At 35.0% G+C, this 72089-nt stretch overlaps 3 protein-coding genes across 3 annotated transcripts; 2 read left to right on the top strand and 1 right to left on the bottom strand.

The window, feature by feature from the left end:
• Positions 1 to 13666: 13666 nt before the first annotated feature.
• Positions 13667 to 14371, top strand: LOC131145013 (VQ motif-containing protein 1-like). The gene has a single exon (XM_058094040.1). The coding sequence runs from the start codon at positions 13788 to 13790 to the stop codon at positions 14127 to 14129; it is 342 nt and encodes a 113-aa protein (XP_057950023.1). The 5' UTR covers positions 13667 to 13787; the 3' UTR covers positions 14130 to 14371.
• Positions 14372 to 17081: 2710 nt separating this feature from the next.
• LOC131144525 (anaphase-promoting complex subunit 10) lies at positions 17082 to 34618 on the bottom strand. Its single transcript, XM_058093224.1, has 7 exons — positions 34387 to 34618; positions 28571 to 28755; positions 28416 to 28476; positions 28235 to 28327; positions 27974 to 28044; positions 17619 to 17723; positions 17082 to 17527 (listed from the first exon to the last, which is right to left on the bottom strand). Exons 2-7 carry the CDS (start codon positions 28747 to 28749, stop codon positions 17458 to 17460), a joined length of 579 nt encoding a protein of 192 aa, XP_057949207.1. The 5' UTR covers positions 28750 to 28755; positions 34387 to 34618; the 3' UTR covers positions 17082 to 17457.
• Positions 34619 to 60261: 25643 nt separating this feature from the next.
• Positions 60262 to 65487, top strand: LOC131143830 (uncharacterized). Its single transcript, XM_058092199.1, has 2 exons — positions 60262 to 61234; positions 65333 to 65487. The coding sequence occupies exons 1-2, from the start codon at positions 60262 to 60264 to the stop codon at positions 65485 to 65487; spliced, it is 1128 nt and encodes a 375-aa protein (XP_057948182.1).
• The last annotated feature ends 6602 nt before the right edge of the window (positions 65488 to 72089 follow it).

Genomic DNA, 72089 nt, shown 5'->3' on the forward strand with positions numbered 1-72089 from the left:
AATTTCGTTGATGAAGGGGAGAGTTCGTCGACGAATTGCTTCTTAGCCTCATCGACGAGATGACGTGGCTTGTCGATGAAGCCCGCAGTATAAATAGTATTAAACTCGGATTTTTACGCAGAAAAATTCACAAAAACTCTCTCTCCCCTTGCTTTACGGTCTTTCCCTCCTCTCTCTTTGATTTCGGCCCCGTTAGTCACCGGATCGACAATCTGAGGCCACCATGATGCTCCTGGGAATGTTCGCTCCAAGTCTGCTGGAGCGGATCATCGGTGGGACAAAGTTGGATTTCATCCCAAATTCAGGGTAAGGTCTTTTATTGAAATTTGGCTTTCCAGCAGTTGTAAGAAATGTGGTAGGCGAAGAAATAGTATATTTTGTTCTAGAAAATATTATTTTCGGGTATTGAGTGGGGAGCCATGCGGGTATAAGGCCCATACAGTAGGGAATTTTAACAGAAAATCAAGTAAGAGAAATATATTATGCTAGGCAATACTAGTATGATTTCAGTATAAATTATATGTTTTTATCAGGTTATTATTTCACAACAGGAATTTATACAGTTTATCAAATACGTTTAAAATGTTTTAAATTACTGTATGGCATGAGAATATGGATATAGTATAGAAACATGTTTTACAGTATTTTTAGGATTATGTTTTACATAATATACAGACAGGGAATATGTTTTATAGTATTTTTAGAATACCATGATTATACAGTTTTCAGTACCATGACATACAGTTTTACAGTTCATTTTAGAAATACAGTTGATATAGATACAATTTATTACAGCGTCATGGTTAATACAGATATTACAGAATCATGGTAAAACAGATAGATTGTATATAGTAATGTATTATACAGTATCAGACCCTAATGGACCATTACAGATTACAGAGCACAGTATCGTAGCTATATACAGTATAGAGTGCAACCACGTATTCAAATAATACGTGGTAGATAAGTTGATCGTGCCTATGTTGTGGATAGGCTCCCCATCAGATATGGGTTGAGGAGGGCCGATCTGACTGACGGAGTATATTGGTTTATACTGGTAGGCCAACCAGTGGTAAATCCCGCCTACGGGTCACACAACCCTGTCATAAGGGGTTAAATCATGACATACAGTTATCCACGGGGAAATTTTTCAGTATTTATATGTAGATACAGTTTACAGAAACAAAGGATGTACTTATGTATATTAGAAGTATTATGAATAGGAAACTTATAAAGGTAGTTATGTTAAGCAACGTGAACCAGGTAGTATTGTATTATTTGTAACTGTATTCCTAGATTCAGTTATTCATGATTATACAGAATCGGAATTTTATAGAATTGTAACTCATTTTCCACACACTAGCAATAGCATATTTCGTCTTACTGAGCGTTGTCTCATCCCATTACTTTAACATTTTTCAGGTGATTCAGGTAGGCGAGTAGATTAGGCTCGCAGGTAGAAGGGCTTTAGTGCTTCCCCGTCAGTGGAGTGAGTATTTTTGGGAGATTAATTTTTGTATAGCTCTAGCACAGATGAGGGTTTCTTTTTTAGGAATAATTGTATATGCATATTTTGGGAACATCTTAGCACTCTAGTATTGTGTATATATGTGTGTATGGTTATATGGATACAACTTCCTGCTGCATAGGTTGATAGTTAAATTCATATATATATGAGAAGGTATCAGAGATATAGAATTTCATGGTATTTATTATTGAAAAATTTTAAAATATTTATATAGTATAGCAGGACGTTACACCCTGTGTCTAGTTCAAATTTTTCAGTGTGTTATGGAACATCAGAAGACTAAACCCGATACTTCAGTCGTCTGAACACTATTAATGGTTTGAAATTTTAAATGTTTTAAATTTCAAATAAAGGTTTCTTATGCCCCAAATTTTCTAAAAACTTGGAAGAAACTCCAAGTAATCTTGGGTAACACGAAATTACTTTCTAAGCCTATAATACATGGTTTTGCGAATCAAATCACACCAAGAATTGAAAAATCTGTTTCAAGGCTGAAAGCACACTTGCTCTTTCAAAACTATCTCTTACTCACTCATTGCTAAATTTGTTTTGCTGAGAATACTAAAGTGCTGATTCATGCTACTCTGATTTCTATTGCTAATCCTCATCTAGAGAATGATATTAACGAAATATTACTAAAGCTTCAATCTTATTTCTATTTGATATTTAAATATTAAAGTATCTAGTGTTTGAAATTGTACTAATCTGCTAAATGTGAAAGTATTATTGTACATAGAGTTTATCTATTGCTTTCTTGTAGTTCTTGGACGATTCTAGGTTGTTGGATCGTTGATTGAGTGTGGGGTATCACTTGAAGAGGCGTTGCTCTAACCTATTGAAGGAGTGACTGAGCGTGGGGTATCGCTTGGAGAGGCATTGCTCTAGCCTATTGAAGGAGTGTCTAAGTGTGGGGTATCGCTTGTAAACTGTTTGTTTCGCCCAGAAAGGAACGGTATAGTGGAATCCTTTGGTGGTATTGGCCAAAAGTGAGAACGTAGGCTAGGGATAAGTCAAACCTCATAAAAATCTTGGTATCTCTCTTTCCTTACTCTTTATTTTCAGCATCTATATACTTTGTTGTGTGTGAATGCACAGTGCAGGTAGCTGAAGTTAAAAATTGAGATTAAAAAGAAGACTCTTAATAAAAGAAAGTATGTTTTGATTAAACGTTTGCGGAAAGCTAAAAAGAGAGTACGTTGTTTAATCGTTTGTGGAAATCTTTGTTAAGAGAGTGTAACGACCCGAAGAGTAACGGTATTTAAATAATAAAAGAAAGGGGAATGGAAACTGGAAACAGAAGGAGGAAGTCGACTTCGTCGACGAATACAGGGGACTCGTCGACGAAGGTATAAGAGAATTCGTCGACAAATACAGGGGACTCGTCAACGAAGAAATACTAAGAGAGGTTTGAGCCAACTGAATTTCGTCGATGAAGAACTGAATTTCGTCGACGAAATTATTGAAGGATTCGTCGACGAATGAAGTGGCTCATCGAAAAAATCCCCTGTCTATAAATATCAAAATCTGGATTTTAAACTTCCCTAAGAAGCTAACTCTCTTCTCTCTCCCCCCCCCCCTTCGGTTTTCTCTCTTTCTCTCTTCGATTTCGGGCTAAATTTACTCCAGATCAACAGTTTGAAGCCACCACGACGCTCCTAGGGAAGTTTTCTCCAAATTTGCCGAAACGGGTGGTTGGTGAAAGCAAGTAGGAAATCATCCCTAAGTTGAGGTAAGGCTTTTTAAGTCAAATTTGGCCTTGCAATAGTTATAGGAAATGATGTATGCATGAAAATACTGAAATTTAATACTAGAAATTTTCAGTTTCAGGGTATTGGTCAGGAAACCCTGTAGGTGTTAGACTAGAATATTTTGGGGGCTTTCTCAGTAGCCAGGTAAGGGGATAAATTAAGCTAATTCTTTTTGATAAAATGTATGTATATATGTATAACATACATTTGGGAAAAATACTGTGAAAATGATCATATGTTGAATATGCGGAAAATATGTTAGTGTGGCATGTGTATTAAATGTATAAGATACTATTTTCTAGAAATGTGATTATGATACGGATTTTATGATGGAAAACCAACATATGGGCCGAGATTATATATATATATATATATATATATATTTTGCTGGCGTACGGGTCGTGCTATGTGTATGATTTGCCAACGTACGGGCTGGGCTATGATATGATTTTTCAACGTACGGGCCGTGCTATGGATGTGATTTGCCAGCTTACAGGCTGGGCTATGATATGATTTTTCGGTATACGAGTTGTGCTATGGATGAGATTTGCCAACGTACAGGTTGTGTTATGATTTGCCGGCGAGCCGAGCTATGATAAAATGTGTAATACCGGCATACAGGCCGATGATTTTCATGATACATGTATATATGCAAAATGATATGATTGATGTGAAAATAAATTATATGAGATATCTATGTATCACAGTTTTAGTATATGTTATATGATATCATAACCTGGTTGGCTTGGTCTAGGCTAGCACTTGCACGGTATCGTTGCTATGTGTCCATGGTCCGCGTGATCATTATATTTGTGTTAACGCTGCTGCACGGAGTGGTGAGAGATTGGATGGTCAATGTGGTTATTAAGAAGTGTGTGTGATCTCCCCTGTTGTGCGGACCAGGTCAGACATACCCATCGGACTTACAGACTGTATGTTTGACTTGGCAGTGGTTGGCCAACCATTGTCAGGTCCCGCCTTCGGGCCACACAACCCAATCATGTGGGGGTAATACATGACAACAACCAGCTAATCTACCAGGAATGTGTTTATGTTATTATTATTATATGAGATGAAATATGCTTATGAAAATGATATATGTTCTGCCATGATTTGATATGTATATGTTTTTCCAGATTTGACAAAGCAGTTACTGGATATGTTCTGTATGGTATTTGTATAACACGGAATACTCATGTTGCCACATACTAGTATTAGTTTATTTCCCTTACTGGGAGGTGTCTCACCCCTAAATTTTATAAACTTTTCAGGAGCTCCAGATAGAAGAGCAGGAAAAGCCCCGCTGTCTAGAGCAGTTACCCGCCCTTTTTGAAGGGTAAGTTTTGTAGGGAAAGTTAGATTTTTGTGGGAAATGTCCCCAGATTTTATTTTTGGGATGTTTATACTGGATTACAGTGAAAGTAGTGACTCTGGTATTTGTGTAATGAGATGGATGTTTTGTGTTTATAATACTATGATTATATGTTTCCTGCTGTTTAGGCTTCCGTGTTGTGTTCTGATTTATCCCTGGTACCCACGGGTCCAAGTGTATTATGATCTGTTGAACTGGGAATTATGATATTGATTATATATAAAAAAAATGTGGTAATTAAGCAGGTCGGCACAGAGAGTGCAAACAATTTCATTCAATACAGGGTTACAATCAAAAGCTAAAATTGTCAAAAGGCTGCATATTTTATCTTAGTTTGGTATGTTTGATTGTTTACTTTAAGTTATTGATTGGTTGAGTTTTTGTTTACTTGAGTATTGGTTTGTGGATTGATTAAGTGATTAAAAATCTTTGTTGTGTGTTTGATAAATCAACAAGTGATTAAGAATTTATAAAAAGAATTAAAAAATTTTTAATAACCCAATTCACTCCCTCTCTTGTGACTACACCTCAACTTTCATCTTGTGGTTGGCTGAGAGATCTAGGCATGCCACGTGTCCTATACTTGCCACATGTCAAGCAATAACATTGCTAGTTGGTGGTTGGTAATTGGTGGCAAAAAACTTGAATTTTAATTTTCAAAATTAAAATTCAACAAGACATTTCCCTCCATCCCATTAGAGCTCTACAAATAAACCTCTTGAGAGAGAGAGAGAGAGAGAGAGAGAGAGAGAGAGAGAGAGAGAGAGAGAGAGAGAGAGAGAGAGAGAGATGAGGGTACATCTAGATGGGGATAAGGAGAGGAAAATAAGTTGTTTCTTGCACTCATTAGGGATAAAATTAAGGGGTTTTATTGAAAGTTTGAATGGGAAACCTGTCTCTCTCATTATTCATTGTTTGAGAATTTGAGGAGTGTGTCAAAGTGAGAGTGTCCTCAACTTGATCTATAGAAATGTATTTTTCAATAATGTCAGTGTCTGACCCTCTATTCCATTCATTTTCACATGTAAATACAAGTTTCACATGTAAAATCATGTCGGTATGCTTTGAAATGTACAAGTTTGATTCACCATGATTTCTCCATTTACTTATGTCAAACATGTTTTTACTTTGGTCATATGGAAAAAGCATGATATAAAGTCTACAAATGGTCAACCACTAAATCTCGTGAGTGCATATTTTTATACTTTTTCATGGTTTTATCCCGAATTTCAAGTAGTTTTGAATCTATACACTCATTAGAGTGTATTTGGTCAAGTTTGGATGTTGTTTACTTATAAGTTTTCATGGTTTTTCGATAAAAAATCAAATTTACAATTCATAAATGAATTCATATGATTTATCAAAAAGTTTTCAGGTTATGCAAAGTTTTAAACAAATTTTGGAGTCGTACATCCTTGATGTGGCTTTTGGATGTTCTCCAAACTTGTCAACTCTAATTTGAAGGTGGGTTTGCGGTTCTTCTACCAAAAATCCATACCTTTTCAAGCTTAAACAAGAAACAATTTTTCAAAGCAATCGCCCATGAAGTGACTTGAAGCCGGAAAAATGAGTTTTGCTTAAAGTTTAACTTGATTTAATCTCTATTTAGAATTTTCATTAGAAAATCAATTTTCTAATAAAAAACAAATGATTTTTTAACAAAGACTTCAATTGATTTCCAAAGTATTCAAATGTTTTTCTAAAATCATAAAAATGTTTTCTAAAAAACTCTTTTTGAAAATACTTTGGTGAACTAGAAATGGCTTGATTCCTCTTATGGAGGATATGGAGGCAATCTACTTTGATAGATTCAGCCACAACTTTAAAAACCAAGTTTTCCTCTCTTCATCTTCTTTCCCTTCTTTGTTTTTGTGTGCTTTTTTTTAGGATTTTGAAAAGGTACCCAAAATTGTAGAGTTTTCATGGGGGCAAATTCCTCTACATGAACTCTATGAAAAACTTTTCAAAAGGGGTTGAGGATCATAAATTTTATTTTAGAAATTAAATAAAAAAGGAAATTTGTACGAAGCAGTCAACTGCCCTCTATAGGCAATTGACTGGCAAATCCTACAAGAGTGTTTTTTTTTTAAACCTATTTTCAACCTATTTTCTCAAAATTTGAACTTCAAAACAAGACACACACACACACACACACATAGGGTAAGTGCAGTAACCATTCTCATATGGCTGCTTTAGTGTACTAGATCTTTTAAACCTCATTTTAAGAAGATTTAAAATCCTACCTTTCCTATTCACAATGATACTCCCAAACAAAATCTCTTTTAAAAAAAGGTTTTACTTTATTCTACCTTTTCAAGAATTAAAATAAAGTGGTGACTCCGCTTATAAACAAAAATAGTAAGTAATGGAACCAATGGTTTGGTTTATTTTACCTATTTTGGTTTTCTTAGGTCGCCAAAATATTGGCAACCTAGACGGGCCATCTAAACCCGGTGTTGATAGGAAGGAGATGCAGTCTATTGGGGAAGGATAAAGAGAGATATGTTTCATTGGGAGGCATAGGTTCAATTGGAGAGAGCTCCACATATTCAACATAAATAGAGGAAGGAAGGAGTCATGCACATTCAAGGTAGAAAAAGAAGAGCTTATTGGATTTCTTTGGTATATTTGATTTTTTTTTTTGGATTTATCTTAGTATTCAAGATTCTTGATGTTTTTAGATGTTCTTATATAGTACAATGAATTAGGTAATATGCACTTTGATCTTTATTACATATTGAGTATAAAGGGTTTTGTGTTTCTTCTGAAGATTATGTATGCATGATTAATATGTGTATGCACATATTAGCCTTGTTCTTTTTTTTCTTTTTTCTTTTTTTTCCTTTTCTCTATTTTTCAAAGTATGATGTTGTGATTACCATTTTAAGTGAGTTAATTTGGAGAGAATAGAGAGTGAGAGAGTTGTGAGCTAGTCATGGGGTATTGAAGTCTTTGAGGTGGTTGGGTCACAGTTATCAAAAAAGGTTCCTTAGTTGGTAAGGCAGCCATGTGGCCTCAAGTGCTGCTTAATATAGAAGGAGCTTAAAAACTACTAGCAAAGGGATTTGGTGATTGAATTTGGCAACGTTAGTAGTGGTCGTGGCAAGAGACAATAGTAGTGGCTAAAGAGTGCTATAAAAAGAAGAAGAAGAAGCTATACAATAGTTTCCTATAGATTCTAGCTAATAGAACTGTTGACAGCGAGTGTCGGCCAACAGATAAGTGGTGCATAGACTAGGGCAGATTGGGCTAGGCAGTTAGTTGTAGAAAGTCACACACAGAAACCTAGGGTTTATATATGTAGGAGATAATGAATAATGATTTTCCCCTAGCATGTGTGCATGCTTGTGTTTGAGAAATTGAATCGGTTAACCGATTTTACTCCTTATTTTTGTTTTATTTGATTTTTAAAAATGGATTTAATTCATAAAGACTAGGAAAATCCCAATCTTATTTTGTACATTTACTTGGTCATTTTATCTTATATTCTTATGTTTTCTTGATCACATAACTCAAATTCAAAGAAATATAAGGCATACGATCCAAGTAGTGGAAAAGTGATCATAAATTGAGATGTTGAGTTTGATGAGGCAAGCAAATAGGATTGGAATACTCAAGCGGAGAAGTATAACATCTTTCCTTCCTTGAAAAAAAAAATGAGGAATAAGAAGATAACTCCATTGAAGTACCTACTATGCCACTACCATCGCCAATGTGACTTCTTAGCAAACATTTATCATCACCATTGTCAGAAAGAAGACCACTTCAGATGTGAAGCCTTCAAGAAATCTATGAGGTAACTGAAAATATCAATGATCTAACCCTTTCCTATCTATTTGTTGATTGTGAACAACTAGATTTTGATGAGATGGTGCAAAACAAGAAGTGGAGAATTGCAATGGATGAAGAAATTGTCGGAATTGAGAAGAATGCTACATAGAAGTTAACCACCTTGCCAAAGGGACATAAAGCAATCAGAGTCAAATGGGTCTACAAAGTGAAGAAAATTTCTAAGGGATAAGTTGAGTACAAGGCGAGACTTTAGGCAAAATGATGCAATTAAAAAATGAGAATTGATTACGATGAGGTTTTCACACCAATTGCTCGATTAGAAACAATTCAATTCCTTACCTCATTCATATATAAAATAATGGAAGATTCATCAAATAGATGTCAATCATCATTTATGAATGGATTACTTGAAGAGGAAGTGTATGTGGAACAACCATTGGGTTATCAAGTGAGAGGGCATGAATAGAAGGTGTTAATGCTCAACAAAGCACTTGGGATAAAAATAATGCAAAAAAAAAGGGGGGGGGGGGGGAGAGAGGAATCTTCATCTTTTAAGAAAGGTATGCAAAGGAAGTTCTCAAAAAATTCCAAATCAATAAATGCAAGTCGATCAACACCCTCGTGGACTATGGAGTCAAGATATCAAGAAATGGTCAAAGCAAGATTGATCCTACCTATTTTCGAAGTCTTGTTGGAAGTCTTTGGTGTTTGATATGCACAAGACTAGATATTCTTTTTGGAGTAGGGTTGGTGTGTAGTTATATGGAAGCACCAACTATAACCAACTTGAAGGCAATTAGAATATTCTTTGATATATCAAAGGTACGCTTGATTTAATGTTTTCAAACTTGTGGGAAAACAATGTTGTGATTGGGTTGGAGATTTGAATGATTGGAAGAGTACAACTAGATTTATATTTTTCATGGTATAAGCAATATTCACATGGATACTAAAAAAATAATTTATAGTTACTCTTTCAACTTGTAAAGTAGAGTAATGTTGTAGTTATTGTTGACCTAGTTGGTTGTATCTCGGTTTTGATAATGACAAATGCATTTGGTACTAATGTTTGTACTAAAACTTGCATGCAGGTTCACCTTACGCGTGTATTCAAACAAAAAGCTACATCATGATGACGTATGGTGATCACACAGAAGAAAGAAGAAAATTGTGTTGTATTTGTGATTATTTTTATATATTCTTCATTTTGGGTTGTAACTTAATTATAGACTATACCTCAATATGACTTATAATAAGTTGCATCATACATGATAGGTAAGTATGCTTAAATGACCTTAGTTGGACTTTAGGTTCCTACACATAGTACACTAAGTCCCCAATATCACATTATTTATCAGGGGAATTAACAGGAGTATAATTGGACTAAAAGGGCCAAATTTTGTGAGTGGTCGGGTGACTGAACCTGACAGTTCAAATTGCTCCAGTCGATCGAACTGTGGACGGGTCAAACGTTGACTTGAGTTCGACAAACCGAACCAAAATGAATGTATCTTCCATGGGCGACCGAACCTATGTCTGGACCTTTCCCACCAACTTGGGCGCCCAAACATTATGTTCATTTTACCCTCGGGCAACCGAACTTATGAGTTCAACATATCGAACTTCAGATCGAGCACCTGAAAAGCGATCTTTTTGAGGAATCACCTCATTCAGCAAATCGAACATTTTTTCAAGCACCCAAACCATGAAAATGTCTTTTATTGCTGTGCCTATTCGGTCGGCTGAACTTAGGCTCGAGCACCTGAAACTCTCGAGTTGGTTTTATTTTTAACCAAAATAAAAGGGGTTAAACTGGGTTAAAATATTAAACATGTTTAAAATATTTTTTTAATAATACCCATAGAGTCCCCAACGGTCATAATTTGCCCATTGCCTATATATACAAGTTCATTTGCAAAAATTAGCAAGGATTAGCAAAATCATTAAGCCCAGATTCTTTCAAATTTCCAAAATCCTATTTTTGCCTATACTACTCCCATACACTCCAAAGTTCCATTTTCTTTTATTGTCCCAGTGTTGTGAGCGTGCTTAGAGTATTTGTGCTCCATTTCATTTGCTTAATACTCTCATTTGTTGTGTTTATTGATTAATTTTTGAGAGTTAAGCTTAAGTTCTCCCACTGATTTTATCTAATAAATCTTGTGTGGGAAAACTTAGAGACTTGTGGGTGCTTGCATTGATATTGCAAGATACCTTAGCCCTTATTTTTGTGTGCAAAATATTTTCTTAAGCTTGCATTCAAACATCTCTTGTGCTTAGTATATTGAGAACATATTGTTGAGATTGTTTGAATCATCTTACTAGCATCTTTTGAAATCCTAAACTGATATTATGATATTCCATACTGTGGTTCAAAGTTTGCTTAGAAATACACTCTAGATCTTGATTTCTTATCTATACTAGGTTGAGTGTTTAGCACACATTATTAAGCACTGAGCATATTTACTATCATTCGTGTTTGCGTTATTATTTGAACTATACTGTGGTACATATCTGCTTGTTTGAGAAGCATATTTCCATGTACGCAAATCTATATACATTTGTTGTATTCCAGGCGTGGGCTTGAAGAGGGAGACTAACTATGTGGAATAGTCCCAGATTGACTTAGACCCGATTAGGAAAGTTAAGTGCACCATCCTGGTAAGGTACGATTATAGGTCGAGCTCAGCCCCGCTAATTGACTTGTTTGTAAACGATATCGCTCCACCCATTAAGTGAGCCGTAGTGGAATCCTTGTACTAGTGAGCCAAGGCGGGAACGTAGGCACTTTGGCCGAACCCTAATAATATATCTAGTGTGAGTTTATTTTTCGCACTTTATTTTCTACACCTGTATGTTTATTAGTTAAATATCTGCTTGGGTTTGAAACTGCTTAGACTGCCTCTTAGGTTGCGTAATACTGATTGTTGGATTAGATAAACTTAAGCATAATTTTTAAATCTCCAATTCACCCCCTCTTCTTAGGATTACGCCAAAGCTAGCAGTTATATCATGCGTATATCATGCAATTTGACTCAGATTTTTATTGAAGGAGCCAAAGAAGGTGCAAAAAGAACCAATAGCGATATATATGCATGACAAGTTTGTGATAGAACTGGTAAAGAATACTGTGTTTTATAATCAAAATAAACATGCGTGCGCGCGCACACACACAAGATTTCACTTTATCAAAGAAAGCATTGGAAACAAGGAATCACAACTCAAATTTGTGAAGTCTTAAAGACCAGGTTGTAGATATATTCAACAAACTTTTGAAGTTAGATTACTTCAAAAAATGAAGAAGTCTTCTTAGGATGGAGCCACAAAGAAGTCTGATCAAGACCAGGTCATAGATACATGTATTAGGCTCCATATAAAGCCTACAAATATTCATGTATTCAAATCAATTCCATCGGAGTATAATGAAAATTTTCAAAGTATTCTATCCATTATCTACTTCTTTCCATCTATTCTGTATCCTTTATTTCCAACATTTTTCTTATTCTTTTTTTTTTTTTTTAGTCAATAAAATTTTAAAACTTTTTGTTCAACTCCCTCACCATCTCCATGCTTATCCACACCTTTATGCATTTGTATCTGAAAAACGTCATTTTATCTTTCCAATGGGTAAGATTTGTTCCATCAAATCTAACCAATTTGACAAAGTCCTGGTTCAAAACTTTGAATGTAGGTTCTCGAATTTGACTCCATTTAATATCACCCTTAAATTGTTATGTTAGTAGGATATTAATTAGGACAACAAATTCAGAAATAAGTTGGGTGGTTTTAAGTTAGGAAAGATCATCATCCTTAAAGTTGATATTTGTTCCTACTTGAATGAGTTTGTTGTTAGAAGAATAGTGCAATTCATCTCCAGGATATAATAAAATCACTAGAAATCTGCAGAAAACACTCTGGAAGATTTCTTGAAGAACTTCTCTTGCAAACAAAGCACTTGACTATGGAAAATTTCAAGAGAGATGAATTTGGAATGAATAAATCTGCTGTCAAGAGCCCTCATTTATAAACATGAAAGGACACAGTTAATACGTTTTCCAATAAAAATCTTTCTCCAAAAATTTATGTCTTTTTAAATAGACATGAATGATATCTTTCAAACTTCCAATACGAAAAGTTTTTCCATCTCCCATATATTACAATTTACAAACTTAAAACTCCAAGAAAGCTACCAGCAGAATCTATAGGTAACAAATCGAACTTTATGGTTGTTCTTTTGTTGTTGATCAAGAATCTATAGGTAACAATTCAAAGCGTCGTCGTTCAAGCTGACGGACCGGCGAACGCATCTCAGAGCTAGCTAGCTTCGTAACGGAGTCGAAGCGAACAAAGAGAGAAGGTACCGCGCCGAGGATCCCCGCTTCGGCGTTGAGAGAAAGAGGGTGATGATTCTGTCCTTCGACCTTCAGCCACCGCCGGCGGACAAGACAGCAGTGCTCCCGGTCCTCGGAGCTCAGCGACTGGAAAATGCTAGCCAGACACTCGTCGGGAAGCTCGGAGATGTAGTCACGATTTCCAACTATGCTACAGGAAAAATCCCCCTCATCTTCCGGCGCCGCAGGCGAGATGACCACCAACGACCGGATGGTGGCCCGACAGCCTCTGCTGCTCTCGCGGCGGCAAGAATCAGTCGGGAGAACCGCAGTAGAAGAAGTCGACTGGTCCATCAGAGCGGCCGAAGACTAAACCTTCGATCAACAAAATTCTCCTTCCAAGAGTTTATTCAACGCGCTCGACGGCAGATACTGCTGGTGCAGTGAATGCGGGTCCGTGCGTGGTGCGTGGATTCTGGAATAGGAAATGCGGTGGGAGTGATGGCGTCGTGGCAGGTGGCTGAAGGGGGGAGAGTTTTATAAGGTGCTTCGCGGAACATCGCATGCCGATGAAGCCAGCCGGTGACCCGTCGAACGAAGTGTTTGACGCAATCGCAATCACCGAAGGTACTCCAAATGAATTGTTTTTCCTATCAAGAAAAAGAACTTGTAATTGGGGTAATCCTGAGGTGGGTGTTGAATCGAGGTATATATGTGTAGTACTCCATCCCGTAATTTCAAGTCACTTGCATGGAGCTCTCATGTTTTCCGCAAATGCGTGCTATGACCCAATCCACTCTCAGACTTTCTAGACTAATTCAAAACGGTCAACCCATCGTACCTACATCTGCCTTTTTACGCACGTACACATATACACATATATACTATATATATATATATATATATATATATATCATAACGCAGGCAATATCTTATAAATTATAATATAGCTTGTTTGACGCAAACGCAATATACCAATATCCAAGCTTCGCCGTTTCGATTCTGCTCGAAGATTGATGTCGAGAAGGGCAGCCAAGGTGGTGTTTATCAGCACCCAGTACGTGGAAACCGATGCTTTGAGCTTCAAGTCCGTGGTTCAGAGGCTAACCGGTAAGCATGCCGATGAGGTTGAAGCTGAAGTTGCACATGCACCCCCCTCGGGCTCCGGAATCCGGAAAGAGATGCCGCCGGATGGCGGGCTTCCATCTAATATTGCTGATGGGTTTCGCTGCAGTACTACCGGTAATCATAGTTATTCGGGTCTGACGAGGGATTTCTCCTTCAGGGAATTTGATAGATTGCTCATGCAGCTGCCCCCCTTGGACCAATTTGATGCACTCCTGTGGGCCGATGACTAATTAGATTAATATATGTGCGCGCGAAACATTGATATTGTTAATCTCATCATGGGATGAATCACCTTTTTCCTTTTCTTCTTTTAATAGGTAAATTTGTACTGTATATTCGTTTATTCTTTATTTGTACTCCACTATTGTTATTACTAATTTTCTAGTACGTAATTTATTATTTTTTTCATTGAATGAAGATTTCGATATTGGATGTATGTACCTTCTATTAATTTTATATCAATCTTTGTTAATTCGTTCTTTAGGATATAAATTCAATTATATATATATATATATAGAGAGAGAGAGAGAGAGAGAGAGAGAGCCCTCTCCGGTCAAGTACTGTATTAATTAATTAGAACATTTCAAAGAAAAAAAAATGAGTGAGTGTGTATCATTTGAAGGATTTTGTTTGAATTAATTGTATGTTTTTTACCTTGACTACTTACAGTTGGTAAAGAAAACCTTTTCTTGCATTCTAGCAATTTTATTTTACTTAATAGCTTACACTTAATTTTGGGCTAAATTTGTATTATTGTTTGCTATCTCATGTATGTACTCTTCGATTATAACAAGTGGTATAGAGTCAATGGTTCAAGTTACGAGTTATTCATGTGTAAAGTTGCAAACAAATTGAACTGCTCGAGTTTGAGACATGGTTCAGTAAAAGCTTGTTTAACCTTATTCACTCATAGAATGAGTTATTCGCAAGTCTAACTTTGGGATTTGTTTAATAAATAATTTGATATTGAACATACGAATGGTTTCAACTTATTTCGACTCATGAGCCACTCCGTTGTAGACTTGGTTGGACTCACTTAATAAACTTGAATTAGGCTCTTTTATGACCTCATTTTATAATAAGATTGAGTTAACTTGTTAGATTGTAATCAACTTAACCTATGGTTTCGGTGTGGCTTGTGTAAACCAAAGTCCAAGACCTAAATTTATTGATAGTGTTAGTGTGACAAATAGTCAACATTAGGATTTTTAAAAGAAAATTTTAAGTTATTTTAGAGATATAATGTTTGCTAGCTTGTTAAAGACAGATCTTGTCATATAGAACCCAAATTTAAAGACCATAGAAAAGAAGAAGAAAAAATTACCTTTTGTAGTATGATATATTATAAAATAAGTGGAGTTTTTACATTTGTTTCTACTAGCATTTTATATTTGTATTTATATAACGAATATTACATGATTTTTAATCATTTTTTGTTCCTCATTTTCTCATAGAATCTTTCAACCTTTAAAAAATTTATCATTTAATATCATTTTTAAAATATAAATAGATAGGTAAGTGAAAATATCTCTAGTTATAATAATTATTCGCTGTTAAGTAAAGTAGTATAACAACAAAAATAATAATACATTTATTTTTTAAAATTAAAATAAAAGTTTCTAAGTCAAGACGTATGATATTTTTAAAATATAAATAGATAGATAAGTGAGAATGTCTCTTGCTATATTAATTATTCCCTGATGAGTAAAGTAGTATAACAACAAAAATAATAATACAATTATTTTTTAAAATTAAGATAAAAGTTTCTAAGTCAAAGCACATAATCATTATGTAGTTTTGGTTTATGGGTTCAACCAACAATTTCAAAAAAAATTTATTTATTTCTAAGTATCCTTACATTTGGCTCATATTTTACGGTTAAATCCCATTTTGAAAAATTATATATATTCTCACAAAATTCTTCATTGACATTTCTCTCCTATTTTACAGTTAAAATTCATATTGAAAAATAGTACATAGTCTCACAAAACTCTTCACCATTGACATTTTTATTCCAATTTTTAAAAGATAGGTATCTAGATTCCGAATATTTAGTATTGAGTTAAATTTCTCTCGCGTAGATGTGTAAAAATATGTTTAAAATAAAATAAAAATTTTAGAATGAAAGTTGATATTGACTAGTGAATTTTAAATTTAAACTCTGTAAGCTCAAATAATATTAAATGTTTTAAAAAAATACGTCAAGACCAACCAACACATGATTAAACAGCATAACTTGATACATATAGATGAAATGCATTTTCTTATTATTATTATTATTTGAAAAATAAGTACTAAATTATATAGTGATTTTTTTTATATTATGTTCTCAATGACATGACTTATTTAATTTTTTTGCATTTTATTTTATCCACTAAATTTTGTGCTGAATATTGTGTACAAGCATTTTCCTTTTTGTAAAATATCACTTGTCCCACTTAAAGATATTTTCTAAATAGAAAATTATTTTATTATCATTTCTAAAAATAAATCGAACATAAAAAATAGTATATATCTAAGAATCCATAGATAATATACTTATAAAATAATCTTATAATCTCTAGAAATCATGTATATCAAATATTACAAGTTTCCAAAATATATATATATATATATATATATATATATATATATATATATATATATATATAAATCATGTACTCCAACTCTTAACAATTTTCAAAAAACACATTGGAAGACAACACAATACTACAAGACAAATTATGACACATGTATTTTAAGGAATTAGGTTGAAGCCTACTTGATTAGTGGAAAACATTTTTCATTTTTTAAGTTTTAGTTTTTTAAAAAATTATAAAATTTTTTTCATTATCAAAAGGCAAAAGATAAAGAGTTTGTTTAATTATGTGAACTATTTTTTTTTTTTTTATATTTCAAAATATTCTTAAAAAGACAAGTTTGTTTTTTTCATTTTTTAAAATTTATCTAAAGTGATATTTGTTTTTAAAAAAAAAACACACACTATACATACATAATTTACATAAATTCAAGTTCAAGATTCAAATTTGATGCTCCCATATGCAAAATAAAAATGATAAATTTAACAAATAAATAAATGTTTATTAACTTTTCTATATAAATTTTAAAAATTTAAAAACAAAGTAATATTTTTATAATTATTTAAAATTAAAAATAAAACTACTTTATTAAAAAAAAAAAAGTGTCAAAACTCTTTATGTTAATTTATTTCATACAAATGTTGTAAAAATAAAAATTTAGTTTTCCACAGGGCTCTGCTGTTTAATTTTAACACTAGGCCACCACTCTCACGCGCCACATATACTACAGCCCAAAAACAGAGTCTTCAAATGTTTCTTTTCACAAAAGGCAAGGATCACGGGAACGACTTAAAGAAAAAGATAACCCTGATATATCAAACCATCTTAGTTTGATTGTCTACACATCTAGGTAAGGTATAGTTGGATTGTCTCCACATCTAGGTAAGATATGAATGATAATCACAGCTACAAAGTTGCACGAACGTCCTCTGTGCTTCTGCTTGCGCCCCTGCCTGGTTTAACAGCAGTCTCACCGTCCTCATCTCACCGAAGAGTACATGGTGAACTCTCTTGAAGTGAACTCAAATTGCTGATGCGGAATGGGGTTCCTGCAACACAGCAGATGAAAAGGATAATTAGCCTGCAAAATTAGCCATGGGCAAGCAATAAGCTAGAAAAAATACGAAGGTTCGGACGCACAGTCGGGGCCCATAAATTTTGATCTGGCGCACATGCGTATCCCTCCCATTGAGGTGGTTTGACAAAACCGCAATTTGCAACATGAAAGTGTTCACAAATGTTTCCCTGAAACAAATAAGGAAAAAAAAATTGGTGAACAAACATGTACATGCACAAGAGTAACAAATGAATCTGTCTTTGTTTTTCTTTTTTTAAAGTTATAACAAATATTTGGCCGTGACATTTTTGGCAGAGTAAAGTCCTCATTACATGTTCACCGAATGCTTATTCCTAATAATAAAATGAAATGACAGGAAGCAACCGAAAAAAAAAAAAAAACATTGTAGAGGGATGCAATAATTTTAAAAAGCTTGTATTATTCCATCTAGCATGGAATTAGATAGGCAAAGCAATTCCCAATTCCTGTGGTCAATTTTTGAGAATAGTTATTTCTTATCTATTCTGTTCTTGATAGCAAATTCCTCATCTATTCTATAACAATGTTATAGATCAATAAAAAAAATTTCATGATCATTTGCTCTTTATAATCACAACATAATTTTTCTTATAAGCTATCCAAGCCCTTACTACATCACCCTTCTATTCTTACAAATAGACATTCCACGAGCCAATCATAACTTAATTAACAACTCTCCAACATCCAGTTGTTCCAAAGCATATAACAGTATCCATTGTCCCTTTGATTTTATTCTTTCAGCTGTAATCATTGTCATCGACATTTTTAAAATGCTATGACAGAATATCGAAAAGACCAAACAAGGAGTCAACTTTGATTGTCCTTTTTTGCTCTATATAATGCATCTATTACGTCCATCAAGTCTCCACCAGTCCCAAATCAAGGTACAGAACTAAGACTAGATGGTAAGACTAGATGATGGTAAAATGCATCAAAGAAATATGTGATATCACTGGGAATTATTGTAATTGCAGAAAAATGTGATATTGGTTTTTTCTAGTGTGAATGCATAACTGTTTTGGGGGCAGAGGGAGGGGGGCATAGGATGAATGTGTAGGATCGGAATGTTGCGTTCTCAATTTATTTGGTTTTGGACACTAAATGCGTAAAATTACTACTTTACCCTAGATTGTTGACTTGATCAATGTCAAACTCATATAAACATACTAATTAAGTTAAATATTTATTACATTCTGTTTGCATTCTTTTTCTTTTTTTTATCTGTAAAGGTAAATGTATTTCATAAAATATATACAACTACTCTGGGTTAATATTGACAGCATGTACCGGAATTGGCCAGAGGCACATGGCAAGGTCTGTACCAATCCCAATCTTAGTATGTCCTAGATAGTTTTGATTTGGTGGGCTCGAGTCAGGGTCCACTAAGTGTGTTCCTACCTATTAGCCTTTTCTTTAGTTGCTCAAGCATCTGCCTATCATTCATGACACGTGTTCCTTTTTTTATATCTTCTCACCTGAACCATTTGTCATTGCTGGATTCACTCAGATAATATATCTCTTTCATTGATCAAGTCATTGCTACAATCAATCAAATGATTTCTGCATCCACCTCAGGATCACAATATCAAGGGACTGCCTTTAACCCTCCTGCTAATTCACCTCCAAGCAGAAACAATGACTACTGATGCTCCTATTTCAGGGAGACATGATGAAGACATGCCACCGACTCCAAGAGATCCTTCTACCTCCAACCCTGCAGTGGTTTCTCAGACACAATCCTTATTATACCTTATGCAACTGCTACACCTCTTCCCCAAGTTCGGCATGGAGGATCCACTTCATATGCCCCACCAAACCTCACTCCTTCAACACCCATCTTGTCCAATTTTGTTCCCTAATTCACTAAAGAGGATCTAGACAAGAATCAGCAGAAGACTTTTATCTTAAAGATGAACTTTAGTTTTCCTTATACAAATTGAATTGTCTCCAAGCCCTATTCCCAAAACTACACCAGTCCTAAAGTTTAAGGACCTTTAATGGCAAGTCTGGTAATGCCAAGGAGCATTTGATGAAGTTTGTGGAGACATGCAGCATCTATGGATTAGATGATGACTTTAAGTTAAAGGAATTTTCCAAATCCTTGACTGAAAAGGCATACGCATGGTATGTAATCTCAAATGAAGGTTGGTGAAAACCAAGGGTCAGATGTGCCACCTTTCTTGTGAAAAATTCTTTTCCACATAGGAGAAGATGACTTGATGGATCTTGGGAGGGAACATTACAAGTCTAAAGAAGATTCTATGGACTACGTGGAAAGTTCTCCGTAGTACGTGTTAGACATCCAAGACAATATTAAGGAGCAAGAGCTTGTGAAAGTTTGCATCCAGGGGATGTTTATCGAATAAGTATGCATGGAGAACTTGGAACTGTCATCCTTTACCACCCTGATGAAAGTTGCTCAAAGGACTAATAACTCCATTCAAGGGAAAAGGAATGACAATGCTTGTTTTGGAAAGAGAGGTCTCAGTGTGAATGTCATCCAAAATAGGGAAGAAAAATTGAAGAAGAAATCCCACAATGATAGACATACTGGTAGAGAGTCAAATTCAATTACGTTTGGGTTTTAAAGAAATCAAAAAGGCTTGGCCTAACGATGATTTCTCACATCCTAATTTGATAACTCGGTAGTTGTAATAGCGAGGGCATGAGATGTTCTCCTTATGGATGACTTTTGTGAATATAATCAAACTAAGATGGTTCCAGAGGATGCAGAGATAATTGCATCCAAGTTGCCTGACTACAATGACTATGCCAATCAAAGACTTTCTATCAAAATTTTTGTTGGTGAGTACGATGCCTACTTTATCATTTAAGCAGTTTCATACATGGGAGTAAAGTTGATGACTCAATAGTAGAAATGCATTGCTTGTCACTTGTGTTCGCCTCTTAGAAACTTTGGCACAATCTTCTAGTTCAGAGGCTCCTCCTGGTAATGAAATCTGATCCCATATAGTATCTCCTCACTAAGACAATTCTTTCTAGAACTATAGTCAAATGGTTTTTATTACTTGAATAGTATAAAATCACTATTGCTCCCCTAAAAGCTATTAGATCTAAAGCCCTTGCAAACGTTTTAGCACAAATTTCATCTCAACATGACGGGGTCAAATCATATGCCATCCCTAGAGTATTATACAAAAAAAAAATCCCTACTTATTGCAACTAAGAGCCAAGAGTGGGATATATACTTTGATAGTTCTTCAACAACTACAACAGGATGCATTGGCATAATTCTTACACCATAAGTTTTAGAGAATGATTCCTCAAAGTTGGGTCACCTGCTTCTCTCCTTAAACCCAGGTCAAGAAACCATCTCTTTAGAGTTGGCTGGAGATTTTATCTCCTTGGCTCTAGGTTGAGAGATATCCTCCTTGAAAATGATACAAAGATCCTCCTCAGAAAATTTTAATCACATGACATATACTCCAAATGTAAGTAGAGAAAATCACCCCAGAGCTAGGTCAATATCCCAGAGCTGGGTTATCCTCTCTCCTTAAAACCAGGTCAAGAAACCATCTCCTTAGAGTCGGGTGGAGAATTTATCTCCTCGGCTCTAGATTAAGAAATATCCTCCCTGAAAATGATACAAAGATCCTCAGTAAATTTTATTCACATGACAAATACTCCAAATGTAGATAGAGAGGATAACCCCAAAGCTAGGTTGAGATTCCATCTCCCCAGGATTGGGTAGAACAGTACTCTACCTATCAAAATGTCACATAATTACCCTGATGTTGCCATGATATATATGATGTTCAACTAGGTCTAAACCTAACCTCTTACACATTGGGTGGGGGTTGTATCTCCCCAATGTCTGGTCAAAGTTTGTCTCCTTAGTCTACATATCTGTAAGAAGTTCAATATATCCTTGGGAGTGATACAAAGAACCTCCTTGAAAATTTTAATTATGTGATGATGAATCCAAATGTAGGTCAAGAGACCCTGGAGTTAGGTCGAGATTTCATCTCCCTATCATCGGGTCAAAGGTTGCTTTACCTAACACAAGTTTGCTCAAGGATCAATAGTATTACTAGCTTGTTTCAAGTAAGAATCAAAAATGTCTAGTTTAAACCTGGCGAATCTATAGAATTATATCATCTAAACCCACAATATCAACATGAAGCATAGAACTCCAAGGACTTTAAGGCATATACTAGACTTGCCCAATGACATCCAGTTTAAACCCAGCGCATCTATAGAATTCTTTATCTGAACATAATATTGAACTGAAGCATCAAACTCTCAAGATTGCTTGACATGCACAATACTTTCCCAGAAACATCCAAAAGCATCAAAATGAGAGTTCTCCACTTTATATGACACTTGCTCAGACTTGCCTACAAGGTTATAAAGATGTTCAAATAATTCATGTGCTACTGTGTAATCTAAAGCTATGAAAGTCTACACACATGAGATCCTCCCAAGGCGCTAAAAAAATTCCCAAGATCATGTAAATCCATTACTCCTGGAATTAGGAATGGAATGGCGCAATTTGGGAGAATCCAAAAGGGACAAAAAACTTCAAGGAGACCATCCTAACAATATTGAGATGTCTTAAGAACATCTTCTCTCCCTTCATTCTCTCCATCACTATGATTATCTTCACTCCCATAATTCCCGTTGATATTTAAGGAGGCTCCAGCAATTTCTCTCTGAAGATCTCTAGCATAAGCATCATCTCTATTACATCTATATTTATGGACTCATGTTGTGGATTCCTAAATGTGAAACTTTCTTTGCATGGAAAACTTCATACTATGGATGTGATATGTGGGTTAGAATTCTTTTGTTGGGATCTCTCATGCAAAACCATTGTCATTGATTCTTCAAAATTATTGTGTGATAACTTTCAAATGTGGCATCTCCATGAATGCCACAGATCCAACAATTCTACATGATGAAAAGAAAAATATTAATCCAAGCAATTGGAACAAAAGAAAAAGATACTTACGAAGGTTTTACATTTTATCCTAATTTTTTTGGTTCTTTTAAGTTTATACCAAGTATTAAAAGAGTTTCTTGTGTCTATATTTTTTCAAAAAATTGTACAAATTTCAAAAAAAATGTTGCACAGATTTCTTAAAAAAGTATACGGATTTCAAAAAAAAAAAAACTACAAGGAGAAAGACAATTCCCCAGCATGCAAACCCCACAACACATGCATACTCCACGCACGCATAATCCCTTTTACATGCGCACTCTCCGTGTGCAATCTTAGCAAGACTTGCAGTCACCCTGCCCACACCCTGAGGGGACTTGCACTACCCACACGCAAAACCCACGTAAGCCACACTCCTCGCATGCACATTCCCCACAACACTTGCACATTTGAAAATTCAAATTTTTTTCAATTATTTCAAAGTCTAAAATTCAAAATTCAAAATTCAAAATTCAAAATTCAGAAAATCCTATCATCTTATTTTTTGGAAAAAAAAATTTGTGGATTTGAAAAAAAAAATAAAACTGAGTCTCCGAAAAAAAAAAAAAATCTCTCTGCGCACAACTCCCTAGAGAGACTCCCAGACCTTCCCTCGAGCAGGCAACTCTCGCATGACTCCAGAATTGTCCGTGCAAATGCAACTCCCACAAGACTCACAAACTCCTTGTGAAGCAAATCCTATGAGACTTCGAAACTCCCCGCATAGATGCAACTCCCATTAGACTCTAAATCTCCTCGCACACACACAACTCCCGTGGCACTTTCAAACTCCCGATGCACACAACTCTCACAAGACTCCTAGAACTCCTCCATGCGCACACAATTTCCGCGGGACTCCCATAACTCTTTGCACGTATGCAAATCCTGTGGGACACCCAGATTCCCCGTGCGCTCGCAACTCTTGCAAAACTCCTAAAACTTCTTGTGCACACAACTCAAGCAGGGCTCCCAGAACTCCCTCACACACACGCAACTCCCGCAGAACTCTCAAAACTTCTTGTGTGAATGCAACTTCTGCAGGACTCTCAAAACTCTCTGCCCCACGCATGCACAACTCCTAAAAGACTCCTAAACACACCGGATGCTAGCAACTCCAACGGGACTCCTAGAAGCCTCCACACACAAGAACTCCTGCAAGATTACAAAAAACATCTCGTGCGCACGCAACTTCCATGCGTCTCCCAGACTCCTAACATGCTCGTAACTAATGCGAAACTCTGAGAACTTCACACAAGCGTAACTCCCACAGGACTCCCAAAACTTCTTGCACATACGTAACTCCGACGTGAATTCCAAAACTCACTAAGCACACACCTCTCGAGGGACTCCAAGACCTCCCCACACACGCAACTCCCAAAAGATTCCCAAACCTACCCGTGCAAGCAACTCCCATGAGACTCACCTCACAAAAAAAAATTTAGTAATTTTTTTACCGTGATTTGGAGTCAAAGGCTAGTCAATCTTTACTATGTTTCTCGCTCCTTTCTCTCAACTTTCCTACACTCTTATCTCTTTTTAGGTGAAATTATTGAAAGCAAAATTTTGGAAGCCTCTCCTGTTAAGACTTGGACTGGAATTTATACTCCAACTAAGAGTAGGTTTCCCTACCTCATTTTAAGAAACCATAAGGTCTTTTTTTTACAATGAAAGAAAATAATATTAATGAGAGAAGAATTTACAATAGGGAGAGTGAGACATGTCCCAAATAAAATCCAGAACAAACTAGAAAAAGTAAAACCTACAGAAAAGGAGAAAATCAACAAAACAACACATTCCTCCAATCTCTTTGAATCTCCTGGAAACTATTTTCTCTCAAAACCCCAAAATCAACACACTACAATGATGCTATATACTAGATCGTATCCCAAACCAGCTTCCAAATTAATTGTTTCCTAGAGAATGTTGTGCATTACATTCCATATATATCCCCCCATAAAAATGCAAATAAACCACACCTCCATAAGGCTGCCCTATCCTTCCTTCCACCAAAACCTGTAAAAGAAATGGCTTATAAGTCGTCCACCGATACAGAGCATACCCAACTCTCCCCCATAATACCAAACAGCTTATTCCAAATCCTCCAAGAAAAATCAGTGTAAAAGGAGATGAGAAGCTGTCTTAGAGTCCTTGAAACAAAGCACACAAAAATCAAGAGAAAGAGCCTTCAAAAGTCTTCTAATTTGCAACAAGTTGTTAGTATTTATTTTATTAAGCACAACCAACCAAGTGAAAGCCTTAATTTTTTAAGGAGCCTTGGTCTTCCATATTATGGGGAAAAGCATAGATGAAGAATTAGGGCAAATCAAGAATTCAAAAAAAAAGATCTGCAAGAATAAAATCCCAACAGATCCAAGGACCAAGAGCGAACACCCCTCCCGATGAAAGATTTCTTCCATTCAATAAAGATAAGACGACAACTCCTCCATCTCCCTATCATTAAGGGGTCTCCTAAAATGGAGATTCTAGGAAACCAAAATATTACTCAAATCCCCAACCAAAAATAGATATGGCTCTATTGCTTAGCACTCAATCGTAAGAGACAAAGGAAAGAAGACAAAAGATCTTCTAGAAGGCCTTTCCAGAAGCAGGTATGTGACCCTCTCCCGACCACAATTTTAGTGTGAGGGGTAAAGGAAGGACAATAGACCTCCATGGACTCCCCCAAAGAACATCTTAAATTACTATTGGTATCCCACCCATTCTCATCTAACCCAAACTTACTTCGCATAACTCTACACCAAAGGGAAGATTCTTCTAAAGAGAAGCGCCATAACCATTTAGCTAAAAGGGTGGTGTTTTTCGACATCAACTTACCTAGACCCAGCCCTCCCTCCTTAGGTCTAAAGACACCGTCTCTATCTAACTATGTGATCCCTATGAACCTCCACACCAGACCACTGAAAGTCTCTCATAATTTTCTCAAGTTCACTAGCAATCCCGTCAGAATATTAAAAATAGATACAAAATGAAGTGGAATCCTAGAAAGACAAGCTTGAATCAACGTAATTCTTCCCCCTAAGGAAAAAAAAAGCACCCTTCCACCCATCTAACCTGTTCATCACCTTTTGCACCACTAGATTTTAAAACTCGGCTACTCTAGGATTCCCATCCCCTAAAGGAACTGCTAAGTATGTCAATGGCCAACCCAAAATGCCACGCCCCACTTCACTAGCCCACTCCCTAACTCCCTCCTTGAGCATATTCAAAGCTACTAAACCACACTTCCCCATATTGATTTTGAGGCTAGACACCCTTTCAAAGATTTGGAGAATACCCAAAATTCTTCTAAAAGAGGGACTATGATCATCAAGGAAGAAAATGGTATCATCGGTCAACTAGAGGTGGAACACCACCACACCCTCTTTCCCTACTTTTAAGCCTCTAACCAGCCGGCTCCACAACCTTATCCACCATCCTACTCAGCACATCAGCTACAAGAACAAATAAAAAACGGCATAAAGGGTCACCTTGTCTTATGCCCCTAGAAGCGCTAAACCATGATTTGGGTTCACCATTAATGATCATCGAGAACTATAAGTGAGAAAGACAGCCCCTAATTCAACGACACCAATGCTTACGAAAACCCTTTCTTGCAAACTTACTTTATAGTAAGCTCTCTAAAAATCTAGTTTAAAAACAAACCCCCTCTTCTTATACGTACTAGAATCCTCTACCACCTCATTGGCCACAAGAATGGCATCCACTATTTGCCTCCCACCCCTCCAAAAACAAAAATAAACGCACTCTAGGCACTAGAAATGGTGTTAACAAGCACCACACTCAACCTACTAGCTAAAGCCTTAGTAATAATCTTGTGCATAGGAACTTCTTCTGAGAGTTTTATCATATCTTATTTTGAAAATTCAAAATTTATCCCACTTTTACTAAAAAAAAATTCGCATTTAACAAATTTCGATACACAAGAATTTCTTTTGAGCACCTAAATAAACCCTTGTGCAGGGAGCTAAATGTAAATGCGTAACTCTTGTGCATGAGGCTAAATGTAAATGCATAAAATTCCCAATTTGCGCTAGATTGTTGACTTGATCAATGTCAAACTCATATAAACATATTAATCAAGTTAAATATTAATTATATTATGTTTGCATTCTTGTAGGAGGCTAATATTGACAGCGCGTGCCAGGATTGACCATAAAGACACATGGCGAGGTCTCTGCCAATCCCAATGTTGGGATGTTCTAGAGAGTTTTGGCTTGGTGGGCTTGAGTCAAGGTCCATCAAGTGAACTCCTATCCCTTACCCTTTTCTTAAGCTGCTCAAGCATCTGCATGTCATTCAACAGATGTTCCTTTTTTTATTTATTCTCGCCCAAACCATTTGTCATTTCTAGATTCACTCAAATAATATATCTTTTCATTAATTGAGGCATGACGTGTCAGTCTATTATTGAAAATTGACACCTTCTCCCTCTCTCTCTCTCTCTCTCTCCCCCACTTTGGATTCCCACTAGTTCAAGGAATTCCTTCAGCCATCAAAATACCTCCACCTACAACGATCGACACGCTTAAGCTTCTCGGGAATTGCTTGGCTCTACTCTCTTGGCTCTCTCTAGAACATCTATTACTTGTCTACAACAAAGCTCTCCTCCCATACCAAGAAACCCCTCCACAAACTCTAATCCCATGCAAACATGAAACCCTTGGGAACTGTCAATTGGTACATTCAGAGACACGATACATTTTCCTACCAAAACACTAAATATAAAGATCCAAAGTTTTAATTCAATATTTTACATATGAGATAGTTTTCTTAGTGAAAAGGAGCATTATCACAGTCTCATTTTATTATAAGTCATCATCAATCTATTTCCTTTAAAAAAAATCTCTTTTAGATTTAGAAACACCTCAATATACTCTCTTAAAAATGCCAGTGTAATTAAAGATTTTTTACTAGTATATTTATATAAATATACCCCTAACATATTGTCTGGAACTTCAAGCATATTCTATACCACAATCCCATTTTCATTCCATGAATGTTCTGCATTCGACGGATATTGAACTAGCTCCAGACTCCTCCATAATTGACATATGGAGGGAGAGTATCAACATGTGATTTCCAAAAATAATCCAGCTTTACTATTTTGCAGTTAAAGAAAAAGGGACGAGGGGACAAAAAACACTCTTGTTCAATAATGCCATTGAAGAAAAATCAGAGACTACTTGTTTAATATGATGAAAAATACTACACATATTTTAAGTTTGTCACTAATTGCATTCTACAAATGTTTTACTACAAACTCCAGCAGTGTTATCAGCCTTCGAGTTCATCAATAAATGAATTTCCACATGGGCGTGACAGTACAAGAGGAAATGGCTCACATCTTAAAATTTAGAAGTTAAAGAAAACACATCAAAGAAGATCAATTTTAAAGCAGTTGAAAGAACAATAACAGAAGTAAAACATTTGATTGCCTACCGAGGATCATTTCCCGATAAGGATATATAAACCCAACCAGTTGGCTTGACAAGTTCCACAGTTTTTATTTCCTATAAGAATGTACCAGGTTAAACCAAGCAAACTGAATTTTAGCAACAATAAAATATGAGAAAATTACATATAAGTGGATTTACGAGAAACAAAGACAATTTTAATCACAACACACATAATTGCCCAACAAATGGAGGTACTTATAAAAAAAAAAAAAAAAAAACCAAGGCATAAAGGTTGAGGTGTCACCTTCAAGTTGTGGAAGCCATCACCAGCATGAATAGATACCTTACTAGGCGTGTAGCTCTCATCAAGCTTGAAATCCACATAGAGGACAACTAGCTTCAAGAAATCATTAACAATCAACCCGTGACAGCTCTAAAGCAAATATCAAAACAAAAAATAAAATTACCAAAAATGGCATACATACCTGCAGCTTAACTTTCTTTTGGAATTGAATATTAACCAAATGAGGCTGCACACCATCTGATCTGAAACCACACAAACCGTTTGAGAATATATGTATGTGTGTGTGTGTGTGTGTAGAGAGAGAGAGAGAGAGAGAGAGAGAGTGAGAACTGTTACTGCCAATAGGTGTCGAGGTTGTCATCTCGGAGAGAGAGGACACCGTTGCCAGGCTTGTATGAGCTAACACTCCAAGCAGCCTTCTTGGCCATCTCACGCAGGTCATCATCAACCACCAGCTGTTGATTACCCCCCACCAGCTTTCCTTCTTCTTCTCCTTCTGATGACTCTGTCGCCATATTCCCCTGTTTCAAAGAAATTTGAACTCAAAACAACCACTACACCTACATAAAACATACCAAAACCCTAAACTAAATAACACTGGACAAATGTTTTTCCACTGTTTCCCCGGACCCCGCATATGCGGAAGCTTTGTGCACCGGGCTGCCCTTTTATCCTCAATTGTATAAGAAAACTCAGAAAGGCCGCACAATGAACATGAAGGTGGAGGTGGTGGTGGAGAATTCACTAGTGGAGGGTCAAATGAACAAGAGGCATATTTTTGAAACCAAGACCAACCATCAACCAGGTGAAGCCACCGGATCAGTCAAAATGGCTCAAAACAATTGTCAGACCAGTGATGAAGGCATCACACGCACACCACATATATTATCTATTTATTCACATCAGCCCCATGTATATTTGTCTAAGAGATGGAAGACATGGTGATTGTAGTGATTCTGCTCAAGGACTACTGAAAAGTCAAACAAGGTAAATAGCGTAGTATGTTTCAATTGTTTCTTTTTTTTTGACGAAACCTCCAAAATATTATCTCTTAATATTCAAACTGAATGTTACAAGATTTGACCAAAAACTTATACTCTAGCTGTAATATACAACAAAAGCAGGCCTTAAGTTCCACTAGGTGAAGTAGTCTACATGAATTCTTGAATCCTTTTCCACCAATTCACCCAATCAAAGGAATTGTCCTCTGCTAGCTTAAGGGCTATTAAGTCCTTCCTCACAACCTCATTCCAGGAAGTCCAAAAAGAAGAAACAATACTTCTTGAGTACATACCACAATAATGTTCCAGGAAAGTTAGATTGGATAGAAATTCTTCATTCCCAGTAAGGATTTGAGCAAGTTTTTGCTCCAAAAAAAATCATAGAAAACATTCAAGGACAATTAGCATATGTGGAGATTTAAAAGACTTTTGATCATGCTAGTTAGGCTTATTTGTTACATATCGTAAGCAAGAGTGATATGTGAACAGTATGGTATTTATCATGCTGTTATATAATAAGAAAGGCAACTCCTTAATGCATTTTTATTGCCAAAGAACGTGAGAATGGGTTGATAGGAACTGGTAAAAGAGGAGGTCTTAGTAAATTGGACTTCTAAAAGGCTTTTGGTCACGCTAATTAAGCTTATTTATTGAATCTACTATGCAAAAGTGAGCAGTGAACTGTTCTGTTCACAGTCATTGTACATATCATAATTCACAGGCACAATGAACAGTGCCGTTCACTAATTGTGCATTGCTTTTAACTTGTTAGGAAAATATCATGGGTTCGCAACGTTCCAAGCTGCAATACTTCAATTCATGGGGCAAATAACTAGTTGAGTTACAGTGTATCTAAGATGTCCTTTTTCTTTCATTTCACTGGACCCCTCAAGACCCTAATCTCCAATTCCACTATCCCTGATTGACCCTGTTTGGCTATGCCTACTAAGGGATCAGCATGGAGGATTGCCTCTCATGGGTCTTTCACCATGTGAATTATGCATTTCCATTAGATTATTTTTTCTCTATTATTTGTAGTGAGCTGTTTTGTGTGCCTTTTGCAGGATGGCAGTAGAAGATTGGAATGAGCTAGCAGCAGATATTCAGGAATATTCTCCTGCAGCTTGAGTCATCTCCAGCCAACACTTCATAATCCTGGGATGTCTGTATTTTTCCTTGTTAATCTAGAATTTTTTGGTACAAACAAGTACATTTTTGGGACACCAGAGACAAATTTGGTGGCTGCCAGAGGTGGGAGATAGGGCTGGGGTATTTATTGTGCATCTCAGATGCATGGTCTGTCATTTCAATTATGCACCATGAGTTGAAATTGGCTGGAATATAGTAACTCTATGGGGCTAAAATGAGAATTACTCCACAGGGCTAATGATTCTCACTCCAGCTAGCCATAAAAAAAGGCCATGCTTGCGGCTGCATTCCCTTGTGAACTAAATGTAAGATGCTACTCTCCCAAAAGGGTTGTTACTTACTAGGTTTTTAACTCGTTAGGAATGTATCTGATTCCCAATGTTCCAGGCACGCGTGACTTTAATTCATGGGAGCAAAGAGCTAGTTGATTTACAGTGTATCCTACGCAGATGTCCTTTTTTCTTTTCTTTCACTGGACCCCTCAAGACCCTGTTCTCCAATTGCAATATCCCTGATTGCCCTGTTTAGTTATGCCTAGTAGGAGATCAGCATGGAGGATTGCCTCATATAGGTGTCCTTTACCATGTGAATCTCTTGATGCATTTCCATTAGATTATTTTCTTGTATAGCTCTTGCAGGATGGCAGAAGAATACTGGAATGAGCTAGCAGCAACAATTCAGGAATATTCACCTGCAGCTTGAGTCATCTTCAGCAAACGTATCATAATCCTGGGATGTAAGTATTTTTCCTCATTACTCAAGAATTTTTTGGTACAAACCAGTTCATTTTGGGGCTCCAAAGACAAATTTGGTAGCTACCAGAGTTGCGGGATAGGGCTGGGGTATTCCTCGTGCTGTATAAAGATCTCAGATGCATGTTTTATCATTTCAATTATGCACCATGAGTTGAAATTGGATGAAATGTAATAAATATATGGAGCTAAAGACAAGAATAACTCCATGTTGCTTAAGATTCTTACTCCAGTTAGCCAAAAATGAGGACATGTTTGCAGCTGCTTTCCCTTGTGAACTAACTGTTAAGACACTACTCTCCAAAGAGGTTGTTACCGATTAGGCCTTTGATCACCGCAGCCAACAAGGTCAAATGAGCTCCAAGTTGCCTATCTTGAATTCAAAACTGGCATCTCCTTCTTCAGTTTTTGCTCTTCCAACTCAGCAAATCCCATGAAGAATTTCTGACTGATAACTGGATTAATTCTAGACACAGAAAATGGGTCATTTCCACCTAATTTGAGCAACAATGTGCCATAGCTGCACAAAGTCCTACAGCACTAGTCACTAGCAATAAAATCTCCAGAAACCTGAAGCGAAGTATCTTCCACTGGAGGGATCAAGTGCTTATGCTGTAACTGGGTCCAAAGATCAAACAGCTTGCCTGCAGTACTAATAGTAAGTTTAATCATCTAAATGCATACTTAGCAGTTAGCACTCACTAACCCATCCATAATTTCTCTAAAAACATTAATTCAATAAATAAAATAATAATCTTAATAAATATATATATATATAATCCTATTTCTTTTTTTCTGATGTACGGAAGCGCAAACCTGAAGCAAAGTATATTCCACAGGAGCAGTCAAGTGCTTATGCCGTAACTGGGTCCAAAGATCAAACTGCTTGCATGCAGTTCTAATAGCAAGTTCAATCATCTAAATGCACATTTATTACTCACTAACCCACCCATAATTTCTATGAACAACATTAATTCAATAAAATAAATAATAATAATCTTAATAATAATTACTATTATTATTGTTATTATAATTATATGATGACGGTGATTGCTACTGATAATCTAGCATTATTGCTGTGTTAGTAAGCATGACTTAGTAATGGTATTATGATCAATATGTAGCTCGCATACGTTATAAATAGAGAGAGAGATTAGGTCTTCCAATTTATACAATATTTTAACATGGTATCAAAGCATGGTCCAACCTTAAATAAAAGCAGCCACCGCCAAACCAAACCTTAAACCTAATAACCCAACGCATGTCTAGCGCTGTAGGAAGGTTGTCCATGAAAGAAAAGTCCTGAAAACTTCAGCAGTCATCAGAAAATCCCAGGCACCACTGCCAATTCAGAACCCTAGGAATCCCTATAGTTTTTGCAAAACCAACTTCACAGCCAGCCACACACTATCAATCTACCCATCCTCAAAACCTCATCACTGGAGACTCCCTCACGCACCAATCAAAGCCTGGCAGTGCCCTCCATGAGCTGGCACATGAGGCCCCATTCAGCCATGTTTTTGGCCCTAATTGGTCCTATATTGTTCAAATCCCTGCATAAACCATATTATCGAGTTTTTGGTGGTGGATTTTGTTCAAAGATCCCACCTTTTTAGCAGTTCATCCACAGCACTCCGGAAATGGTTGTGGTTCTTCTGGAAGCTGTTTGTTAATGATAAATGAGTCCATTGGGGCCTGAAACAGTGCTGTCTTGCTGTATTTTTTATTCGTTCCAGTTTTTTATCTTGTTTGTTGTGTGTACGTGATTTGTTCCAGTAGACTAGGTTGCGAATGTTGGGATGGAATCCATGAATCCCAAAAGTATGTTTCCTTGTTCATTGCCACATATTGCAACAGAGAAACTGGATGGAAATAACCGTGCAGTGGTCTAAGGCGGGCCAGATCTATTTGACAGGCTCAGGCAAATCTGAACGCTTTTTTCAATCAAAGATGAGCGACGAAAAATGAAAAGAAATTTGGGTTCAGGAAGATGAATCGACTGTCTCCCCATTGATAAGAAAAAAAAATGCCAGTTTTTTTAGCTTTTAAAAGCTTCAAATTCATAGCTTTCAAAAGTTCCCCAAAAAACACTAAAAGTTGGCTTTTTAAAAGTTGAAAAAGATGTTTACCAAAAAAAGAGGGAAGCCAAACTCACCCTTAGTGCCCTCATTCTCTCTTAATCTCGTTGTTTAGACTGGCTTGCAGAATATTCTTGTTTTTGTTCAAAGTCCCATAGCATTTTCTTATAAATCTTCTATGTTCTAGGCAAGTATAGCGCAATATCCAAAAATTGCTTTAAAAATGTCCCTTTATCCAAAGAATGGGAAAACAATGAAAATATCTATTTTCCTTCAAAATAGTTTCATTTCTAGCAAAAATTTCTCAAAGTGGGCATTTTGATGCCCCTTACCACACAATTTGTTTCTTTTTTTTTTTCCCCCTAAATATTTCCTTTCTAACAAAACCAACAATAATGACCTCATTTGCAAGGAAAATTCAAAAAAATCAAATTTACTACCTCCCCATTGAAAAATTCAAATAAAAATACTAAAAATGATATTCTTCATTTTTCAACAAAAATTTAATTAAACTCTGTTAATTCTAAAAAATTCCTAAAATGTTCTAAGTATTCCATTTCTTTGCCAAAATCATTTGGATTCATTTTGCTCTTTTTTTCCCTCCTTTCTGTCTTTTCGCGCACACATTCTTTTTTCTCCTACCACCCCACCAAAATTCAATAAGGATGTGTTTAGGAGTATGGATTTCATGCCTCAGATTTGGACGTGTGTGGATTTAGAAATATATATATATATATATATATATATATATATAAAATTCTAAATAGCATTTTATCCAAATCCACATAAATTCCAATCCAATGTCATAAGCCTAAGCTCCTGAACTAGGGGTAAGTAAACTTTCGCAAGGTAACTTTTGCCATCAAATGGTATATATATATATATATATATATATATATATATATATATACAAAAACAAACGTATCATCATACACACACGTACCCATACATGACTATCTGAAACTATGCTGATGGAATTCGTGGAACTGAAATTTAAAAAAGAAAAAAATGTTGATCACAAATTGAAATGCCCTAATTCGGTTATATACATAATATCCTGGGAATGAAATTTCACGGTAGAACATGTTGATGCCGCCGAGTGAGAGCAGCTTGAGCAGGTCTAAGAGAGAGAGAGAGAGAGAGAGAGAGAAAGAGAGAGAGAGAGGTTGTACCTGAGCTGGGAGTGAGAGGTGAGAGCTGCTCCGGCCGACAGCTCCGAGTTAACGCCACCCTAAACGCATATCGAGTGAGAGCAGGTCCGCGACCCCCACAGCTCCGATAGCTCGCGGATCATTTGCAAGCTCAACCCAAACCCCAGTCAGTTACCCCACAACTCACCCGAGAGAAGTGGGACTGTAGTCGGCTGTTTCGTATAGTTTCTCTTTTCTGTTTTCCATTTTCCATTTTCCATTTTCCATTTTCTATGATTTTGTATATTAAAAAAAAAAATTTACTAATTTTTTAATTTCTGTGATGAATTTTAATTATTTTTAACAAATTTAAATTTATATTTTATAATTTTGATTTATTTTAACAACAGATTATCAAAATATTTTCAGAATTAATTTCAATTAAATCATTTATTTTGTCTATAAAATTAAAATAAAATGACTATATGAATTTATTTTGCTAGTTTTGCCCATAATAAGAAAGAAATTGGACTTCCATACGACTTATGATTTACTTAGTGAATTACCACTTCTTCAATTCTGAACTCGCTTCCTCTGATTTTTCTTTAACCTCATCTATCTCAGTTGTGACTTCAAGTATCAAGACAACTGTTGGTTTGTCGATAAGTATCTCAGGTTGGCAAAATTTTTTTCTAGTTCTCGAAACAATAACGGCCTCCATAGTCTCAAGAGAAACATTATGTATTTGTTGTTGTTGGTGCTGGTATTCTTGAGGATTAGGCTGAGGTTCTACGGGAAATTCCTTTTTTTCTAAGATATTCAATTGCATGTTTATCTTATTAATGGTGTCCTACAATTCATTTATGGTCTAAGTGTACTGATTATTAGTTGTGACTTGAATCTGCATGAACTAGTGAAGAGCATCCTCAAGAGACTTCTCTTGTGGAGCAGGTGTTGCATTAGATTGAAATCCTGAAGGTGCATAACTTTGAGAGATCTGTTGTGGCTGATACTGATGCTGAAAGGTAGCCTGATGATATGATGGTTGATAAAGGGGTGCATAGGACTAGGAAGATTGATTCCAAAATTGCTCATTTTCCATCTCCGTAGCATCCAATCTTCTAGTAAGGTCAGCCAGACATGCCTCAACATAAAAATCATCTTTTAGTTCATACTACTCTCCACTATGTACTGCTCTCAATGGTTGAGCTGCAATTGATCTTCTGTCAATCCTAGTGTTCCATTACTGAGCATAGTCAACTAAATGATCCAGAAAATCCAATGCCTCATTAGGTTCCTTGTCGAAGAAATATCTTGAGCACATAGTATGAATGAATTGTTTCGATTCAGGAATCAATGCAGTGTAGAAATAGTTGACCAAGTGCCATGATTCAAATCCATGGTGGGGACACATACTAACCAGATTTCTAAATCTCTCACAGCTTTCATGAAATGTCTCATCAACTCATTGCATAAATCGACTAATATGTTCCTATAAAAATTGAGTTTTTTGTAAGGGAAAAAAATTATGCAGAAATTCGTTTTGCATATCAACCCTACTAAAGATAGAATTAGGCTTAAGAGAATTAAACCACATCTTAACCTTGTCTTGCAATGAAAAAGAAAATAAATGCAATCTAATTGCCTAATTAGTAGCAGCCCCATCTGTGAATGTAACACATGCAAGCTCAAAATTAGTTAAATGTTTATACATATTTTCACACTCCATCCCATAAAATTGAGGTATCACAGATATCATTTCAGGCTTAATGTTAAAGTTTTGTGCATTCTCAAACAATATGATGTTTGATGGTTGTGTGGTTCATGTGGGATGTAAAAAATCCATAAGCGTGCGTGGTATAGGTGCAGCCATATTTTCTCCAAAACTCAATTTTTTTTATGTTTTTTTTCTTTTTATTTTTCAAGAGAAAAATTAAAATAATGGGAAAAACACTAGTTTGAAACTAAAACTGACATTCCCCGACAACAACGTCAAAAATTTGACTCACTCAAAAAATGAGCAGCTCAGAAGCTATCCCAAGTATAAGAGTTCGGTCGTGTAACACTTAGCCCAATGACCAGATTGTCTCCTCAGGAAATGCAGTTTAATTCCAAATGTTACGTAATTCTAATCAGAAAATAAGAAACAAAAAGGTTACTGAACACAGTTTAAATTCGGGTTTTTTGGTTTGTTGAGATTTCTTTAACGAATTAAAATAACATACAATTTAATTTCTAAATCCTAACACGAACTAATTTTAACAATGAGAAATGGAAATCCTACGTTTAATGGCTAGGTCGGAAAAAAGATTAAAAATGATAACTTTAAGCACAAACTTAAGCATGCAATTAAAAACTCAATCGAACACAAACTCAACCAAGAAAAACCAAATTTTTACAATCAAGAACTTGAATCAAAATTAAGACTTTAACCACTAAACAATAACTAAATACGATAACAAATTTCGGACTTCAATTAAACGAGCTTAATCTAAATAGAACCTAATAAATTTTAGTTTTAAAGAAGACAACTAATTTAAGTCCTAAAAAAGATATTTTTTTTATTTTTGTATTTTATTCTTTTTTTTTTTTCAAGAAACCAAACCGAACTTAAATCAAGTAAAAATTAACTCAAGCAAAAAAAAATTAAAACTAATGCTAATAACAAATAAGAAGAGGAAGATAATAAATAAACCTCAATGATAATACCCAAACAAGACAAAAATTAAAACTTTAAATAAAATTCTACCAAAAAAATAACAATTATCCAACTCTTTAAAAGTAATGACAAAAAAAAAAAAAAGAATTAGAGAAACAAAGAAGAAAGAAAAAGAGAAAGAAAGATAAGGAGAGGAAGAGCTGGTCGTTGGAGGTTGAGGCAGCAGCACCACCGTAGTGGCTTCGGGTTGTTGGTGTTCACGGTAGCAAGGAGTAGGGGCTAGGCGACTTGGAGCAGTTGGAACAGCAGCAATCTCGGCGTGGGACCTTCAGCTGCTGCAAGGAATGGAGGTAGTAGTGCACGGCAGCAGCTTGGGAGGAAGAAGAAGGTGTCGTCTTTGTGGGCTTACAGTAGCAAAGAGAGGGGAGAGAAGTAAGGGAGAGAGGAAGAAAGGAAGAGAAAGGGAGACCAAGAATGAGAGAAAAGAGAAGAGAGTTAGAGTGAAAGGAGAGTTAGAGAGAGGGTGTTGTGTGTGAGGGAGAGTTGAGAGTAGAAAGAAGGGTGCTGTCAATGAAAAGAAAAATAAAAACAAACTTTAAAGCCCCTTTCTTGAGCCCTAACTAGCACACCACGGATGAGGAGGACCCGGCTGCATGGCTAGGTCAAATCACATATATTTTATTTTATTTTATATTATTTTTTTCTGTTTTTTTTTTTTTTTTTTTTGTTTACCAGCGCACAAGCCTAATTTCGGTCCTCCTACAGCCCGTAACTTTCAAAACTCAGAACACAAAAGTTGTAGGGAACTCTCTCGGTTTTTCACAGAATTTTGAATCACCTCGATGAGAGCTTGAATGGGAGAATTATGCCCAAATTATGAAGTATCGTCAGCTTTAATGTCCAATAGTTGACTTGCAGTAATAAAATACCAAAAATTCATAGATTATTCATTAAAACCCAAATATTATAAATAGAATGCAATATGAAAATATGATCATAATTAGGTATTTAATTAAAAATATAAGCCTTAGTGCATGGATTTAAATGCCTAATTACATAATTTAGGCACGGAATTAGTATTACTCAACCTAGGGTCTATCTATGCAATTATAAACCCAATCATTCACAATAGTAAAATACAAACATTTATGTGATGGAATTTAAAATACGAAAATTAAAAGCACGTACAAGAAATGTTATCGGGGTTCGACCAAAGTGCCTACGTCCCCGCCTTGACTCACAAGCACAAGGATTCCATTAATGCTCACTTAACGGGTAGAGTAGAACCGGTTGCAACTAGGTCAATTAACGGGGCTGACCTCAACCTACAACCGCACCTTACCAAGATAGTGCACCTAACTTTCCTAATCGGGTCTAAGCCAATCTGAGACTATTCAACAGTGCTAGTCTCCCTTTTAAGGCCCACGCCTAGAATATAACAAATGTAAAAGTTTACGTACACGGAAATGCTTCTTACACAAGCAGATATGTACCACTATGCACAATATAATTAATGCACACCAATCATGTAAGAACTATAAGCTCAAGGGTGTATATGTGCAAGCAACACTCAGTATAATGTGTAATCTCAAATATGCACAAGAGTGATCAAACAAACTATTCTTTGAAAACCAAGTATATCTAGACCTAACAAAGCGGATCGGGTCGGTTTATTTGTGGCGGATAAGGCGGATTATCGGGTGAAAAAATCATAATCCATATTCGACTCGTTTAAGTGGCAGATTAGGCAGTTTCGGGTCGGATAATTCAGGGCGGATGGGCGGATAATCCGCCATTCTCAAATATTATTTTATTAATAATTTATTTTTTGTTATAATAATTTAAATTGTATACGATAACTTGCGATTAGTTTGTGTATTAACTTTTTTAGTAACTATATCAATCAATCAATCATTTATACTAATTAACAACTCCTGATTCATGCAAGTAAAACTGTAAGCAATAAAACATAATAAATTAATCCCAATCCAACTCAAAATAGAAACTCAAACTGTGTGACTCGTGTGAGTCTAAAATTTAAATATTATGATTGTTCTTAAAGCATGTGAGTTTCTTTAAATACAATTATTTTCAAATTGTGTGAATCTCTCAAAATAAAACTATCAACAAACTAAAAAAAAGTCTCAACCCATCCTTCAAATAACTTCAAAATCATTTGAATGCCTTGAATTAATTGAAATGCTTTCATTTGTGACATCAAAGCTTTCATCTTCTTCTCCTCGTGTGCCTATCATGAAAGAATTCATAATATAATTTAAGTTATGAATCGAATAACATAAATTGAACTTATTAATTAACATCTCAAAAGTTACACGTTATCAAACTGGAAAAAAAATTTACAAATAATTTATTGAACACTACAAGTTAAAACAACAAATAAACAATAATTTATTGACTACATAATTTTCAAAGATAAATAGAAGCACTAACTGCGCAGCTTGTGCTAGTGTAGTAATGCAGCCTGTGCTAGTGTAGTAATATTCAAATAAAGTCAAACAGAGCAAGACGATACACTAGATGAGGTACGACCTGCTCTTTCAGCTTGAGCAATATTTTCAGCAAGTTCTTCCTTATCTACAAAATCTTCAACTGCATTCAAAATTCAAAAGATAGATAAATAAATAAATATTGCATAATACATAGTAATTATAATAACATAGAAATATAATTAAATAAGCATACCTCCTCGACTATACAGCCAATCACGAGTTAAAATGATAGTTTTAGCATTATCAGGCGTAAGAGAACTACGTGACATATTTATCACTTTTTTTTATTCTGATACAACAGTTGATATTGGAATTGATAAGATATCTTTTGCCATTCAAGAAAGAATCGGATATCTATATTCATGACTCCTCCAAAAGTCCAAAATATCCAATTCTTTATCACAATCTACCATCCTCTCTCTAAAAAACATTTCTAGTTTTGACGTTGGAGCTTCTTCAATTTTCTTAGCAAAAGCTTTAAAACCCTAAAAACAAGTATATAATAATAGAACTATAAAAATTTTATAGATGTATAATAAAAGTAAAATAAAATTTATACTTAAAAAAACATCTTACTTTTAGTGTCACATCAACTGATGTTGCAATAGGTGTCCTATGACCACGATCATGACTACTAGTTGCCTCAAAGGAAGACATTTTCTTAGAAGTCGAAGGGGAGTGGTGCTTCACAATACACTCATAAAAAAGAGAATGCATCTCACGCTAGATGTCGTTTACTCGATCTTTCCAAGACATTCGTTGCACTTCTTTTAAACAAAAAGATACAAATTGTATCTTGAAATGAGGATCCATAATAACAGCCATTGCCAAAATTTTACTATAATCTGACCAGTATTTGTTAAATTTCCCTTGCATTTGACTAGCCACATTCCTTAAAAAGACATCATCACCCAATGCTACATTAATTTAAGTTACTTGTACCTTTAATAATCCTTGAAAGTACAAATTTGTAGTTGGATAAGATGTCCCAGAAAAAAGATTTGTCAAGTCATAAAAAACCTTCAAGAAACTAGCAATTTTCTCAATTTCTTTCCATTCATCATCATTTGGGAAAAACTTGAAATTCTTCTCACTAAACTTGAATTGACAAATAGCATCTCTATAGTACAAAGCACTTTCAAGCATCATATAAGTAGAATTCCACCTAGTAGGAGAATCTTGGCGAAATCCTCTCACACGTGGCACTCTCACCTTTTCACAACATTCATGAAATCTAAACTTTTGATGTTGTGAATGCTTCACATATTTGACATAATCTCGTATTTTGTCCACAATCAAATGAGATAATTTTAGGCCATCTTGGACAATGAAATTTAATATATGAGTGGAACAACGAACATGAAAAAACTTTCCTTCCTTTACCAAAGCAATTTTCAAGTTCATATTAGACTTCAAAAACTCTACAAAACAGTCATTGGATGTAGCATTGTCCAATGTGATGGAAAATAGTTTCTTCTATACCCCAATTCACCGATAAGTCCATGTCTTTGTTATTAAGTGCTAGACTAGTGTGTGGAGGAGGCATGCCTGAAAAACTCAACACTTTCTTCTGAAGCTTCCAATTTTTATCCACAAAATGTGCAGTTAAATATAAATAGCCATCAGTATTTAATGAAGTCCATAAGTCCGAAGTGAGAGAAATTCTACTAGAATTATTCAATAGAAGTTCACAAATATGCTCTGTTTCCTTTGAAAAAAGCCCTCATAAAATCAACTTTTGCAGTATTTCTTGTCACAAATTTTGTCTCTGAATTTAATTCTAAAGCTCATTTATGAATTCTTTCATACTCAACAAAAGAGAAGGGCAACTTGTGTCTCACAATTGCCATTGCCAACTTCCTACGTTGTACTACTTGATCAAGTTTTTGTGTATGCAAAGACAACTTTCCATCACCTTGACTCATTAGCATTTGTTTCAGATCATTATTTTTCTTTCCTATGCATTTTTTATATGACAATGTAAGTTTGATGTCCTAGAGTTTTTACGATGGTAGAGATATTTCTTAGGACAATACTTACATTGGGCATATTGTTTATCTCCACTTTCAATCAACTCAAAATCTGTCCAAATACTAGATGTTTTTTTCCTAGCTCTTTTTACCTGTGAAGTTGTTTCCTTTGTGGGTTATGTGTTTGATGAATCTGGCAACTGAACTTCTTCTTCACTCATTTCATCATTTTGATCAATTAAATTCGCTATTGATTGAGACATTTTTTTTTCCCAAATCCTTATAATGCACTGCAAAAATTAAGAAATGGGATTAAATGTTTTCATTGCTCTGCGAAGGAATAAATTCATCTTGAAATAGAAACAATGCTACTATGTAGGTTTACAGCAATAGCAATGCAGAGAAGTCAAAGTATTTAAAATGACAAATAAATATCTATTTTAAAGAAATACAATTAATGAATTGATAAATTTTTTAACGTATAAAAAAAATATAAGGACAACAATGAAATTAAATAACCTCCTCCACCCCCATTGAAAATCAAATGTTGATATCAAAGACAAGAACTAAAATTTAGGAAAAACTGAAACCATGAACTATCTATGAACTCATGAATACCTTTTGGATTTGAATCCCAAAATGTATTACTTAATAACATAAGGAGATCAAAATTGACTCCCAAATTACTCAAACATGAGAAATATAAAAGATTCATCACCAAGCTAATGGCAAAAGGCCTTACTGAATTGTATAGAGTTGGTTTTTCAATTTAAATAAAAGATACATTTAGTGAAAAAAATGTATATATAAAAAAATCGTGGGAAACACTTAAAAAAAAAAAGAAGAAAATAAAATCATTAATTAGTCATTCTTATAGAAAACCTTATTAATTAGTCATTCTTACAGAAAACCATATTAGTCATTCTTACAGAAAACCATATTACCATACCAAAGTTATTGCTGTAAAATCATTAATTAGATTGCTCTAAAATTAAAAGAGAAGAAGGACGAGTTCCATATTATGAATCTGTGATAACAGAAGTCAAAATGGTGGACATGGATGGCTTCACTCTTCTGGAGATTATGGGACACGACACATGTTCTCCATATATGAAGACTCTTCAACCACTTAATGCCTCAGATGTATTCACGCCTAGTTTGTGAATAAGTTGATCTAGGGTGGTTTTGGTTGGATATAGTGAGTATGTGAGAAGATGTTAGGGTGAAGGACCCAACACCTCGCAAATAGGATGGATCCTTTTCAAACTAGTCCACTCCATACATTTAACGTTTGTTCCTTGCAATATGTGGGATGTTTGATCGCGACACTCCTCCTTACATATGAGAGTATACCAGTTAGGCTGAGTCAAAACGATTGTTCTGTAGGTGTCCACTAGTATCCTGGGTGTAACGAGTCATACACATTACACATACCTCAGAATTTCTCTTGTTTATACTCGAATTTATATGACTACATTAACTTTGAATTGAATTGCCAATTGACTTTATGTGAGTATACTATTCTTAATGGCTATATAATGATGAAACTTGCATGAGTAACTTGCTTTAGAGTTGCATGAATTGTATGTGCTTGTGTGTAATTTGGTTGTATTCCTGTATGTGAAATACTATGGTTGTGTCACATATGCATTCATTTCATATTTGTTGGAATTAGTGTTTGTGGGTACCACCTAAAAATTAATTCATGTTATTTGCTAGAGACTAGCAAAACGTTAGTTGGGGGAGTGTGATTACGCCCCTAAATTGCATAATTAGGCATTTAAATCCATGCACTAAGGCTTATATTTTTAGTTAAATGCCTAATTATGTTCAATATTTTAACATTGCGTTCTATTTATAATATTTGGGTTTTATTGAATAATCTATGAATTTTTGGTATTTTATTATTGCAAGGCAACTATTGGACGTTAAAGCTAACGATACTTCGTAATTTGGGCATAATTCTCCCATCCAACCTTCGATTGAGGTGATTCGAAATTCTATGAAAATCCAAGAGAGTGCCCTACAACTTTTTTGTTTTGAGTTTTGAAAGTTACAGGCTATAGGAGGACCGAAATCAGGCTTGTGCGCTAAGAGACAAAAAAGAAAAAGAAAAAAAGAGAAACAAGAAAAGAAAAAATAAAATAAAATATATGTGATTTGACTCGGCCATGCAACCAGGTCCTCCTCATCCGTGGTGCGCTAGGTAGGGCTCAAGAAAGGGGCTTTAAAGTTTGTTTTTTTTTTCTTTTCATTGACAAAACCCCTCTTCCTTCTCTCTACTCTCCCTCACGCACAACACCCTCTCTCATTCTTGGTCTCCCTTTCTCTTCCTTTCTTCCTCTCTTCCTTACTTCTCCCCCCTCTCTTTGCTACTGTAAGCCCACAAAGACGACACCTTCTTCTTCCTCCCAAGCTGCTGCCGTGCACTACTACCTCCATTCCTTGCAGCAGCTGAAGGTCCCACGCCGAGATTGCTGTTGTTCCAACTGCTCCAAGTCGCCTAGCCCCTACTCCTTGCTACCGTGAACACCAACAACCCGAAGCCACTACGGTGGTGCTGCTGCCTCAACCTCCAACGGCCAGCTCTTCCTCTCCTTATCTTTCTTTCTCTTTTTCTTTCTTCTTTGTTTCTCTAGTTCTTTTTTTTTTTTTTTTTTTGTCATTACTTTTAAAGAGTTGGATAATTGTTATTTTTTTGGTAGAATTTTATTTAAAGTTTTAATTTTTGTCTTGTTTGGGTATTATCATTGAGGTTTATTTATTATCTTCCTCTTCTTATTTGTTATTAGCATTAGTTTTAATTTTTTTTTTGCTTGAGTTAATTTTTACTTGATTTAAGTTCGGTTTGGTTTCTTGAAAAAAAAAGAATAAAATACAAAAATAAAAAAAAAAAATTTTTAGGACTTAAATTAGTTGTCTTCTTTAAAACTAAATTTTATTAGGTTCTATTTAGATTAAGCTCGTTTAATTAAAGTCCGAAATTTGTTATCGTATTTAGTTATTGTTTAGTGGTTAAAGTCTTAATTTTGATTCAAGTTCTTGATTGCAAAAATTTGGTTTTTCTTGGTTGATTTTGTGTTCGATTGAGTTTTTAATTGCATGCTTAAGTTTGTGCTTAAAGTTATCATTTTTAATCTTTTTTCCGACCTAGACATTAAACGTAGGATTTCCATTTCTCATTGTTAAAATTAGTTCGTGTTAGGATTTAGAATTTAAATTGCACGTTATTTTAATTCGTTAAAGAAATCTCAACAAACCAGAAAACCCAAATCTGAACTGTGTTCAGTGACCTTTTTATTTCTTATTTTTTGATTGAAATTACGTAAAATTTGGAATTAAACTGCATTCCTTGAGGAGACGATTTGACTATTGGGCTAAGCATTACACGAATGAACTCCTATTCTTGGGATAGCTTCCGAGTTGCTCATTTTTTGAGTGAGTCAAATACTTTTGTTAGATTAGTTGAACCTAGGAGAGAAATTTTAAATACCCAATTCACCCCCCTCTTGGGAATACACCAAAATCAACAATTGGTGTCAGAGTCTCGTAGCATTGACTTAAATGTTTTTTCTAAATATTGGGATGACTCAAATTGGTGTATCCCCATTTGGCGAGGGACAGTCACCTGCCAGTCCTCTTGTATTTTGTGTTGTCAATTACACCCACTGAAAAATCCGAATGATAATATTTTTAAAATCTATGAATTGGAGGTCCTAGCAGGTGATTGATAAGGGAATTTGTATGCTAGTGGAAAATGATATTAACTTGATTCATGCAAATTCATACGCCATGGAATTATTATACCGTGCTTTAGATTCTCATATTTTTCATGAAATTATGGCATGTAAAAATGCAAGGGATATCTGAGAGAAGCTTGAAAAGAAATATGGAGAATCCCAGGAGAAGGAGATCACCACTTCGATAGTGTCGAGCTCAAATGATCTAGAAGTGGTAAATCACGAGGATAGTGCAATAACAAAACGGAAGGTATATAATTCTCACTCTATCTCTTTTAATGACTCCTGTTGCGAATGCTTCTATATAACGTGTACTGAATCTAATGATAAATCTATTGATGATGCATGCGATGATTCTGGTAAAAAATTTTGTGATATAACTTATGATGAATCATCTACTATTTCTATTGATACTGCATGCATAGATTCATATGATAGTTACTGTAATAAATCTTGTGATGAATCATGTAATGAGCTAAATGATAAAAGCATGCCTTCTTGCGAAAAAATAGAAAATGCCTAGAGTAAAATGCATAAGCTTCTAGTTAGGGTGTCTAAACAAGAAATGTTTTTGAAAAAGAAAAATAAAAGGTTGGCTAAATAATTAGAGGAATTAAAAGTTATCATGCCATCTTAGAGAAGAAAAAGTTGAAGAAAATATTAGAAATAATGTGCCTAAAGGAAGAAATAGAGGATGATAAACCTTTAAGAGCCAAAAGAAATAAATTTTTTAAAAATAGTTCACTTTATAAATCTCATCGTCACAAATGTTTTCATGCCTCATCTAGTAAAAATAGAGTATGCAAGCACAATCTTTCTTGGTTATTCAAAACTCTCTTGCACTATAAAACGAAATGGCTCATTTTATCTACTTGCTCATCCATAAGTGCTAGAGGCTTAGAAAGAGAGATGAAATGGATAATCAGTAAAGCAAACCCTGTAGGACTTAAGGAAAAATGGATTCTAATTGAAATTATCTTCTAGTTAATCTTTCCTTAGCTTCTAGGTTTAGGGGTTGTGATGACTGTAGGCTTGGGAGTAGTTCAGAGTTAAGATATATATATATATATATATATAAACCTAGTATCTACATCCACTTCCAATTGAACACGACATCTTTGCCAGGTAATCAACTTCAAATGCTTAACCCACACTTAAATATAATCATCTAAAGTTAAGCATACTTTGTCCATTGCACAAGTTTGGTTTTAGGGAATTTATTATATATTGTTTTGCCATCTAACCCTAAGCATATCCTTAAACATGAAAGCCTAATCAAATATTGGTCATCACTCTAGGCTTAAGCACTATTGATCATAAATGACTAATATATATTGAGTGCTTTTCACAAGACATTCTTGTAATCAAAATTAGAGGCAACCTCTAAGTGATTCAAGTTTTATTGATTAAATCAAAATATTCCCTTTAAATTGAAAATACAAAAATCCTATATTTTGGCTCGCCATCCCATCCATAGGACTCTTTACCAAATCACGATCATATCTGGTAAAGATTATACCTATCCATCGGTTTGCATCCTTGGCTAGTATCCTTGCTTCATATATGAAGGATACTTTCCATTCCCTAAAGAGCATTGTTCACAAAATTCATATACTCCTAAATGCTCTTTAGTAATATGGTTTGGACACATTCAATTTCACGTAAATATCTTGAATCATGCCAACTCAAAATGAACACTCTTCAAAATTAACATAAATTTTAATCCTTAAGGGTATTCGATTAAATTCCTCTCATAAGCTCTTAAACTTTAAGTCAAACCTATTAGAGCTTCATATCCTTGAATGTGTTGAATGGCTAAATTTATTGCCTAGGTCTCAATCTAGATGAATGCATGAAATTCAAGTAGACCTATGCATGTATATTTTTAAATCGAAATCCATTCCAACTTGTGCCTCTTACACGTATTCAGATTCATGAGAAAATAGGCATATATAGGCTTAGAGTACTCAAAGAAAATTCATTGCGAATTTTCGGTCCGATAAGCTTAAAGCATTCATGTCAATTCTAAATCCATTAAAAATCTTAATAACCTTGGCTAAAGAAGGTAGATAGTTAAGAAAAGGCATAAACCAAATAAGTGCATAACTCAGGGGGAGCATTACTCTTTCATGACTATATAAATTAAATGCTTTCATTATCTTATAATATCTATGCCCATATGCCTTTATGAATTACAGCATTGCACTGAACTCATAACTGTCCTCTGCTCTTTACTATGCATATTCTTTGATGGATAGTTTATATTTCATAGATTGTTGATTACTACTGGATTGCATGTTTATGTTTGAAAGCTTCCTGCATGGCGGATGCAGTTGATATGTATTGCATGTTGGTAGTGGTTATAGGTTCTTGCATGCTTAAACTGAGTTATATATTGCTTGTTTGAACCTATCAGGTACAGGTTTTATGGGAAAATGTCTGATTTTCAAACAACATGCTATCAAAATTTCGACAGGAATTTTCCCAAAATAAAACCTTGTATATAGATGATTATGATGAAATAAATGTTAAAATCTTTTTGAAATGATGAGTGAAAACTAATTGAATATTAAACTTCATCCTAGCATAATCATCAAGTATTGTGAGGAGCTCAGCTCCATCCCTAGAAAAGAGCATAAGAAATTCATATGCATCAATTCACATTCTTGAATATTGAGGCTCTTCAGAAAACCTTGAACATCATATCCAGTGCTTAAAGGTCTATGAATAGATATGGATTGTTCTAGTTTATGAGTATTAGTGCATGCCTTAATATATACTCTTTGATGCATCTATGGTCTATAGGGACAACTATACTAATTAAGTGACAAATGCAATTGACAAATACTCAGTATAGTTGATTTTAAAGATTTGGATTGATGACTTATGCTACTAGGCACAATGAAATAATTCTCTATCTAGTATAAGCAGCTTATTGCATCTAAGTTAGAATTCAAATTGATAAAGGGAGCATCTAAAATTAAAATGTCTATCATATTATGCTCACAAACTTTTTAGCTTAGATCTGCTGTTGAATCAAGTGTGGCATGTGATTGAATGAAATGCTTCATTGAAAATCATAATTTGAAATATGTTGATTTACAACAATCATTTGATTTGCCATATGATCTTGTTTTTATCTTTGAATATATCTTTAAGTTTCATATGATTGTATTTTTCTGGTCATGAGATGTTTTATGTTTAAATATTCACCAGAAAAATTCTGCTTGCATATGTTTTAAATTAAAGTTTCTTTTTTAGCAAGCACCCCCAGTATTTCTTGACAACATCCTAAGGGGGATATATATATATAGTATATACATTTTAAATGCATAACTAGTTCGGTAACTTCACATGAAAATGCATGCAAACTAGTTAGATTGTTTTTATGCTCAAACCAACTATTTGCTATCATATGTCGTGTGCTTTAAACTCAAATCTTCCATGGGTCTTATGATATATTTCAATTGCAATGGTTTGTGTATATTTATGGTCTAGCCTTATTTTCATGTCATTTAAATCATTTAAATGACTACTTTTATTGTTTGTGTGATTAATTGCTGAGATTATCTTTGTCATTTATTTTGCATTGTATAACTATTCTATTTCTTGAATGATTGAAAGTTATATCTTTATTTTATGTCTTGATCATACTGGATTGATTGAGGTGCTTATCATGGCAAAATTGTATTCTCATACTCAATTAGGTCGTTGGAATACATATTGTTTTTGGGAAATGTTATATTTTAAAACGGCATGCTAGTGAAATTTTTAAGATTTCCCAAAACCATATTTGTATTTAAATGATAATTATCTTTTATTCGCTTATATACTTAAATGATTTATCTAGGCCCTTTTTGCTATTGCCAAAAGAAGAAGAAGTAGGCAAGTATTTGTCATCATAAAAAAGGTGGAGATTGTTGACATAACAGGTCATACCCTGTTTTGATTATGACAAATACTCAGGTATTTAATGTCTGCTGGGTTGATGTGCAGGTTTACATTGCCTATATCATATGCCGGTACTTGGAGACTCAAAGGAAAATGAAGACCCTATATGCTTTTAAGTGTTGTAATTTCTATTCATTTGGGTTTGTAATAAGCATTTATTCAAAGGTCTGTAATAATCATTGCATTACATGCATATAGGGATAAGTTAGTTTAAAAAGACCTTAGAAAGACATTAGGTCCCTACACTTTAAATAGCACCCAAAAACCATAAAGTTTCGGGCGGCCGAACCTGGCAAAGCTTATTTGCCTCAATCAACCGAGCTGTGGAAAGTTAGCATCTTTGACCTACCTTCGGGTGACCGAATTGGAATGAGCATATCTTCCTTGGTCAACCGAACTTGTTTCTGACTTTTCCCCAACTGTTCGGGCACCCTAACCTTCACGTGTAAATACCTTCGGGTGACCAAAGGTTGTTGTTTGGGCTATCAAAAGTATGTATATGCGACCGAACCTCGAGCGATTGGAAAATCACCTGGTTCAGCCAACTGAACCTTGACTCGGGCACCCAAACTTTGAAAAATAACTTTTTCGTTGAGTCTGTTTGAGCAACCGAACCTCAGGTCAACCACCTAAAACTCTCGAGTTGTTTTATTTTTAACCGAGGTAATTTGGGGTAAAAACGGGCTTATCTCTTTAAACTCGTTTAAAATAAATTTAAAAATTCCCTTTGAGTCCCCAATGGTCATAATTTGCCCCTTCTCTATATATATGCTTTCATTTGTCAAAATTAGTGGGGATTAACAAAAAGGATTAAGGCAAAACTCTCTCACATTTCCAAATCCTATTTTGTTCATACTACTCCCATACACTCTCATACACCTATTCCTTTGATCACCCAAGCTTTGTAAGAGTGCTTTGAGTGCTTATACTCCATTCCAATTTTGCTTAAAACTCTCATTGTGTTATTTGTTGATTGATTTTGATATTGAGAGTTAAGCATAAATTTTCCCACTGATTTAATCTAATAAATCTTGTGTAGGGAAAACTTAGTGGCTCGTGGGTCTTTGCATTGATATTGCAAGATACCTTAGCCCATATTTTTGTGTGCAAAAATATTTTACAAGCTTGATTTCAAACAACTCTTGTGCTTACTACATTGAGAAAATATTGTTGAGTTTGTTTGAACATTATTGTTAGCATCTTTGAAACACTAATCTAACATTGAGATTTGGTATACTTGGTTTTCAAAGAATAGATTGTTTGAATACTCTTGTGCATATTTGAGATTACACATTATACTGAGTGTTGCTTGCACATATACACCCTTGAGCTTATAATTCTTACATGATTGGTGTGCATTGATTATATTATGCATAGTGGTACATATCTGCTTATGTAAGAAGCATTTCCATGTATGTAAATTTTTACATTTGTTGTATTCTAGGTGTGGGCCTGAAGAGAGAGACTAGCTCTGTTGAATAGTCCCGGATTGGCTTAGACCCCATTAGGAAAACTAGGTGCACCATCCTGGTAAGGTGCGGTTGTAGCTTGAGGTCAGCCCCGTTAATTGACTTAGTTGTAACTACTGTCGCTCCACCCGTTAAGTGAGCATTAGTGGAATCCTTGTACTTGTGAGCCAAGGCGGGGACATAGGTACTTTGGCTGAACCCCAATAACATTTCTGGTGCGTGCTTTTAATTTTCGCATTTTAAATTCCAGCACATGAATGTTTGTATTTTACTATTGTGAATGATTGGGTTTATAATTGCATAGATAGACCCTAGGTTGTGTAATACTATTGCTAGATTAGTTGAACCTAGGAGAGAAATTTTAAATACCCAATTCACCCCCCTCTTGGGAATACACCAAAGTCAACAACAGGAACAATATATATGATTTTCTCAATGATTTGAATAGTCGAAATTGTTAGTTTGAATTATTAATTGTAAAGAATTAAAGTGAATAGGGTTGATCACCTTCGTTCTCTTTTAAATATGAATTCTTAGGTTACTATAAACTATGGAGATGATCATATCCTTACAGTATAGTTAACTCTTAAATCGTATGTCATGAGATTAATTTTTCATAATAAACCAGTTGTGATTACTGTGGTGAATAGGTGAGTGTGTGGTTATTCGTGTATTTCACAATATAACGTTGGCAGGCCTGAGGAGTTTGTTATATTGTCCTTGATATAAATCGCAATATAACGTTGGCAGGAAATGAGGAGTTCGTTATATTGTCATTTATATAGATGGGGTAAAATGTTGGCAGGCTTGAGGAGTTCGTTTTACTGATTTTCCATGAATAGGTCATTGTGAAAATGTAACAGTGGATGTTTGAAGTGAAGCACGTGCTGAGAACAATGGGGAGGGATGCTCAGTACGTAGAGGGAACGATGGGGAAGGATGCCCTGAGAACCACAGGAAGTAAAGTATTTGTGCATTATTCTTTGTGGGTGTGAGTACTTGTATGTGAATTAAATGTATTGTGATTGTGGATGAGTTATGGTATTACGTAAAATACATGTATATAGATTTTTGTGGTATGATTGATGATGTATGTGTGATTACAGTTTATAAGTGTCCTTACAGTTGTAGTTGATTAACAAACGGTTATATTTTGTATACACTAAAACTCATGTTAGCCACACACTGATAATAATCTATTCTGTCTTACTGAGAAGTGTCTCACCCCATTATACAACTCACTTTCAAGACCTTCTGGTGATCGAGCTTAGCCAGCTCGAGGGTAGGGTTGGACAGTTTAGAATTGTGTGAGTGGTTGTAAGAATTTGAAGTATTTAATTTTATGTTTTAAATTCTTAGTTATGTAATATGGTTGGATGGATGCATCTTTTTTTTGGATGCATAGTATAGTACTCTGGTATTTTATTTGGGGATGTTTAATTATTATTATTTTTTTCGCTACTTAGATGACATTTATGGTATCAAAAATCTGTGAATGGAATACATAACACCCCGGACCCCACTCTTGGGTTCAGGGTGTTATAAATGGTATCAGAACTTTAGGTTATTAGGTTCTGTAGACTTTAGAGATGAGTAATACCAGAGTATAAGAATGAATGACAAAGAGGGTAGGAAATGGGTAGATTAGATGTTGAAAGGTTTAGGATTCTATCTCGTGACCTGGAAGTGGCAATATGTCAATGGTTTTCTGTGATTTTTCTGAAGCAGTTGACGGTTTCAGAAAAACCACGAAAAACCATAGATAATTTCATTTCTAAGTTTTGAGAGTGGTCCTTAAATTGAGAACTTGGACGTATATTGGTTTTTAGTTTAATGTAGCATCAATTAGATTACGATATTAGAATTCTAAATTCATTTCTCTCATATCTTCAAGATAGATCCTAGAGGTAAGAGTGTATATGTCGGAGGGAGTAATAACCTGGGGGCGTCCAGCGGGGATGACATTGATACCTCTATTGTGCTGTGAGGTATAGCCTGACAAGTTATGGAAGAGATTGGGCAGGACTCCTAGGGCAGAACTGCCCACATGTGAACCATGGCTGCTATATCAAGCAATTCACTCGCCTGAAAGCCTTTACTTTGACGGGAGGTGCTGACCCAATCATGGCTGAGAATTGGGTGCAATAGATGGAGAAGATATTGATAGTGTTGTGTTGCACTGATAAGCAGAAAGTTCTCTATGCCACCTTTAAGCTAACATGAGAGGTCGAGCGGTGGTGGCTAGTGGTGAAGTTGTTGGAGCAGCAACAGGCCGTACCCGCAATTATGACCTAGAGTTGTTTCAAGGAGGTCTTCTTCGACCGGTACTTCCCCGCCACCACTAAAGATGCAAAGGTGGAGGAATTTTTGAACCTGACCCAGGGGCATCTCACCGTTCAGCAGTATGCTGTCAAGTTCATGGAGTTGTCTCGCTTCGCCCCATACATGGTTCTAGATGAATCTAAAAAGGTGCGGAGGTTTGAGAGGGGCCTGAAACAGAGGATCCACAAGCAGGTGGCAGTCTTGCAAGTACAGAATTTCTCGAAGCTGGTAGATAAAGCCACCGTAGCAGAGATTAGCCTGCCGAGAGGTGCAGAGGTGTCAGGTTAGACGAAGAGAATCATGCCTCCCAACTTTCATGCGGATGCCAGACAAGGTTATGGAGGGGAGATAGTGATACTGTGGGTCAGAGGCCAGATAGGGATGATTGAGGCTATTAGGGTAATTCATCATGCCCTCATTATTTTAGATGTAATTAGAGTCATTGGGGAGAATGTCGGGGTAGGGAACTGTGTGCTATTTGTGCAACAAGTACGACCATATAGCCTGAGATTGTCTGGGGCCACCGATCAATGCATCCATGTCTGATCAGAACCAGGGGAACAATCAAGCACCTCGAGGCGGCCCGACATGTGTTTATACACTTACCCCGACTGAAGCAGATATTGCTGGTGGCGAGGCAGCAAGTAACGTGTTTATGTTTGAGGCAAGCAATAAACGTATTTGATTTTAAATAATGCAATTATTCACATGTTAGAGTTTATTGGAATGTGTGGGATGTGGTTGGTTAATAAACTTCGGAGTTTGTGAATAATGATCGGTTAACAAATTTTGAGGAAGAAATTTTGTAATGAGGGAAGAATGTAGTAACCCGAACCCAGAAAATAAAGGAAATAAATAAAAGGAAAAAGAAGAAAAAGAAAAAGAAAAAGAAGGAAAACAGTTTGGGATAGGACTAAACCGTCAACGGTTTGGTGGGTCTTATGAAAAACGTCGACGATTTCCTGCGAGATCAAACAATAAAGAGCATATACACGAGCAAAAATGGGTTTGGTAAGTGGCCAAACCGTCAATGGTTTCAGGGAAACCGACGATGGTTTTGTGCGGGCAACAACTTTATAAATAGGTTTGTGCTCATTTCTTTTAGGAATATATTTTTTCTCCCTCTCTCTCTCTCTCTCTCTCTTTCTTAAGAAACTCGGGTTTTAGGCTTCTGCTCTCATTTGAGTCTCTCTCGCTCTCCTAAGCTTAATTGGAGTCCGTGCTCACTCTCCGATAGTGTGTCTCTCCTCTCGACTTGCCGGGCCTCTCTCCTTGGAAAGTTTGGAAGCTAGGGTTTTGGGTTTTTTTTGTTCTCTCTCACATGTCTCCCTCTCCCAAGCTCACCCGAAGGTCTTTTGCACTCTCCGGTCCCCTCTCCATCTTTCTGGCTTGTTGGCTCCCATTCTTTGGCGAGTTTCGGAAAGCTAAGGCTTCATTTTCCCATTTGTTTTAGGGAGATCTTTGAGGAACAAGTAAGGGAAATAGATTATGTTAGCTTTTTATTAAAAATATGAACAGATTAAATTGAAGTATATGATTACAGGAAGAGTATATATGATTTTCTAAATGATTTGAACGGTTGAAATTGTTAGTTTGAATTGTTAAACATGTTTTGTAAAGGATTAAAGTGAGTAAGGTTGATCATTTTCGTTTTATAAATTATGGAGATGATCATATCCTTATTTTCAGGAATAATGTATTTAAGCATATTATTATATATTTTCCACAAGCAGTATATTACAATATGGTTAACTCCTAAATCATGTGGCATGAGATTAATTCTTCATAATAAACCGGTTGTGATTACTGTAGTGGATAAACTTATATGTTGGGTGATTGTGTGGTTATTCGTGTATTTCACAATAACGTTGGCAGGCCCGAGGAGTTTGTTATATTGCCTTTGATATAAATCACAATAAACATTGGCAGGATATGAAGAGTTCATTATATTATCATTTATATAGATGGGGTAAAACGTTGGCAGGCCTGAGGAGTTCGTTTTACTGATTTACCATGAATAGGTCATTGTGAAAGTGTAACAGTGGATGTTTGAAGTGAAGTATGTGCTGAGAACGATGGGGAGGGATGCTCAGTACGTAGAGGGAATGATGGGGAGGGATGCCCTGAGAACCACGGAAAGTGAAGTATTCGTGCATTATTCTTTGTGGGTGTGAGTACTTATATGTGAATTAAATGTATTGTGATTATGGATGAGTTATGATATTACATAAAATACATGTATGTAAACTTCTATGGTATGATTGATGATGTATGTGTGATTACAGTTTATGAGTGCCCTTACAGTTTTAGTTGATTAGCAAACGGTTATTATTTGAATACACTAAAACTCATGTTAGCCACACACTGGTAATAATCTATTCCATCTTACTAAGAAGTGTCTCACCCCATTAGACAACTCACTTTTCAGGACCTTCTGGTGATCGAACTTAACCATCTCGAGGGTAGGGTTGGACAAGTTGATACTCTCTTGCACTACTAATATAGAAAAGTTTGAGGCTTGTATCTAGACTACAAGCAGTGCTAGATAGAAAGGTGAGTAAATTGGTAGTAAAAAAGGGTTCAACTCTGGCCATATATCATTTAAAAGGGGTATGTGAAGCCCAAGACTCAAAGTTAGTGCCCTATCAACAACATATCACGATGAAAAGTCATTGAGGAACTCAAATGAGTAGACTTTTGTAACTGGCTAAAAGAAAATAACCATACAAGAAATCCCTTGGCAACATTATTCTCATGTTTAAGTTAGAACCGAGAGTGGAAATAAAGCCTATACACACCTGAATATGTAACCAACCTACTTATAGCATGAATGTGGTAAAGAAGCTAATGGAAAGCCATGGTATAATGATATCAGGGAGTATATCAAAAAACAAGAATACTCACAAGCTTCTGAGATGATAAGAAAATTTTAAAAGAATGACTATGGATTTTTCTTAGATAGAGAAGTACTACACAAACGAGGCCATGATATGCTTTGTTGTGCTACATAGAAACCAAGGCAGCAGACAAGGTCATGATAGAGGTGTATAAGGGTATATGTAGTACAAATACCAATGGTCATTCGATGGCATACAAAATCCTAATATATAAGTATTGTCCACTATGGAAAGGAATTGGATCAATTATGCTAGAAATGCCACAAGTGTTAGAGCTGCATAGATCGGATCCAAATGCCATCTCATGAGTTACATGTCTTATAACCTTTATGGCCCATTTTAAGCATGGGGCATGACCATCTTCTTGAGTATTTTGGTAGCTTCAAATGGCCACTAATTTAAATTTGGGACAATCGACCACTTCACTAAGTAGATTGAGGCAATATCCTATGCCAATATCACCGAGATAGTAATATGCAAATTCATTAAAAAGAAGATCACTTCCATATATGGTTACTTGCACACATAATCTATAATAATGTTAAAAATCTCAACAATGAGTTAATAGCTAAGTTGTATTTACAATTCAAGGTCCAACCTAACAACTTAGAGCAAAATCATCTAAAGAAGAATGGGATAGTTGATGTAGCTAATAAAAACGTCAAGAATATTCTATTTTTTGAAAGATAATGAAAACATATAAAGATTGGCACAAGAATCCATTTTTCACTTTGCATGCAAAATGAATAATGATGTGAACTTCTACATAGGCAACCCCTTATTTAGAGATCGAAATTTCATTCTTATAGGTGTTAAGAAAAGTAAAGATGGCTGGAACTAAATGAAATATTGCTTGACATGGTCAACTCAACTTTATTGAATAGAAGAGATTAGCAATTTTAGCCCATGGTTAGTTATATCAAAGAAGGATGATGAAAACCTACAATAAGAAATACTATCCTCGGCAATTTCATGATGGAGTTAGTTTTATAAATGATTTTGCCAATTCATAAAGATATACAAGGGAATTGGACTCCAAAATATAAGGGCCCATATATTGTGAAGAAGGCTTTTTCAAGAAGTGTTACACTCCTTAGAAATATGAATTACAATGATTTGCAAAACACTATGAACTCTAATTTTGTAAGCAAATATTATGCATAGAAAAATGATGTACATTTTAGCTACAATAAAACAAAATCCGAGATCTTTTAATAATTTGGGTTCATGTATCTTATAATGATAAAATTAACATTCTAACCAAATGATTAGTGGTCATTATCTAGCTAATTTAGATAGGCCATTAATTGACTAATTCATGCATCTTAAACACTAACATAGTAAAAATATCACTTGTTAGCCACTTAAGTCAGATATGTAAACAAAGTTCCCTTAACCAATCACTTGACCAAATTCACTTAGGAAATTGTATGCATTGAAGCAAAGGCAAGCCATTTTTTTTACTATCTGAACAAACCTAACCAAATCCCTTGCAACCCCATTTGATCCTAAAGTATTTATTTCTTGAATAGTCAAATAATCACCCCATCACGTTGGGTAGTTTTAAGGAAAGACAAGTTCCCAATAAAAAATAAAAGGGAAAGGAAAAGCAAAAAGTAAGGCATAACGAGGTCAATGAGGAAAAAAAAATTAGATAAGCCAACCATAAGAGAATGAAAGCCAAGAAAATTATCAAAAATAAAAAATAGAAGTAAAATGAAGACCCTAAATGTGGTCCTCTACCACATCTAAAAGACTTCAAAATTAAACTTGAACTAGATCCTTTCTTTTCAAGACCCTAATCATAATATATATTATGATCTAAAAAGTCTTGTCTTAATTGAATGATTTGTTCTTACTTCAGATGAATAACTAAAAAATCTTTTGAAGTATGTAATGACCTAATCTTGAAAAAGTACGTAAGTAGATCGTTAATAACGACTTCGATCAAAATTATGTGTTACTAGGGTAAGGCAGTCCAACATCTTGAGTTTAATTTCCTTTCAATTATAAAACCACTTTCATCATTATCCTCCATTTTTTCATGTGTCAATAAGCCCACTTGGAGGTTGGAATGCAAACTTTAGTGCTATAAAGAGATCACCTAACACTCAAAACATTAAAGACAAATGAGGCAGGAGTCGAAAGTTCAAGTAAAAGGGTTTTTTGGGTACTCACAAGATAATTGAGCAAAAAGTCCTAATTAAACAACTAGAAACTCGAAGTGACAACTATAGCATTAGGGAGAAATAAGATTAGCTACCTCTTGAATAAACTTTGATAAAAAAAAAAAAATGAAGATCAAATAAGGCAGATGAGCCCAAAATTGGCAAAGCCATACTCTTCCAAATTGGCTATAGGGTCCATGGCAAAGCACATATTTGGTATTTATTCTTGTTCTGACCAAAATTTGCATGATTTGTATTTATTTTTTACAATATAATCATAATCAAATAGGCATCTGACACACTTGTAGCCAAGGGAAGTAAAAAAGTCCTTAATTAGGGAGATTAAGGGAAATTAAAAAACATATCAGCCTAATAGGCTCATGATAAGGCTAGATGAGAATGATAATAGGAAAGATACACAAGGGTGAATAACTCGTAGAATTGCCCAACATTTTGTGTCAAAAATCAAACTCAAGATATACCATTTGAGGACTTGCCATAAATTGCCTTAAACCTTGTTTCCACAAGGTTGTTGGGACCCACGTCCATGTGATTCTTTGTTTTCAATAGATCATTTGTTCCATCCATAAGCATAACTGTTAGCCTTAGTGGCTACATAATCCTAATTGTCGTATTTTGATGATAACAACCCACTAGTGATTTTAAGTTAAACTAATCTTTGCATACCAAGTTGTGACAAGTCTAAGTGACGAAATCATACAAATATAGGTTTAAGTGCAAAGATCAAGCAAATACTCTCATAGGCAAAGATCGAGTGGACACTCAAATACACAAAGATCAAGAGGACACTCACTCGGGAGATCTTAAGCACATCCAATGAAGAAAGTGTAGAATCATAATAGGGAGTGTTTTAGGTAGTATTTGTTGTAAATCTTGTAGTTCTAATTCAAGAATGTTTATTGAGGAAGAGTTAAGCAAATTGCATATGCATACTAGTTCATAAGAGTACATAGGATATCACTAAGTCATAAGGTTCATACTTACAAGTTTTCAAAGATAAAACAACGAGTTTTATGAAAAATATCCTTTACTCAAATGTATTTTAATATGGAACAAGTTTTAAATGATTTTAGTATTGTAAACTTTTATTTACTTGGTCTCTGTTGGGTTAAAACCATGATTATGCACCTAAATATCAAGTTTGGGAAGAAACAGGGCAAACCATCGACGATTTGGCCCAAGTGCATCGACAGTTTCAGTTAGAGAGTTAATTGGAATTTGACCTGGAGGAAACCATCCATAGTTTGAGCAAACCATCGATGGTTTGGTGGAAACCGTCAACGATTTGGGGAATCTGTTGATGGTTTGTGTCGGGATTCTAAACCCAATGGCTATAAATGACTAGGTTTCAAAGTATTAAATTATTTTCTAAGACCAATAGTCATAAAAAGGCTAGTACTCAAAATGGCCTATAAATACAAGGCCAAAGACTTGTTAAAGCATTGATTTAGTAATTTACATTTATTGAAAATCATTTGCGAGCACTTTGAATTTCTTAGTTCATCATTCAAGTGCTCACTATCTCTTTTGCTCTCTAATCTTTGTTGTGATTCATTACTTTGGGAGATTAGTGTTAGGTTATTATTGTAATTGATATCAGCTCAAATTAAGGAGCATTGTTTACTACTATGTCTTTGTAATTCATCTTCAAGTTGTAAAGGTATCTAGGTGAACTGAGTTTCAAAGGGTTCTTGGTGAACCTTATTTGAAGGCTCTGTGTGAGCGTGAAGGGATGTGTTACCTTGTGTAAAGGCTTCTCTATCTTTAAAGGAGATCGTATAGTGGATTGAGAATCCTTGAGTGTCTTAAGGCATGGACATAGGCAAAGGGCTGAACCACGTTAATATTTTTATTGAGCTTTTCTTCCCTACTCTTTATTTTACATCTTGTGCATGATTTGCATTATATATACTGTGATATAATCATTTGTATCTTACTAATATTTTATATTTTGTAAAGAAAAGCAAAAATACGCAAAAGAGTCTATTCACCCCCCCTTCTAGACTCGGCTTTAAGGCCAATAAGTAGTATCAAAGCAAGGCGCTTAATTTTTCGGAGTAACTTCTAGAGTGGAAAGATCAAGGGTATATATGGTGAACACTTCTTTTTCCCAAGGACAATCCATGTATCAACCACTAAGGTTCAAAGGCACAAATTATTCTTCGTCGAAAAATCTTATTACCATCTTTATTCAATCGTACGATCTGGATATGTGGGAGATCATCTCAAATGGAGACTTCTCTTTCATGAAGAAAAATGACAAGAATGAAGATATTCTAAAGACAAGAACGGAGCTATCAATGAGCAAAAAATGGTTACTACAACTCAATTTTAAAGCAAAACATTATCTTTACTGTGCCTTGAGTGATGATGAATACAATCGCATTTGTGGATGTGAAACCGTAAAAAAAATATGGGATAAGCTTCAAGTCACATATGAAGGTACATCTCAAGATAAACATTTTAAAATATGCATGTTAATTAAAGAATATGAGATGTTCAAAATGAATGAAGGTGAAGTAATCACATCTATGATCACTCGATTGACACACATTATAAACAACTTAAGAGCACTCGATAAAACTTATTCAATGGAAGATTATGTACAAAATGTTCTCCAATCTTTACCTGAGTCATGGCCTGAAAAATCAATAGCCATTGAAGAAGCAAAAGATCTAAAGAAGTCTAAGAAAGAAATAGGTATTGCCTTAAAATCATCTAGTTCTTCTCACAAAGACATGTTAGAAGAAGATGAAGATAGTGAGGATGATACAACTTTTTTCATAATGAAACTTAAGAAACTCTTAGTTAAGAGACGTCAACTTGGTAAGCAAATTGGAAGAAAAAAGTCAAGAAATAATGATAGCACTAAATGCTACAATTGTAATAAGACTAGGCAGGAAATGATAAATTGCCCTTTAAACCAAAACAAAGAGAATTTTCAAAAAGGAGATTACAATGCCATGAATGTTGCTGCTTGGGATGAAATTGATGGACTAGCCACTGATGATGAAATAGAGGAAGAAGCACATATTTGCTTCATGGATTACGAACAAGAGGAGGTAAGTTCTGATGATGATGATTATACTTATGATGAATTAGCAATTAAATGCACTGAATTATTCAATGAATTAGTTTTTGTCAAAAGAAGGAACAAAAATCTTGAAGAAAAACGTTCAAAATGTAAACAAAAGCAACCTTGTCTTTGTTACACCTTAGAAGAGGAAAACATGTCCCTTAAAAATAAAAATGAGGAGCTTGTTTCAAATGCTCAAAAAGACCATGAAATCCTTCAAGCAGAAGTAGGAAATTTGAAAGATCAAATTGAAAATATTTTAAAAGAAAATTTTCTCTTGAAAAATAAAGATGAAGATTATGGTAAAACTTTTAACAAATTCACAAGATGAAAAAAAAAAAAACTCCAATAAATTCTTAGGAGTTAAAAGAAATAGCTTTTACAAAAAGAATTTAAGTTATGATTCATTTTATAAATCCCATGGTCATATTAATGTTTATGCCTTATCATATAAAAACAGGGTTAATAAGACAAATCCTTTACATACAAACAAGACTTGCTTGTATTGTGAAAGGAAAGGTCACATTCGTTACTCTTACCCCTTTAGAGATGCTAGAGGCAAAGAAATGAAGCTGGTATGGGTAGTTAGGAAGACAAACCCCTTGGGACCCAAGGAAGAAAGGGTACCAAAACAAATTACATAATTTCTAGAATATTGCTTCCTTAGAACCTAGGATTGGTTAATAGGATTTAGGTAGAATTAACCATACCTAGGTAAAAAGGGATAGTGATGACTAAGTGAATTCATATAGTACAAAAAAAAAAAAAAAAAACACTTACCACAAATAGCACTCAAGGTATAAAATCCCAGTTTATGTATAATAATTGCTTGAATTCTACATTGGGGACTTTAGAAAATTAAGCCAATATGATGAGTTCAAATGATAAATCCAATATGATCTTTTAACTGTGTATATCCTTGTTGATTGGTTAATCTTTTTAAAGTATTGGGTATAGCTTATGGGCTAAAGTAGCATGCACACCCTCACAAGCTATATACTTAGGCTTGTTCTTTAGGACTAGAAGGGAATGAAATAGCATTTGCTTTAATGAGACATTAATCTCCGCATGAATCCATAAGATATCATTCCTCCAAAATGTCTAAAGTAAAGGTTAAAGGCTTAACTAGCCTATTTGAGGGTTACAATAGAAATCTTTTAAGAACCTTGTATTTCTAAGATGAATAACCTAAGTTATTTACTCTTGAATAAAGTTTCAGAAGCATGCCCTATAAATTCACTTCTCAAAGGTGTCTTCTTTAGTTATACAATTCTTAATGATTTGACTTATGCATACTTAAACTTGTTAATATACATAGTTAGTATATCAAAAGTATAGCATATCTTATCCCATGCATAGAATTGAGTTTTAGGGAAGTTATTCGTGACAACATTAGTACTGTGTACCAACCAACCCTAAACTCATCTTGGAACATTAACGTTGAATGCTTGATCAATATTCAAGGGCATTCAAAAATGAAAACTCAGTCATCATTAATAATGCAATGTATCAACCCATACTAATGAAAACTTTCTCAATTCTATTTATGAGCACTAATCATCGTGATCGATTCTAAAGCAGTAATCTGCTAGTGCTTACTAATAAACATCCTTCCATGATCAATTAGAGGCATCTACTAAGGAATTCTTGTTTTGATATATATTAACTCAAGATAGAATATTTCCTATATGCTTAACCTATGAAAAACTCCTTAACCAATGTTAATACACGAGCATTCTCTTCCGTAAGAAAAGGCTTACCAAATTACAATAAATTTTGCAATGAAGTATCTATTCATAGTATCATATTCTTGCTCAAAATTATGAGCATATTCTTAGTCTAAGGTACTTTCCCATTAGAGTCTAATCAAGAGAACATACTTCCTATCACCAATAGCATTGTTCAATAAAGCTTCATATACTCCTAAATGCTCAATGCCAAGTATTAAGGACATACTTATCATGCTTAATCCACAAGCATGAAAATATTATGCTTATTTTGAAAATGTCCACTTATAATTACTTTGGAATCACATACTGAATTGAAAAATAGCTCTCAGGCTATACTTAACCTAATAAGCATCTCCTGCCAAGAAATACATGACTCATCATTTGGATGCTAATGAGGAAAGCAATACCAAAGTAATTTAGAGAGAGGTTATCTTAAGACAGGATTAATCTACCTCTTATCTAAGATTCACTTTGTTGAGAAAGTTGCTCAACAAAAGCTTCAAGCGATCAATACAATTCTCAAGAAAATTCAATATTCATTCAAATTGTTCTATTATATATATATTCTAGTTTGCTTATATAGACATCTTTTAGAGCTACTAGCTTTCCACATAATCAAAATCAATGTCTTTTACTTTTAGAGGAAATTGTAAAAATCTATCCTCTGCGATGGCAATGGTGGAAGGCTATGCTAATGTTTTAAAGTGATAAACTAGCTTGGTATTATCCGTAACTCACTTTAATAAAGTAAAGTGTCGCTTTGAGAATCAAATATAAAACTTCATAAAATGAAAGGAAACCTTTTGGATCATTATACTCAGTCGTGCCAACATTAAATAAACAAGAGATTCATCTTATCAACAACTCAAAGCAATAATGGATTCTCTAAATGAACATTCATGCTTATCTAAGAAATCCACACTCAACCATGAGCATCAATATGTTGTGTAATGTGATTAGTTGTCAAGCATTCACCAACTTACGGTTGATTCAAAAAGAAGAAAAATTTCTTCTGAATACTCTTATTTATTCATCATTAAGTTATTCTTTATATAAAAGAATCTATCCATACTTCCTTATAAGCTCTCAACCCTTGATCAAATCAATTAGAGCTTTGTATTACTAGAAAATGATCATTTAATATTCATGAGTAAGTATAGAATAAATCTAGTTAATATGGTTTGGTTCTCCACCAAACCGTCGACAAAATTCAATCGAGAAGGTTGACATTTTGGCTCAATTCCCTGAAACCATCAATGGTTTTAGTCGGGAAAATCGATTTAAAACACGCAGAGGGTCATTTTTATGCTCACCAAACCCTAATCTCTCATACCTTTGTTTTCCCCTTCGTTCTAAGTCTTCCAAAAACCCTCAAATTTCCTACAACAACACTGGTATTATGGCTCCCAAAACCAAGAGAGGTGAAGGAAGTTCCTCAAGAAGACAAGACAAGGAACCAATTTGAGATTCCACTCCTCCTCCTCAAACTCAAGAAAGATCAAGAAAATTTTCCAAGGAATGGTCAAGCATATTTGTGTCGAAGGAAGCCTACACATGATTCAAAATGGATATATCCAAAAGGAATATTGTAAGTAGCAAAATATTACCTTTGTAATTCCTTGAGGATGACTTTCCAATATTCAAAGATAAACTTAGGGTTATAGGTTGGGAGTTCCTAATGACTCATGATCACCTAATTTATCCTGAATTGGTTAAGGAATTCTATGCAAACTTCGTACTTTCTACTCCTCGGAAACCTGCACATTCTAGCGGTGAGGTTATACATCTGGATGCTAACACATTGAATGAAGTTATGATATGTGAAAGATACAACATAGCAAGTCTCCCTAGAAAGGTTTGGCCCATCTACGGGGTTTGGTTTAATCCCCATAAAGTGCTCAAAATGGTAATAGGAAACCCACACATACCAGAAGTAGCTAAACCAAAGGCCAAGGATCTTATTGTAAATTCTGAGTGCTGCATCACATGATTACCTATAACGTATCGCCAAGACATGGTGGGCGTGATACGGTAACACACAGAGACATCTTCACCATGTACTACGTATGGCACATGCACGTAATTGATCTACCCTCCATTGTTGTCCAACTTATGCAGGACAATCTACAAAAGAAGAATGGGTGTTTGTTGTTTGGCCGACTACTTTCACGCATATTCCCCTACCATGATGTAGGATTCACAGGTGTTGTGGAGGAATGTCCAAAATTCAATGATGAATATTCCAAGTTCATCTTACAAAAATGCATTTTGTACAGGGTGAGAGATCCTTGCTATGGTTGAAGCAAAGACACTAGGCATAGGGCCCAATTGATGAAGTTGAGGATGCTATGGCCGAAAGGGACATAGGAGCAGAATAGTTTGGTATCGTTAATGAAGATATGGAAGAACTTAAGGGTAGTGAACAACCTAATGATTATATTAAGCAAATTTTTGATAAGATCAATGCACGGATAGGTTCACTGGAACAAGGGATTGATGCACGCTTCAGCTCATTGGAACATGGAATTACCACATGCTTCAATAATCTCGAACATGGGGTCACTACTTGTCTTGACAACATAAAATCTAGTCTTAATAGGTTGTTTGAGCTTTTCAGGTCGAAAGATTAGTACCTCTCCTTTTTATATTGATCAAAGGGGGAGAAGTAATGTGGTGTTCTGTAGTATATGAGGGAAAAGTGTATTATAGTGACATAAAAAATTGTTAGGTATATAATTTTTCTTTTGGTGTATTAAGTACAAATTTGTAATGTTGCTTAAATAACTATAAATAGAAGTTTAGATTTGTTGCTTAAACTGTTTATTAATGAAAGTTCAGTTGGCTTGATGTTTTATCTTAAATGAACTTTCTTATAATGTATTGTGTGTTATAGCTCCAATGGATATGGAATATCTAGTTGAATGATTTAATATGCATATAGTAAGGGGGAGTAAAATTTCATCTTATTCAACAATATGCATAAATTAAAAGGGAGCTTAAAAATATATCTTGTGAGAATACCAATGGTTTGTCATCATCAAAAATGGGGAGATTGTTAGTCTTAGTGGCTACATAAACCTAATTGTCGTATTTTGATGATAACAACTCATTAGTGTTTCTAAGTTAAACTAATCTTTGCATACCAAGTTGTGACATGTATAAGTGATGAAATCATAAAGATATAGGTTTAAATGCAAAGATCAAGGAAACACTCTTATAAGCAAAGATCGAATGGGCACTCAAATAGGCAAAGATGAAGAGGATACTCACTTAGGAGATCTCAAGCACATCCAATGAAAAAAGTGTAGAATCATATGTAATGGGGAGTGTTTGAGGTAGTATTTGTTGTAACTCTTGTAGTTCTGATTCACACATATTTATTGAGTAAGAGTTGAGCAAATTGCTTATGCATATTAGTTCATAAGAGTACATAGGATATCACTAAGTCATAAGATTCATACTTATGAGTTTTCAAAGACAAAACGATGAGTTTTATAAAAAAATATCCTTCACTCAAATGTATTTTAATATAGGATAAGTTTTAAATTTCTACTACTTCTTTGTAATTCATCTTCAAGTTGTAAAGGGTTCTTGGTGAACCGAGTTGCAAAGGGTTCTTGGTGAACCTTGTTTGAAGGCTTTGTGTGAGCGTGAAGGGATTTGTTCCCTTGGGTAAAGGCTTCTCCATCCTTAAAGGAGATCATATAGTAGATTGAGAATTCTTGAGTGTGTCTCAAGGCATGGATGTCGACAAGGGGTTGAACCACATTAATTTTGTTTGTTGAGCTTTTCTTCCCTACTCTTTAATCTACATCTTATGCATGATTCACATTATATATATATATTGTGATATAATCATTTGTATTTTGCCAATATTTTATATTTTGTATAGAAAATCAAAAATACTAAAAAGAGTCTATTCACCTCCCCTCTAGACTCGACTTTAGGGCTAAGAATAACTCCCATTAAATAATTTGTATGGATGCATGTCATAATGGCATTCTAGTACACTTAGCCTATCACATGCATATCATTCTCTTCTTCTTGTGCAACCTGATATATCATTTGAATTTTTTACTTAAAACTTCACTTGCATAAACCCAATCAATAATAGAAATCTCATTTATCAGTATCCTTTCAACCCTAGACTGAGCATTTTTGCCCCTAAATTGTTTCAATTCCTCAACCCTAGACATGGTAGATTCATCCTTATTAACTACAATTTCTTTCCAACGTAGAGATGATAGGCAGTCGTATCAATCACGATATCTTCTTTTCCTTTTGAGCAATGATGTTATGCAATCGTTCCGGCCACTGCATCTTTTGTTTCCTTTTGCACAAGGATGGTAAGCAATTTTTCTAGCCATTGCACCTTCCTTTGTTAACAATTGTTAAGATGAATTTAAGTGTACTTTTGATTTTAACTTCAATATATTTCAAATATTGGATTTTGATTATTTCCCAAACAATGATTTGTATCCTATGCATTTTACTTGGATTATACTGCTATGACATTGCCCAAATTAGTGTAGGCATGAAAACACTTTGGTCATAAGATAAATGTGAGATGTCTAATCATAAGACAACCTACAAGACGTCTCATGCACGGCAGGAAGCTATAATTCCATATTGATTTTTGAAAGGTTACAAGGGTTTTCTCAATAGGATCTTCACACATACAATTGAACAATTATGTTTCATAATTTTGATGTGGTCCCCACCTAATTTGAATTAAACTTATGTTTTAACTAGTTAAACAAGTTAAAAAGATTGTTGATCTCTCCATCCAACAAATCTTAAAGCTCATTGGTAATAATTTGAATTATTATCTATTAATTTATTTGCAAATTGGAAAGTATCTCTTTAATGTCTAAATGATTTATTTTCATGGACGAAATTTAAATTGATCACGTTGACACCCAATTTGTCTAGGGTCAATTTAGCCAATATTTGGAAACAAAAGTGAGCCATAGTTAAGGGCTCTTAATATTTCCTAGTGTTTTAGCATGCCTATTAAGGGCTCGAGGCTTTTTAGAACTTCAAACTTATATTTTAGGTCTTTTTACTCACAATTTTATTGGAATGGGAAAATATACCTAACTCATTTAGTCTTTCCCCATTAAGAATAAGGCTAGGGTATTTCCCAAACACCCTTTTGGGCAAGGAATGAAATACCTTTGTTGTTCACCACACCAACAATCACTTGGGTTTGATACCAATTGTTGTTCTCAATAATCAGCCCTTAGAAACCAATTGTTGATGCCGAGTGTGCACAGCGAAAGACCTCACATAAACTCTTATGAATAATAAATGGAACAAGAAAACAAGAACTCCATGATGAACTCTAAATAAGCAACCACTCAAAAATGAGAATCAATGAAAGCAATAACCAAAAGACACAAGAATTTACGTGGTTTGGCAATTTGCCAATGTCCACAAGAGCAGCGGCTGTTTTTCACTATGAATAATGAAGCTTACAAGCCTTTGAAGCTTAAATCAATCTAGGGTTACATAATAATGATTATATATCAACCAAATACGTACAAAAGACCTATAGTTTATCTAAATCACTTCTGTAGCAATCCCCTAGAGGAAATTTCTCCAAAAACTCCCAATCAACTAATCTTAAATTCGAAAATCCATGACATCTGCGAGTGAAGTTGTTGATGGTTTGAAGCCGAGAAGATTACCCTTTGCAACACTGCCTAAAACCGTTGATGGTTACCCAAAACCATTAAGGATTTGCCCTTATGGCTACACCCTGCAAACCTCTCTTGGTCCCTTGCTTCACAATGCTTTCTCTGGTACATGCGTTCCACTCAAAATATGAGCCACATCCCCAACAATATCCACCTTGGCGATTATTCATCACCTAGGAGAAACCTGAAAGCATAATCCTGCTGCTCCTCCCAAGCTAGTAGATTGGGACCCACCTTTCATCTAACACTTGGAGAGGTAAACTAGTCTAAGCAACGCTTGAACTTGACCATGGTAATAGGAACTCTACTTAGCTGAACACCCAGCTCCTTGAATGATCCTTTAAACCACAAAGCCACCTTGGCAGCCTTAGCCTCTAGCAAGAACTCCGATCCAATTGTAATCAGCGCACCCTAAGATTGTACCCTAGACTTCCAATAATTAGGCCTTCCTACAACATACCCCGTTGCAAGCCTCTTATCATCTAAGTCCCCTATGTAGTCTCCATCGGTGAACTTCATAACTGATGAAACCCTATGTTGCCTGCTGAAGTACCCAATTGCACTGGCGTAGGAAACCTTTGACATAACCCAAACTTGACCGTCCGTCCTTGAGTATTGAGCGGTAGACTGTTTATTTAAATTCACCAACAATGTACTGGTGACTAGTTTAACATTAACCATACTAAACCTCTCCAATACCTGATCCCTAAAATCGCCCCAAGATAACCACAATCTCCAAGTAGTTTTGTCCATATAGCTGCCCTGAGATAACCCTAATCTCCCTACAACTATGACCACAAAGTCAACCTGAGATAATCCCAATCTCCTTGTAACTTTATACTTGCGAATCTCAAACCCAAGAATACTCTTGGCAGCACCCAAAACCTTCATGTCAACTTCCTTTCTCAACAAAGCCCCCAACTGACTAACCTGAATTGGAATCTTCCCGAAAATTGGCATACCACTCACATAAAACAACATAATATTTGTCCACTAGCAGCTTATCTCCCTTTCCCCCTCTAAGAGAACCACCAACCCCTCCGTCTGATTCTTATACAGTAACTTCATCTCCTTCACCATGACACCTATTCACATACCCTTCTTTTGGCCATGTACTGCCTCCTAAAAGGTAGTAGGATCCTTACTGGTAGTAATGGTTGCATAAGACATCATATCATACCTGGGCGGTGGCCTAATAGTGCCTCTGAGCCCGTTGTGATCCTGCTGGTCTCTCGAGCTTGAACTCCCTACTTTATGACCAATGTCATCTCTGCCTTGAGTCCATAACTCCATCTGCATCAAAATCTCCTTTCTGCTCCAGTTTATCCTATGAAACTGCAAGTCTCATGAGTTAGAACTCCTTGCACTCTTGCCATGAGTCTCCAACTCCACCTGCACAACATGCTCAATGATGCTACTTGTAGTGCCCCAGACTTGCAAACAATTTTACACAGCGGAAGATCTCCAAATTTATTTACCAAAGTACTAAAAACCTTTACAACAATATCTCCAATATCAAATAATATTATCCTTAAAATTATAAAACATTAAAACATAACTAAATTAATATCTATTCTGAATAACTCATCTATCCCACCCATGCTTCCGCTATGCTACTTTGATTTCGACTATGCTCTTTAAGATATTTGAAATGTATGAAAATAATTGGAGTAAGGCACCTCTCAGTAAGTAAGGACTAGATTATTATCAGTGTGTGACTAAAATGAGCTTTTTAGGATAAAAATGTATTTAAAAACTTTACTTTAATAAAGACAACATTTATAAACCATTAGTCACATATATAAATAAATATACGTCCTTTTCTCCAAAACATCACTTAAGCTTATCATATGATCATAATCACATAAATACACAAATATGTACAAAAATTCTCCTTTTGGCCATGTCATGTTTAATCCCCATGACCAGGTTGTATGGACCGAAGACTAGACTTAGCTGGTTGGCCGCCAACCAACCAGACTATATCAAATATCATGTCTGTAAGTGCGATTTTCCTATCACATCCTCATAGTCATTCTTATACTCATACTCATACTCAAGCCAAATCTACCACTACAAAAAAACTGGTTTTTAATGACGAAATTATTAGTGGCGGATTCAATTTCGTCACTAAAAGTGGGTATTAGTGACAGTTTTAGTAACCGTTACTAATACGACACTATTAGTGACGAAATTGAATCCGTCACTACTGATTTCGTCACTAAAAATCGAAAAATATCGCGTGAAAATATTTTTCGAGTAGAAATTATCCCGGAAAAATATTAGCTACGATTTCTGTGGTATTAGTGACGAATTAAATCCGTCACTAAAAGATAAACATTAGTGACAATTAAATAACCGTCACTACTATTACTTTAAAAAAAAAATATTTAGTTCAAAGTATTAGTAATGAATTTGTAAATTCATCACTATTGGCCCATTATTAGTGACGAATTTGAGAACCGTCACTAATACTTTCTTTTTAAAAATAAAAAATAAAAAATATTTAGTTCAGAGTATTAGTGACGAATTTGTAAATTCGTCACTATTGACCCATTATTAGTGACGGATTTGTGAACCATCACTAATACTTTCCTTTTTAAAAATAAAAATAAAAAATATTTAGTTCAGAGTATTAGTGACAAATTTGTAAATTTGTCACTATTGGCCCATTATAAGTGACGAATTTGAGAACCGTCACTAACACTTTCCTTTTTTAAAAAAAATTTAGTTCAGAGTATTAGTGACGAATTTGCAAATTCGTCATTATTGACCCATTATTAGTGACGGATTTGAAAACTGTCACTAATAATACTTCCCTTTTTAAAATAAAAAAAATAAAAAATATTTAGTTCAGATTATTAGTGACAGATTTGAGAATCGTCACTAATACTTCTCTTTTTAAAATAAAAAATAAAAAATATTTAGTTCAGAGTATTAGTAACGAATTTGTAAATTCGTCAGTATTGGCCCATTATTAATGACGAATTTGAGAACCATCACTAATACTTCCATTTTTTTTAAAAAAATAAAAAAGTATTTAGTTCAGAGTATTAGTGACAAATTCGTAAATTCGTCACTATTGACCCATTATTAGTGATGAATTTGATAACCGTCACTAATACTTACTAGACTAAATCAAATATCATGTTTGTAAGTGCGATTTTCCTGTCACATCCTCATAGTCATTCTCATACTCATACTCATACTCATACTCATACTCATACTCAAGCCAAATCTAACTATCCACTGCCAACACTTCCACAACAGTGTGGCTGCACTAATATTAATGTGTAACTACGACCATCAAGGTTCTTAAAACATATAATACAATTTATGCAATTACCCAGTATAATAATTTGATCATTTTCCTAACACAAAATGTATAATAAAATCCCATCAATATTTGCAATATATCACATAACAAGTATAACCTCATAAAAATTTCAAATTTGCTCAATTATACAATCAAATAAAATAAACTCATGTCATACAATTTATATAATAATTGTAATTTAATAAAATTTCACATA

Source organism: Malania oleifera, chromosome 12 (genome assembly GCF_029873635.1).
Source record: "Malania oleifera isolate guangnan ecotype guangnan chromosome 12, ASM2987363v1, whole genome shotgun sequence".
NCBI lineage: Eukaryota > Viridiplantae > Streptophyta > Magnoliopsida > Santalales > Ximeniaceae > Malania > Malania oleifera.

Excerpts from the sequence above, each read along its gene's own strand:
- LOC131145013 (XM_058094040.1), top strand. The coding sequence starts at position 13,788 with ATGTCGAGAAGGGCAGCCAAGGTGGTGTTTATCAGCACCCAGTACGTG.
- LOC131144525 (XM_058093224.1), bottom strand. The coding sequence starts at position 28,749 with ATGGCGACAGAGTCATCAGAAGGAGAAGAAGAAGGAAAGCTGGTGGGG. Across the intron at positions 28,328-28,415 it reads AAAAGAAAGTTAAGCTGCAG|CTAGTTGTCCTCTATGTGGA; the intron begins GTATGTATGCCA and ends GATTTCTTGAAG. Across the intron at positions 17,724-27,973 it reads TTATCGGGAAATGATCCTCG|GGAAACATTTGTGAACACTT; the intron begins GTAGGCAATCAA and ends TATTTGTTTCAG.
- LOC131143830 (XM_058092199.1), top strand. The coding sequence starts at position 60,262 with ATGTGGGAGATCATCTCAAATGGAGACTTCTCTTTCATGAAGAAAAAT. Across the intron at positions 61,235-65,332 it reads TGAAGAAAAACGTTCAAAAT|GTTCACTGGAACAAGGGATT; the intron begins GTAAACAAAAGC and ends ATGCACGGATAG.